The sequence below is a fragment of the Malus domestica genome, chromosome 15, assembly GCF_042453785.1.
Source record: "Malus domestica chromosome 15, GDT2T_hap1".
Lineage (NCBI taxonomy): Eukaryota > Viridiplantae > Streptophyta > Magnoliopsida > Rosales > Rosaceae > Malus > Malus domestica.
The window spans coordinates 4079762-4147100 of NC_091675.1; the positions used below are offsets into that span (position 1 = coordinate 4079762).

Below are 67339 nucleotides of genomic sequence, written 5' to 3' on the forward strand. Positions count from 1 at the left end.
TGCAGCCTTTCTCAATTCCATAACCAATGCTTCTGAACCAAGAAGTTTTCAGGAGGCAATGCAGCAAGATGAGTGGAAGAAAGCTATGAAGGAAGAGTTGAAAGCCCTAGATGACAATAGAACGTGGAGTGTTATCAAGCTACCACCAGGAAAAAGGCAGTGGGAAGTAGATGGGTGTACAAAACCAAGTTCCATTCTGATGGCACCTTGGAAAGACACAAGGCTAGACTAATAGCTCGTGGTTTTACTTAAACTTTTGGGATAGATTACAAGGAGACCTTTGCTCATGTAGCTAAGATAAACACAATTTGAGTGTTGTTATCTGTTGCAATTAACCATGCATGGCCTCTATATCAAATGGATGTTAAAAATGCATTTCTGAATGGTGAACTTGAAGAAGAAGTTTACATGAAACTTCCTTCTGGTCATCCTCAATACAGTGACCCCGAGTTGGTATGCAAATTGCATAAATCCATTTACGAATTAAAACAATCTCCTCGTGCTTGGTATTCAAAGTTGAGCTCAGTTCTTGAAAAAGTTGGCTTCAAGAGAAGCAATGCAGATTCATCTCTCTTTGTTCGAATTTGTCCCAGTGAAACCCTAGTAGTTCTTATTTATGTGGACGATCTCATTGTCACTGGTGATAAAGCCAGTGAAATTGTGTTACTAAAGAACACCCTCAAGAAGAAGTTTGCCATCAAAGATCTTGGGACACTCAAATATTTCCTTGGCATTGAAATGGCAACTTCTAAGAAGGGAATGTTTTTGAATCAACGGAAGTATATTCTCGATTTGCTTCAAGAAGCTGATATGTTGGATTGCAAGCCTGCCTCTACACCCCTTGACTACAAACACAAAATGACCATGGATGAAGAAACACTCACTGATATCAGTTACTACCAAAGGTTAGTTGGGAGGCTTATTTATCTTACAATAACAAGGCCGGACCTTGCCTTTGTTGTCAGCCTTGGGAGTCAATTTATGCATTCTCCAACAATGGATCATTTGCAAGTTGTTAAGAGAATATTGCGATACTTGAAAGGTTATGTGGGACGTGGTCTTTTGATGCAAAACAATGTTCACACTCACATTCTTGGTTACACTGACGCGGACTGGGCATGCAACTCCTTGGATCGCAAGTCAACTACTGGTTTCTGTATTTTTGTTGGAGGTAATATGGTAAGTTGAAAAAGCAAGAAGCAAAGTGTGATTGCTCGATCTAGTGCTGAGGTCGAGTATAGGGCTATGGTAACTACTGTTTGTGAATTAATCTGGCTCAAATGCCTTCTTTCTGATTTAGTGTTTCCTAGCTCTCAACCAATGACTCTCATGTGTGATAACCAAGCAGCCCATGCATATAGCTTATAATCCTATTTTTCATGAGAGGACCAAACATATTGAGGTTGACTGCCATTAAATCCGTGAAAAGGTTCAATCAAATATCATACAAACTCGTTACACTCCGAGTTCTTGTCAGTTTGCTGATCTCTTCACCAAGCCATTGGCGACTGCCGTGTTTCAAGGTCCTTTGTCCAAGCTTGGATCAATCAATCTCCTCGATCCAAGCTTGAGGGGGAGTGTTGAAATAGATCAAAGTCACAAGTATGGGTTGTAAATATCACTATAGCTAAGTTATGGGTTAAAGTGATGGCTACAACCTTCTAACTTGTCATCTCACTTCTTGTTCTATCATACTTTTCTTTTTGTCAATGTTTCTCCCTAAAATCTGGGATTTGCTTAATTGTATATTGTTATTTGTTCTATCCTTGGTGTGTCCGGTTTCTAAGGGCAGAAACCATTTGGTGGGTAGTGGTAAAAAGTCCACTATCTTGTAATTTGTTCTCCGGCTCTTTATAAGAGCTTTGTTCTCTCTCTTGTAAAGTTTATGAAATATATACAAACCTTGAAATTCAATAATATAAAACAAGATAAAAAAAAAAACCGAATATCTGGAAAATGAAAATTATTATCCAAAGTCCGCATAGATTTCAGCATACAGCCATATATGCAGAGCTGTATGTTATCTGTTTCCTTTCTTCTTTTCTCTCCACTTTGCGTGAAGCCAAGACCCCCCGATAAGCATGATTGAATGGCCACCATACAAGTTGAGTAGTTGTTGCACCATTTCTATTATACTACACACACACACACACACACACACACACTCACACACATACAATACCACTAAAATCAACCATACAAGTTGAGTAGTTGTTGCACCATTTCTATTATACTATACACACACTCACACACATACAATACCAATAAAATCAATCATAAAAATTCTCCCTTAGCGCTGCTTAGGTCCCGGCATACAACCAAGAACCCCAGATAAGCATGACTGCATGGCCACCATACAAGATGATTAGTTGTTGCACCATTAAATATAGAAATACAACACCCATTAAATATAGGAAGTTTATGCGCAAATTGTCCGTTATGTATTGAATGACGGAGTTTACATCCATAATATACTGAAAATTAATACGTCAAATTTACCAATATTAAGCAGTTTTGTTTCGAGAAGAACGGAATATCATCGATCCATCTATCAATTTATTATAAAAGAAAATGCCAAAACATGATCTGCTGTGTTTTGGAATTGAATCCAAGAACCCCACGACTGCATCATAACACATGTTCAAACCAAAAAGGATGTAAAGTGTTCTATCCCTGCAACCAACAACAACACATTATAAATTCATTCGTATTCATTACTAGACAAGTCTTAATTTCTTTATTAAACTGTTTAAACAAACACTAAAATAACAAACAGCTTGATGTACGGCTAAATATTCATCTTTAAAGTTTCTATGACGAATCTTCTCCTCGTCGAAAATTATATACGGTTCATATTAAACAAACTTTAAAACGGATAAACTACTTTGAAGGGGGTTTACAACTTGATTGGTTATCTTGATTTCGATTAGATTTCCATTATCCCTTGTTACAACGACTTTTACCTCATATATTTTTTTTTGGTCGCAAAAATTCGACAGCTTTGATAAAGCTGAATTTAGATATCACGCGGGAGTTTGTTAGGGTTGTCACATGATACATGAATCTCCAGCTACCCTTTTCAACGATTGCGACTACACCCAGTCTCTTTGTCCTTTTTCTTGTTTTACCATATCTACCCCTGACATTTTCACAAATTTACATGCATGCCCCTCCCAAAATTATCACCAGCTACCTCTAAGTACTAATCCAATTTTGATGATCAGATGGGCTAACTAATTTTCGTTTGAGTTTTAATCGAGACAATTAACATACACGCATCAATCCAAAAGAAGGAAGACATGGATATGCATGAGTTGTTTGAAATTAAGTAATAATCTTGTTCCTAATCATGAGTTTTTTTTTTTTTTTTGAACCAACAGTACAATCTGCACTAAATGGGTGGATGAGTGCATTAAACCTCATAATGGGCTATCAATAATGTGGTTCAAATTTACCTTTGGCGAAAATCGAACCTAAAACCCATCACTTACAAGTAAAGAGGAATACCACTATATCGTAATACTAAGTGGTTGTTCCAAATCATGAGTTGACAAATCAAATAAACTCGTCCAAGATACTAATTTAATTTTAAATATTGGGTTTTGGCTTTCAAAGTTAGGCAATTTGGTAGAGATCTAGCTTGTTTTTATATACTCTAAAGTACGCTTAATTCAAAATTTAGGTTTAATTTATATGAATGATGAATTCAAAATTTTAATCAACAAAAAGAATAGGATATTAGCTTTAAACTTTTTGCTACAGTAGTACGTTTTAGTATTATTTATCTTCAATTTTAAGTGGAAATTTTTTTGTTCGATTCTTGTTAATGAAAACTATCGAAATCTACACTCCTCATCCCTTGAACCCGGAACACACTAAACTGAAAAGAAAGACTGATTAGGCAACTTACCACCCAAGCAATGCCCCAAATTCCTCACTTCTATAATATAAAATAGGAAACTTTCATAAAAAGGGCTTGGACTAAGTTTATTTTAATAAAAAAAATCATCCTATAACTTTATGTAATGAAAAATACTTAAATTTTAACGAAAAACTCTTAAATTTTAATAAAAGGGACCAAAAAACTTAAATTTTAATAAAAAAGACATCATTTTAATATTTAAAAAAAAAAAAAAAACTGACGTGCGAACCCGCGCGCTCTCACACAAACTGTTTATGAAACTTATTACACTGTTTATGAAATTCACTACATTGTTTATGAAACTTACTACATTGTTTATGAAACTACTGTACAACACTGTTTATGAAACTTAACAATATTACACTATTTATAAAACTTAATAGTAAATGCTCATCCCAGATTTTCAAGTTATTTCACCATAATGCAATAAAAGGATAATAAAAAATGATAGCGATCAACGTCCATGCTCTTAAAGTCATGCATGGCTAATAGCTCAATACCATTACTAGAAAAAATGGTGATTAGTCCAACGATGTTGTCAATGATGTTGCCCCACCCCTACCCCCAACCATCCCAACCCAAATCCCTGTCCTTAATTTAATGTTCTTGTATTATTAATTAGTGTGCATTTACCAAAATGCCCTCATGGCAAGAATGTTGACTTTCGTTGACCATCTCATCGAAACATGTATAACTAAATTTTTATTTTAGTTTATTCTTATCATACTCATCGTCACGAACGTGTTGACGCGAACGGATTCGAATTTGGAGTTATAACAAAGATTTATGTTTCGAAACGTCAAACGTTTTCAAGCTTTCCACGTTTCGTCTCTTGTGACCTTAATTTGTGAGCCATTGGGACCCACTTTGGATCCTTGTCCCTTTATTCTTTCCCCCTTACCCATGCATGCATCCCCCTTCCCCTTTTCTTTTATCTGTCACTTCCCTCTATCTCTCTCAAAACTCTCTCCCTCACCTCTCTGACTATGATATATATGAGTTTTCTAAAATTAGGGGTTAGTACATTTTAAGAGTAATTGATTTAGTATTACTATATATAAACTTGGTCCACTCATAGTTTGTTTTGCGCACTCTTAAGGACCTAAGAACGAGGCATACAACCCAAGCTATGAGGCATTCCCATATCAATGAATTTGTGTCCCTTTCTCTGTGTATGACATCTCTTGTAATCACACTTTCTAATATTCTGTCCGCTTGTATTTTGAATTAGTAATATGTTCTGAACATGTCATGCATTATCACTTTTAAATGTATTGGCAATTGATTACTATATTTTATTAAGGTTTGTATTTGAATACTATATTACGTGGTTACGCGCAAATTTTTTTATGCATGTTCCTCATGTTCTCAACATATGCATTCATGAAATGGCTTGCGTCACTCTCGGGTGTCGGCCATCCTGTTGTCCTTTGAACACCAAGATCGGGGTGTGTCACCACACTTGACCGACTCCCTCCCAACCATACCGCCCCAGATGTAGTTCTAAATCGAATAGAAACCACTTCAATTTGAAATTTTAATTTTAGAGGAATAAAATATGCTTGAATTATGTCAAGGGGTTATGCAACTGAATGATTGGTTGGGTGCTCTTTACAAGCACCTTTAGTTAGGTTTTTTTTTTCTTTCTATTGTCCTTATCATCAAATAAAGTTATAAGATGATTTTTTATTAAAACTTAAAGTTTTGAAACTCTTTTCATTAGTTTTTTTTATAAAATACCATTGTATTAAAAAAAATAAAAAACTCTTAACACCATTAAGAATAGAAATACCATTAAAATTTTATTTTGATAACGCAGGCAAGAATTTTTATTTAAAAACCGAGATTTTTCTGGAAACTACGGAAGATGAATCATCACGCTCCCAACTTATGTACTCTAATATTATTCTAACCACTTTGATGAGGTATTATTCAAATTTCATAAATATAAACAACGCTTTCACGAAATTTCCACCTCATGTTATCTTCTTGGCTGCTTGCTAGCCAGTTGCAAACTTTGTTTTATCATCCAGGATTCGGACATTGGCTAAAACCAAGACATTTCTCAATATAGCGGTTATTAATTCTCTTAATTTCGAAGTAAACACAGTTTTTAAGTAAAAGATTATTGCATTTGTCAAAACTGAGAGATTTTTCAGTGTGTTAAGAACACGCTTATGTACACTAAATGTCATAATACAAGTGATTGGATATTTTAAGAAAAAAAATTTCAATCACTTGTAGAATACATTTTATGTTCAGATCGTATTACCGACAATCTGAAAAATTTCTCAGATATAGATAGATCCCACTGATCAGTGGCCACTTAATAAAAACTAAAATAAAATCCATCTCAAGGGCATATCCGTCCTAAAAGAAAAATACCTCCAAGCATAAATGTGCCCCCCTCTCGTGTTCATATGATGGTTCACTTGCCCTAGAACTACTAGCTCTCATTCATTTTCTTCTTCTCCTTCTATGCTCTAATTAATTCGGTGTTGGTTTTTTCACACGTGTGAGCAAACAAACATGGATGCTGGCCACGCTCCGCCATATGGTCTAACCCTAGCTGAGTTTTCCGAGCTGGAGGGCCTCATCGACGCGTACCACAAATTCGAGCCGTCGCCGAACACATGCACGTCGCTAATAACGCAGAAAATCGAAGCTCCGGCACAGCAAATTTGGCCGTTGGTCCGGAACTTCGACAACCCTAAAAAATACAAGCACTTCATCAAGAGCTGCAACATGAAAGGCGACGGCGGAGTTGGGAGCATAAGGGAGGTGACGGTGGTTTCGGGGCTCCCGGCGTCGACGAGCACCGAGAGGCTGGAGATTTTGGACGACGAGAAGCACATAATAAGCTTTAGAGTTATGGGAGGGGAGCACAGGCTTAATAACTATAGGTCGGTTACTTCGGTTAATGAGTTCGTTAATTGCGATGGTGAGGAGGGGAATAATCAGGTGTACTCGATTGTTTTGGAGTCGTATGTGGTGGACATACCAGGAGGGAACACCGGGGAGGATACAAAGATGTTTGTGGACACTGTGATCAAGTTGAACTTGCAAAAGCTTGGAGTGGTGGCTATGGCGGCGAATGTTGTGCATGGCAACACTGGAGGAGGACATGATCAATCATGAATTGACTATTATAATTTTTATAAAAAAAAAATCAAATTTTAGTGGTTAGCGCATTGCTGTTAATTTTGATGCAAGTTGAATATTGTTCCCATTTCTTCTTTTTTATTTTATGATTTTTATTTCACTTGGTACAGTGGGGGATTTGATAAATATGTACATTTTTATTTGGTTGCGGGGATAGGAAAGAGATTATCTCTGGATCTTTTTCACCAAAGTTCACGGATTAAGTGATTTGGATTTTTGAAATTTGATCACAACGGTTATAAAAACAGAGGTTCATTTTAAAAGTTATAATAATTTTAGTTGTTTGATCAAATTTTAAGAGCTCCGATCACTTGATCTGTAGGATTTGGTGGAAAAGATTCGGATATATAAATGGTAGCTTCATCAAGGTAGTCTATTTTTTCGAGGTCAAAAAGATTCACAAAGTCATTTAAACGTTTTCTGGCTACCATCGTCATGAATTGAATCCAGAATGTAATATGTGAAATACAAGCATGAAGTTCATCTTCAATCACTAGCCACCCCGTAATAGTTGGACATTGGGATATATTCGAGATATGTTATGGGGGATATTATTTTTTAAATGTCATCATTTTTCTCTCTTCAATAAAATAACAAGAGCAAAAGCACTTTGTTTGGTTGGTTTCAACTGGAAAAGGATCTTGCCGGATTCTTTTCTTGGGATCTAGAAATCCCGTAATCATAACCGTTTATCATATATCGTACGATCAGTTTTTATTAAGTACTATTTATATTTAATTTAAAATTTAAAATAATTTCTGATAGTACGATATACAATGAACGATTATGATTACGACGGATTTTTAGAAAAATGATCCGGCAATGATCTTTTCAACATATTATAAGCATTTTATTCTTATTATCTTATTGGGTTCCATTGGCCTCCTCTAGACTTGACCCGTACTATCTTGAAACTTGTCTTCAATTAATTAAACAAATAGTTCATATATAATATAATCCTACGTACATTGAGAATGTAAGGCCTCCAACCGAATGGTCTAAAGGTTAGAAAACTGAAAATAGCTCGAAAATTATCTTTAATCTAAGGTCAGGGCAAAGGGCTCATAGGTTTCACTGGACAAAAAAATGTCAAAAGCCCAACCGGCTAGTCCAAACCAACCAGTCTCGGGGCAGGCCACATGCTGACATCATATTTAATGAGCCGGGAAAGGTGATTTGGTCAAAGTTGGGGTGTTCATTTTATAAGCATGTTTCCTTGCTCATTCATTTTCTACAGCCAAAATGGGACAATTATAATGAGTGTAGTTGTAATTGTAGTTTTTAAATTTAAATAATAAATTATGTTTGGCTCTTAGTTTGAGACGGTTTTTTGACAGGGCTAAAACGAGCCATATAGTCATTTGGCCCTCGGTTGGAGATGATAAAAAATATGGCCCTGCATTGTTTATTAAAATATTAATTTCTTGAAGAACCAGATGGCTAAAACGAACTCTTTGGTCAGCCTTCGGAAATGACCTAAAGTTTTGTTTGGAAGCTGGATGCTCTAAAATTCTTATGGCATCGGATTAGACCAAGTTATTCTACTTAGTGAAAGCACTTTTTTCTCTAAGTTATTAAAGGTTTTATTGTGTCTCAGACAAAAAAAAGTAGAAATACGTTTTAGTCATTTTATGGAGAAATACCTACTAGATGCTTCTTCCTGAAACACTTCTAATAATTTTTCATGAAACATTATATTTTCACCATAAGTGTTTACGAACACTAGTGTTTTTGCTACGAAAACGATTCAAATGAATCCTAAAATAACTTTCACGGCATCTAATATATTTTTTTATTCTCTGTATCAACCGAGCTCATGATACAGAGTGGACGTATATTTTTTCTTTATTTTTTGACAAAAAAGGTATATTTTTCTACGTAGCTTTCATGCATATTAAAGAAGCGGCTGAGAGCTTAAATCCAGCAAAAAAATTGACAGATCTCTGCCCTTAATTTTTGCAAGAATTAAAAAAAGAACTATTGAAAATGGTTTGAAAGTTTTGAGTTTTAATCAAAATGATAAAAAAATATTGTAAGTGAATAGGATCAGAAGTAACTTTTTAAAGTACAAATGTTCTTAATGTTAAAAGTGAATAGTACAAAAAATGATTCGTTAAGACTTTCTAAAAAAAAAGAGAGACAGAGAGATAGAGAGACAAGGTCATTGAGATTTGTGGAGGGCAGACATTAGGTGCATAATTTGGTCCAGTGCTTTGTTCGTGCGGCTTAAATGTTAACCCTGAATCCAACGGCAAAAGGGAAGAAGAAAAAACTAGGGAGAGACTGTGTGTGCAAAACCTTGAGGGTGCGTTTGTTGCACCGAATTGTCTCGGATTGGACTAACTGCATGAATTAAGCTGGACTGGCTTAGACTAGACTAAGCTGAATTATCTTAATGATGCGTTTGGTGCAGTGTCGAACTAAGAAGTAAGATACTAAAATTTTCAACATGCAATTCACAAATCCGACACCAAATTAGCACAAACAACTCAAATTGGGTTCAAACAGGGACTCTTTCTTCTTCTTCTTCGCTGGAAATTACAAGCATAGACTCTTTCTCCATGTCATTGTCCCTGGAGCCCTGGAGCACATTGCACATTGCACATTGCACACTACACACACACATAGCAATCTGCTTGAAACCCATCAAACAGTCCAATCAGTCCATAAAATTTAACAGATTGACAAACTCTATCACATAAACCTTAACTAAATCGCATTATACAACCTGCAAAAACTCAACTTAAATTTTTTTTTTTTAATATCTAGAACAAAACAACATCCATTTAAGTTTTGCACAACACATCGACAAGATGAAACAAAATTTAGTCAAATTTCAGGAAAAACCTGCCTTCTAATAACAAAAACAACCACAACTTATCATATATCTGTCCTATTCAAAGGCCCAGAGAGCAACATTCAGACAATGGCATTAGCAGCACTTGCAATCCTAGGCCAGGGATCAGCACACTCATTTCCGATCGGACTAGTACCCTTTCATTTCTCCCTTTCAGATTCACAATAACACCAGCATTATCTTCAAAGTACATGAAGACACCATCCTTTCTGCGCCATGGCTTGCACTGCCTCACGATAACAGCATGCAGGACCTTCTTCCTGAGGTCAGGCTTTCCCTTATTGACAGTGGCCATGACCATGTCACCAACATAAGCAGATGGCAACCTGCTCAAACGACCATTGATCCCCTTCACGGGAATGATGTAAAGATTCTTAGCTCCGGTGTTATCGGCACAGTTCACAGTGGCTGCCACTGGAATACCCAGTGACATCCTAAACTTGTTTCCAGCGGACCCTCCACGCCCTCGCTTCGACATCTTGCCTGCTACGGAAACGGGACTCAAAACTCAACTTAAATTCTGAAATTCAACACCTTTCAATAAACCCAGATTCCATAAATAAATAAAAAATTAAAAAACAGATGGAAAAAATTCAAAACAACTAGAGAGAGTGAGAGATGGAGAGATAGGGGGTTACTTCAATTGGGATCAAACGGGGGAGGAGGATGAGCGATTTAGGTGGAGGGTGACTAAGATGCTGATAAGGACAAGCAGGACGTAGAGATGAGGGTGATAAGGACGAGGATGAGGAAACAGGGCAAGGAGGGAGCAGGAAATGCAAGGAGCGATAACGAAGACTCTCTGTCGCAGGAAGAGCGAGGTTCTCTCTCGCAGGTGGTCTTACGAGTCCGGCCGAAATTAGGGTTCTTGGTTAAGAACTCCTAACGAAGTCTTTAATCCCAACGAGTCCCATCTAATCCCATTAAACTAAATCCTTGTGCACACCAAACATGAGACTACACTAGCAAGTAGTCTAGTCTAGTCCAGTTCCCTCTAATCCGGTCAAACAAACACTCCCTGAGGGACATGTGATGCCTGATACCTAACACTTCGGTGAATCAGCAAAATTATGGCCACTTAATTGAGCGTAGTGTGTGGTATAGTAACCTAGATAACTGGATGCTCTTTTGGCAAAGCAATGTTGGAGGTTGTTATCGGAACCAAATTCTTTGTGGGCGATGGTGCTTAAAGCCCGATACTTCCCTCATTGTTCTTTCCTTGACGCAAAACAGGGAGGAAGAGCTTCGTGGGCTTGGTCTAGTCTCCTTGTTGGAAGAGATATTATTCTCGGGGGTGCACACTGGCAGATTATGAACGGCAAAGAGGTTCGGGTATGGGTGGATAGATGGCTTCCTTCAATCCCATCGGGAAGACCTTCTCCTTTGGGTACGGTTCAAGTTTCTAGCAATTTGAGGGTCAACTCTTTGATTTGTAATGAGTCTGGGGATTAGGAGGTTGATTTCTTGAAACCTTTTGTGGTGGAAGAAGAGATCAAGGCGATTCTGGATATCCCTCTGGGTGATCCGACCTTAAAGGATAGATTGGTGTGGCCTTTCGAAAAAAAAGGTGCATACTCGGTAAAATCTGGTTATCATTGGGCTTTGTCCATGACTCATATTCAAAGGAATGTCAACCCGCATAGGTCTGATATAATACCGACTCAATTATGGAAGTGCATGTGGAGTTTGGAGGTTCCTCCAAAAATAAGGGTCTTCAAGTGGAAGTCTCTTCATGCGGCAGTGGCAACGATGGCAAACCTATTCTTTAGGCGCTCTTCTCTTTCCCCCATGTGCCTTCTCTGTAACTCGGTTGCGGAATCCATGGAACATCTTTTTCTCCAATGCCCGTGGGTAGAGGCGGTGTGGAATGGGGGACGTATGACTCGCGGTATTGGCAGGGTGGGGATAATTTCTTGGGTAAATTGGTTAAATGATATTTATAATGCGGCTTCTGCTAACAGGGGTGAAAGGATCAAACTGTTCTCATATATTGCTGTTACCTGTTGGCACATTTGGAAGTCTCGGTGCAACTTTATCTTTCAGCAGCAACCAATTTACCCAGGGCAGGTTCTCGTCGCTGTTCATCATTCGATGGGTATGTTCCTAGAGGCCAATCGTGTCCCAAGTAGTAAGCCCCGGATCAATGATCTGGATCGGGGAAATGACGTTGCTTGGTCTCCTCCTGGCTCGGGTTTCATCAAGATAAATGTGGACGCAAGTTGGAATGCTAGGGAGTGTGTGGGCTTTGTGGGTGTGGTGGCTAGGGATGATCATGGCAGGTTTGTGGCTGCTTGCAGAAAGAAGATCTGTGCCTTGAGTGTGGCATTGGCTGAAGCTAAGGCAATTTTGCAAGGTTGTTCGTTGGGGCGGTATATGGGGTGGAATGATATTATCATTGAATCTGATTCTTTGGACTCTGTGTCTTGTCTTTAGGATCTTAATTCGATGGGCAGTTGGGATGCTTTTCCTTTGCTAGCTAAGTGCACAAGTCTGGGGAAGGCTTTCCAAGATTGCCGCTGGTCTTGGGTTCCAAGATCCGCCAACAAGGCAGCGGACAGTTTGGCGTCGCGGCAAAGTAGGGAGGTATGTGATTTTGTTTGGGTTAACCGACCCCCATTTTCCCTTGTTCATGTTCTGTGTAATGACGGCCTCCCTTGTCCCCATTAGGCTTGTAGATTTGGTGCAAGGAGTGACACTTTTAGCATTTGATGCGGTGTCAGATGTTTCCTCCTTGTACTTCGTTTCTTGCTTGGTCGTAGCTGGCCTGTTTGCTTTGTTGTAAGCTTTCCTGTTCTCTTTGGCATCTTTGCCCGGGTAATGCATTATCTCGTTCACCAAAAACAAAGAAATTTGGAAAATGTCTGGCTTGTTTGCGATTTTTTTAAAGCAGAGGTGGATTTAGAATTTTAACATAAAGAAGCACATTCAATTTGTATCTCTTAGATAAATCTCAAGCTTGTAGCTTATAGCCTTCTATGGGATAAATCAATTTCAGAAGGCTAAAAAAAAGTTCAAATAATACGACTATGAATAGTAAATAGATAGTGCTATTCACACATCAAATTTTACGTATGTCGTACTCTTATTAATTTTTTATCATTGACCTTCTTCATTCATTCGATCAGGCAATCAGAAATTGAGAAAGGTAATATATACAAGCTAGAAGTGTATTAATAAGTTCTTTTGCTAGTTCCATTTAGACCCCTCGAAAAGTGCTCGTACCCCTCCTAGTAATTACAATTTTTAAGGTTGAAATTTAGAAGTGAAAATTTTAACTAATCTCCAAAATTTCAGGTCAAACAATTTAGTAGTGTAATTTGCCAAGAACAATTTAAATTCAATACTCGTTTATTTATCGTAAATGTTTGGGTTCATGACTTCTATTTATCTACAAATATATAATAATTCATATTATTTATCATAAGGGCTTGGTTGGGAGTAACTTTAAAAATAACTAAAACCGCATTTGGTGATAATATTTTTCAAACCAATCATTAATAAAAATCTAAGTGGATCCTAGAAAAGCACTTTAAATCCTTTCTGTAAGAAGCACATATCTAAAAAAACACTTAAAGTGCTTTTGGAACTCAAAATTAATTTTATTAAAAACACTTTCAACTATTTTAAAAGTATTTCTAAATGATCTTTAAATTAATAACAATACATGAAGATATGAAGAACCTTCACGCTTCAAATTTTCTCCAAATATTCAATCATCAGGATTTATAGGTCATCTATTCATTTGGACTTTGCAATACTTGTAAGCGTTTACATTCGGCTTGAGGTCCATAAATAGTACTTTAAACTGGTCTTGGCCCTCGCCCAATTCATGTTCCTTTTCCTCTAGATTAGTTGTCTCACAGTTGTTGTGGAGTTCATATCAAGATTCAAGACACGTTTATTTGTTTCTTCTACCTTTTTGGGTTTTGTTGACAGCTAGTTTTTCAGATAGCAGTATGTAATAAGGTGGGAAAAGAACATGGACAAGGATTGTTTGCCCTCCCACTTTCGATGTTTTTTCGTACCTTCTTATTTTGTGTGGTCACGGTTAAGTTACGTCAATATTTTATATTATTTTTTTTATAAAAATAATACGATAAAAATAAATAATAATATAAAATATTGACGTGGCTTAATCGTGACCACACAAACAGAAGAACACGAAAAAACACTGAAAATAGAAGGGCAGACAATCCTTGTCCAAAGAACATAATTCAGTGTCCGGAGCAAATTGTATGGCATAAGTGCAGTCATAAATGTATTAATATACTCATATTATACAAGTTCTAGTTATGATATTTCTCGTGTTATTTATATATGTTAATAACTAAAAACGTTATATTAATAAGAATAAATGTTTCAAGTAAGTTAAGGCTAGTTTAGTATTGTTGTGCTTTGAAAAAAAGATGTTGTGAGAATAAGGGCTGGTTTGGTATTGCTGTGCTTTGAAAAAAAGTTGTTGTGAGAATAAGCGGCTGTGAAATAAATCAGTAGAGTGTTTGGTAAACTTTTTTGTAAAAGTGCTTTTGGAAAAAAAAACAGTCTGATAGTGGGTCTTTTCATTAAATTTGGTAAACTTTTTTGTAAAAGTGCTTTTGGAAAAAAAAACAGTCTGATAGTAGGTCTTTTCATTAAAGAAGCACTGTAGCTCCATGTGCTTTGAAAAAAAGCCAGTTTTCCAAAGCTGCAAATAGCAGCTTCAGCTTTTTCCTTTGATTTCAGCTTATTCTCACAGCAGCTTCCAAAATAAGCCCTTTTTTTTCAGTTTACCAAACACCTAAAACCCTCACAGCTTTTTTTCATAGGTGCTTTTTTTTTAAGCACCTCACTCCCAAACTAGGTCTTAGACCTAGTTTGGGAGTGAGGTGCTTAAAAAAAAAGCACCTATGAAAAAAAGCTGTGAGGGTTTTAGGTGTTTGGTAAACTGAAAAAAAAGGGCTTATTTTGGAAGCTGCTGTGAGAATAAGCTGAAATCAAAGGAAAAAGCTGAAGCTGCTATTTGCAGCTTTGGAAAACTGGCTTTTTTTCAAAGCACATGGAGCTACAGTGCTCCTTTAATGAAAAGACCCACTATCAGACTGTTTTTTTTTCCAAAAGCTTTTTTACAAAAAAGTTTACCAAACGCTCTGCTGATTTATTTCACAACCGCTTATTCTCACAGCACAGCCGCTTATTCTCACAGCAGCTTTTTTTCAAAGCACAGCAATACCAAACCAGCCCTAAGTGCTGTGAAAATAAGCAGCTGTGAAATAAATCAGCAGAGTGTTTGGTAAACTTTTTTGTAAAAATGCTTTTGAAAAAAAAAACAATCTGATAGTGGGTCCTTTCATTAAAGGAGCACTGTAGCTCCGTGTACTTTGAAAAAAAACCAGTTTTCCAAAGCTGCAAATAGCAGCTTAAGCTTTTTCCTTTGATTTCAACTTATTTTCACAATAGCTTCCAAAATAAGCCATTTTTTTTCAGTTTACCAAATACCTAAAACCATCACAATTTTTTTTCGTTGATGTTTTTTTTTTAAAACATTTCACTCCCAAATCACCCCCTTAATCTTGTAAGTCAGAAAAAGACATGAGTTTTTCCAGTCGTTGATTACTTGAGTGTATTTACTTTGTATCCGCCAAATCATGTACTGGAACATGGCCAGCAAAATCTCAGAGCAGGTTGCATGTACCGTCACATCGTCGGGACCCCAGTATCTATAATTTCCAAATATTTTACACAATAGAAAATTATTTATCAGTATTAAATTCATGATCCAAGATTTTTAAACAAGATCACTTCAAGCACCAAACCCACTGTTCATCATTGTAGTATCTCTCATCTCCAGTTTGTGCAGATTCTCATCATTATTTGCTAGATTTTTAAAAACCCTACTTACATAGTAATAATGCAGTCTATAAAATAATTAGCCCATAGGATTAAATACTTTTAAGTTTGGATATCCATGCAGAAAAGGAAAAAAGTCGGGTGTGATTTGTAACTGCACTCATAAATTTATCAAGATTTTCTGATCAGAGATTTTGGGGTTTTGCTTGCATCAGCACTGTCTGTTTTAATTTTTTTTTCCTTCGTCCCTTCTGCATGTGTACAAAAGTACACTGCTAGCGCTGCTGCCACAGTGAATTGGCTCTCTCTCTCTCCCCCTCTCAATGTCATCAGCATTGTCACCTTATTGCTTTTAAGCCATTAGTGTTGGCTTCTGAGGAGAAAGTTTGAGAGCCTCTTTTGCCACATTTACTCTTGTTCTCAATCAATCAGGGTTTTGGGTGTCAAAAATAGATAAAAAGCAAGGAGGTTTTTACTCTCTTTTTTTTTTCGACACGTCTCCTCTCTCTCTCAAGTTTCATTTGTTGGTTTTAGTTCTCTTTGGCGTTTCCACTCTCTCCCTCTCCTTGGTTCTTTTATTGGGTTTGTCTGAGATGGGTGTCCTATATTTCAGACCCATTTCTGTTTCTTCCTTTAAATCTCGTGGCTTCAAGCTAGAGAGAGATGAACTCTGTGAACTTTGATGGGTCCTCCTGATTGCTGAAAATGTGTCAGTCTCTTGGGTTTTGGTTTTTAGCTTGCAAGTAAAAAAAAAAATCCCCCACTTTTCTGTTCATCCAAAACAAAAGACTTCAACTTTTTGTGTTGCTTTTATATTTCTTGTGATTTGAGAAAGGTCGGAGGGAAGGAGTTAGCTTTTTCTTCTTGTTCCTTTTTGGTTAAGGGAACAAAGTTGCTCACCACTGCATATTCTCCCTTCCTTTTCTTCCTATTTTTTTCATTGTACTCCTTTTAGGCTTTTAAGGCCAAAGCAAAAGAATCATATCTTTTGTGAGCTTTCTGGTTTTATTAATTATTATTGGTAGGAGAAGTATACATACATTCTGTGTCAATCAACATTTCCATCTTGCTTTTCATTCGAATTTTTGGGGGTCTGATTTGGGAAAAAACCCATGAATCTGCTTGGAGATTTTTCATAAATTTGTTTTGCTTCAGAGAAGGTTTGCTGGGGAAGAATCTGCATTCTCAGGTTTGTTACCTTCATAGTTTGTTTGTTACTGACTGCAGTATTTAATTTATTAACTGTTAATTAATTATTTTATTAAATGTTTACCTTAGTTTTTACATTTAATCTTTTTTTTTTCATGTAATTTGCTACTGATTGCATGATTAAGTTCTCAGTTTTGTTAAATTTATCGCTTGGTTTAAACATTTTGATATAGTCGAGTTGGTTAGGATAGTGTGCTCCCGCCTTTGTGCCCAAGTTACTAATCATTTTCTTCGTAGTTTAGATTAGTTTATAATGTCACTCGAATGAAAAGAAACTGTATTGGGTTGACACTTTCAATTGATTGGTCTATAGAAATTCCATTCTGTGTTGTTACTTGCATGCACTTAATCTGACCAACTTTTTCATGCTATTTACTTGAATTTAAACTTTGAAATGTAGGTGGAAGATATTTAAATTTTTCCAGGCTAAGATTGATTGAAATTGATCTGTTCATGATGGAAGAGAGTTGGCGGATAGAATATTTATTTCCCGATCTTTCAATTATGCCAAATGAAATGTGAAATTTGTTTCCCTTTGATATGATGGATAATGAGATGTATAATGTTCCGGCGGGCAGCCGAAATTCTCTAGTCATGGATGGGGTTGTACCACACACCACAGTGAACTCTCTTGTACAGTCCTATTCCTTTGATCTCAATCACCAAAACCGTATGATGGCTTTGCCTCCAGTGCTTTCAACCTTTCATGGAGAACCTGTCGTGGATTCTCATTCTGATCTTAACAACGCAAACTGCGTTAGTGTGGCTGAATCGAGTCCATTTCTTATTTCTCAAAGAGGGAGCAATGTGAGAGAATCCTCATTCGTCAGTTCAAGTTTCGCTGATAATACGGTGTTCCAAGCAACACCACATTCTTCTGCCTCGCTTGCTGCCCTTTTTGCAGCGAGGGGTAGTACTATTCTTCAAGAAAATCTCAATAATTTAGCGATTTCAGCAATGCCGATTAATTCTTCAGACGCTTATGTTTTGAATGACTGCTCTAACAACTCCAATTCTCCGCTCGCGGCCTCTGTGAATTGTGGATATGATGAAATGCTTGGTAGCGTAAATAGACAGTGGGAGATCAACAAGTACGCAGCTCCTTTGGAACTTGGTGATGGATCTTCAGTAAGAATAGGGCTTCAAACGTATTCATCTGTTGGAAATGTGGATCCAAATGGATGGTTATCATCAGATGGTGCAAGTGTGATGACATATAATTCTTCCAATTCCTCCAAATTTAGCAACGAGCTTGCTCTAACTCTTGCCACGTCCAGGCCTTTGGAAATCCGAAATCAATGTTCAGATGTTGGTTCTTCAGGGATTGCTCAACCTTGTCTGAATCAAATAAGGTTTGCCTCACCAGAGCAATATTCTAGCAACAGTGAGGAGTTTTCCCTAAATTACGGTTCTTGCAAACCACCTCAGTTATCCCAAGTAATATGTGGATCAAAATATCTTCATGTGGTTCAGGAAATGCTTTCTGATATCGCAAACTATTCTTTAGAAAATCTAGACCAATCGAGTTTTTCATCTGCCAGGCTCGTGTCTGAGAGAGGGATGTCGACCATGGATGATGATTTAGATGGTAGATTTGAGGTGCCAAAGGAGCCTGCATTGCGAAAACAGGAAATCAAAACAAAGAAAACCAAATTGCTGGCCCTTTTACAGATGGTATGTGGTTGTATTGTGCTATTAATTAGTCCCGAATTTTCCTGTTCTGAAACATTTCTTTTCGAATGTGTTGGACTTAGAAATAGTATTTGGGCACTTGAACAGATTGATATTATTCTTTCTGATGCAGCTTGATGACTGCTACAACCAATGTGTCGATGAGATTCATACAGTTGTATCAGCATTTCATGCTGCAACCGAGACAGATCCTCATATACACGCTCGTTTTGTGCTTCAAACTATTTCTGTGCTGTATAATAGTCTGAGGGAGCGGGTTAGCACGCATTTCCTTCTGATAAGTGAAAATTCAAGCCCTGCATCCCCCAATGAGAGCGAAAGGTCTTTTGAATTCCATAAGCAGTTGGCTCTTCAGCAACTAAAGAAGAAAGAACATCAAATATGGAGACCTCAGAGGGGTTTGCCTGAAAGATCCGTCTCAGTGTTACGTGCATGGATGTTTCAGAACTTCCTTCATCCGTGAGCTTTTTCATGAACATGTCTTAGAATTTGGCTTATTATAATACCCGTCTTCAAGAATGAGCACAAACAATTTCTTATCGATAACATGTCTTATCTATTCAATCAATTTTCAGGTACCCTAAAGATTCGGAGAAGCATGTTCTTGCAGTAAAAAGTGGATTGACAAGAAACCAGGTATGTGATCACTGATTTTATTAGGAATTTGAATCCATTGCTTCTAAGAACTCATTTATTCTACATATTTGGCTATACTAGGTATCCAATTGGTTTATAAATGCCCGTGTCCGGCTATGGAAACCGATGATTGAGGAAATGTACTCGGAGATGAACCGAAGAAAGACCCGTCAAAACGAAAACCTCGAGAGAACCCACAGAAGCCACCACATTAGGATTAACAACCACAAGTTTGGTGTGAATTGAAGGTTTTTAAATGGTACATAGCAAATGGAAGGAATGGGCACATCTGGATCATGATGTAGGGAAACAATGCAAATATTCCACAGCATTATTACAAGTGTATATTCCTGTATGCAAGTCAAAAGTTTTAAGGAGTAAATTTCTTGTAAGCAAAAGCAGAATTGAAGTCCTGATCAATGCCTACTCTTGGTTCTGAATTATATATTTCTGTTAACCAAAAGAACACTACTAAAATATTTAATTTAAAACGATTTTCCACGCTCGTTTTCTTCTTCTGAACTCTTGTTAACCTATGTCCGTTGAATTTTATTTAATCCAAGTCGGAAATAAATGAGGATGTGCATGAGAAAAAAAAAAGTGTGCAGATTCCTTAATGAAATCACTTCGAAAAATATTTTGTACTGTCCATGAACTTTCCTTGCGTTTTAAATGAGTCATGTTTGTTTATGTGTCACATTATGATTTGAGTTATATTTTTTAACGTGTCAGACTGTAATTTGCATGTTCAGTTATAAATTGCAGCACTCAGAATATATAACATTTCATGCATTGTCAAAAGTATGCAAGTGCACTGTTCTTATAGGATTCGAATCAAGAGATAGAATTCAAGCAGGACACAAACATCGTCCACTAAGTATGTGCTTACCAGTTACTGCGTACTCTTTCCCCTTCACATCCCAATAGCTAGGGACTTAGTGCTTGCTAAGCTGTAACCACTTTGCTAAACAACCCTATAAAAACACAGTAAGGCTAATCCTCCTCTGTCTCACAATTAACACACTGCTTCTATTGCCACTCTCTTTGATCATTTTGGAGCAATGGCGGCGGGGATGGTGGTTGTTTTCGACTTTGACAAGACGATCATCGACTGCGACAGCGACAACTGGGTCGTGGACGAGTTGGGTGTCGATGACTTGTTCACTCAGCTCCTCCCTACCATGCCTTGGAACCCTCTTATGGTCTGTTTAATTAATGGTACTAACTATGATAACGAATTTTCGAACACACAGCGGTATGTAATTACTAACTCGATGTTCAGGATCGGATGATGACGGCGCTTCATGCACGCAGAAAGACAATTCAGGACATTTCGGAGTGCTTAAAGAGGGTTCCAATCCATCCCAACATTGTCTCTGCAATTAAATCAGCCCATGCTTTTGGGTAATTTCATCTTCTTATGAACATAAATTATGTTATGTTTTCGCACACTCGTTTTCTCCTTTTGGACATCCATGTTTGATTTGTCTTTCAATTATTTAATTCAAAGGCAAAAAGTAACAAAAAGAATGGTGTGCGGAAATCGTTTTCGTACTTTCTGTAATTTATAATTGTCACACATATATGCAGGTGTGATCTGAGGGTTTTAAGTGATGCAAATGATTTTTTCATAGACGCAATATTGAAGCATCATGGGATAATGGATTGCTTCTCAGAAATCAAGACAAACCCTAGCTTTATTGATGAACAACGCAGGCTGAGAATCTTGCCCTTCCATGATTTCATCTCGTCTTCCCATGGCTGCACTCTTTGCCCTCCCAACATGTGCAAGGTAAATTAGGGCTCCGTGGAGCGGTTTTATAAAAGGGGGTGTGATATCCACACACCTTATTTTACCTCTCACGCACATTTTTTATTTTTGGCTGTCGGATCGGATGAATTGAAGAAAATCAACAGACAAAAATTATCAAGGGGTGTGTAAGAAGTAAAATAGGATATGTGGATAGCACACCCCTTATAAAAAGCACTTCTACTCATAAATGGTTTTAATAGAAGTATTTTTATAATAAGCTTGTCAAAAATTTTATTAAAAATCAAAGTGCTTTTGTAGGAAGCATTTAGTAGTCCTTCTCATTTGGGAACCTTAAAATGACTAAAAACGTTTTTTGGAGAAAATATTTTTAGATTCCAAAATCACTTTTTCTTATAAGCGCTTTCAGTCATTTAAAAGCACTTCCCAAAAGCGCTTCTGGGATCCTAAGCCTTTTAACTTTTTGCTGCAGGGTTTAGTGATGGAAAAGATCCGAGCTTCTGTTTCAGCAGATGGGAAGAAGCATTTCATCTATGTTGGAGATGGAGCTCCCGATTTTTGCGCGGGTTTGAAGCTTGAAGAAGGGGACTTTCTGTTGCCGAGGAAGAACTATCCAATCTGGGATTTGATTTCTGCCAATCCCTTGCTTACCAAGGCAAAGATTCACGAGTGGAACGAGTGCGATGAGCTCGGGACTATTTTGCTCAACACAGTGAAGGCATTCTTCATTGGAGACAAGTCTGGCAAAGAGAGAAGTAATCGTTTGGTTCCAATTGATTGCAAGTCTCAAAGCAGTTCGGTATCTGCCTCTGCCCATGATGCCTTTCAAAATGCCCTCCCAGTTCCGCCTCCTCGCCAGTAATTGTTTAACAAGACGATATTATAAATTACTGTAATTTACAAATAGGAAAATTAGAACTTAGTTACAAATAAGCAATCGCATTGTTCTGATCGACTGATTTAACCCTAAGGGTGTGGGAACAATTCTTTGCCAGTGATTAGGATTTGGGGCACCAAGAATACCAATCCATATTTCCTACTTGTTTTGGCTCCATCTTTGTTGTGTACCTTTTCTTCTATGGAATGACTTAGCTTTACCACTTTATTCTCTGAATGGCAAAATTATGTTGTTAAACTATGAATCTAAAAAAGGCAATAATCAATATGATTAATAAAACAAATTCACAGTTTAACAACATAAAAATTTAATCTTGCCGGTCAAACAACGACAGGAACGTGGCATGTAAAAGAAATGAGAAATAATCATGCACTACCTAACCATTTAAGTGCACTTTTGCACACCACCATAAATAATGGTAAATGCTCACCATACACCTTAAACTATACCTCGTGCCTTTTCACCTAATTCCGTTTAATTTTCATATTAAACGGCCTCAACTTGTCCGCGGCAGCCAACTTTCTCTTTTCTTCACCCGTCTCACCTTTATCTCTCTCTCCCTCTCCCTCTCCCCCGCCCCACACCTAATCTCTAAAACTGATTTGCATTTGATAAATCCTTCCATTCAACCCATCTTCTTCTCCATGTGACCATATGCAGCGCAGAAGAAATGGCCATAGGATTGGGAAGGCGCATACTAGACGAAGATATGACCTTTTTTTTCCCTTGCTTTTTGTCTCTAACCATGCCCATCGCAAGCCCAAGGAATCGTAGTGGCGGTGATTTTTTCAGGTCATCTTCTTCATAAGATAGCGGCGGTAGTGGGACGATTAATGTGGAGCCGTGGTGGCACATCCGACCGCCAAACATTGATGTGAAATCATGGTGGCACACCCAACCGTCAAAAATTGAAGAGGATACGTGAAAGGTAAAAATAATTGTACATAGCACCACCCGTTAGTAATAGGACACGTGGCATTCTTCTAGAAGGATGGTAAGAATCCATCTAATCTAAGTTATTGATGACAAGCAAAGATGCTCCCAGCCATATATATCATGCAGATGCTGGCCATGACAGACTCCACCAAGTCCCTCCCTTTTATCGCAGAGTGATTAATCGAGTCATATTTTGTGCCAAGATAGATGGCTACTTGGGCTTGACACATGATCCACCACTTAAAGTTGAATGTGCCACATCAATAAAACCAAAACGAAGCCGGTCTTTACCTAACCTTACCTAACTTTATGTAACTTGTCGGATTTGTGATACAACTAAAGATGAGCATCTTTTAGGTGCGTTGGGCATCCGGTTGAATCAACGTATCATAAGTACGAGAAGAACAAAAAGTAAAACCAAAAGAAGAAAATCAATCAATAAACAGAAAACCCACTTCGTGAACACGAAAAAAACACAAGTTCATCATCCATTTTATATCATTATTGAGATTTACGTTTTTGTTTGTAACTAAATGTTTATTTCGACGATATACAGAAAACTAGACCTTCCCCTCCCTCAACTAACAGTTGTGATTACAAATGAAAGAATTATATCTGCTTCCCTTGTGATATTATCCCCTGTATCTCTCACTCTCTCTCTCTCTATATATATATATATATATCTACAGAACCGCTAATCCCCTTTCCCTTTTTTCAACCCCCAAAATCTAGGTGAAATCTAAAACTCACAGAAAAGAAGCGTTTTTCGCAAACCCTTTTTCAACTCCTTTCAGGAATGAGGAATTCGAGTTTTTATCGGTTTCAACTTCAAGCCCATGCTTTCTGGTGAAAGAAGCTCAGGTGCGATGCAGGACGGACTCAAGGGGCTTCTTGGGCTGACACTGGACTGAGAAGGCCTGTACAAACCATATCCCATGAGGAAGTACTCTAGCGGTATCAACATCGCATGCGGCTGCTCTTCTGTCACCATTGACCCACATGCCTGAACCTGTAGGTCACCCACACGTCCAGTAATGAGCTTACCCTATATTCATGGAAAAGTACGACTAAAACTTGATATGACCGTAGAAATTAGCCGGGTTGCATACCTCAACCAAGGCACTATATCTTCTATCTAGTTTTGAAGTCATGTAGAGAGCTTCTGAGTGAAACGGAGAGCTGTCACCAACAAATATTAGCGAACGGCATTGTAGCTTTCTCAATCCTTCAGAAATGTCAGGTCTCCTACGAGACATTAAAAATTGAATTAATTCCATGCCACCTAATGCATCAAACTCCGATTATGAAGTGGTTATAATTGGACATCCTGTATGCATTTTGTGCAGTTAACACTACAGAATGCCACAGTGATTGCTAATATCTCACTACTGATAATTTGTCTGCCGGGGACAACCCCTTCCTAAGTGGGGTGGTTTGTTACTGGGATTTGATCATAGAATAAAAATATAAAAGAAATCTCGGGAACAGAATTTACCCATTCATTGCCTCAAGAAATCGCCAAACATTCGAACTATGCCTTTCATCAAGTGACTGTAAGAGCATACAGACATTAGACATGAGATCAGCACTTAACCACCGTCATCGTTGGTTTTATATAGACATGGAACGTAACATAATAAAAGATAAAAAAAGGCTAGAACACTAACTCTTCTGCATGCCTGAACTATATCTGACTCTGGTACTTGAACACTACCACGAACTTCCTGCAGCCATGATTTAAAACTTAAACAATCAAACCAAAATAGATGCCGGGACACAAATATATGTGAGTTCAACTAACAGTGGCAGACCTTGCTGAAGTACCGCTTAAGCAATATCTCCTTAACCACGCCGCACATGCCATAAAAGTAGAGTAAATTCGACATCACCTGAAAATGAGATTAAATGTCAATGTGAGAACCAGATTTTCCTTAAACCCAACAAAGTTATACATCCAGGAAGGGGAGAAAGAAAAACCTTATTATACAACCATTCTGTCCAAGTGGCTGCTTTGCATATAGGTGAAACAAGTATCAAACCCATGACACGTGGTCTATATTTCATCTGTTGCCAAGAGTTATAGGAAAATCAGACAATTAAGGACTTATTGAAAGATAAGGAACACATGTAAGCACCAATCTGCACTGTGCCAAGAGATCTTACAGCAAATTGGGTGAGAATGAAAGCTCCAGCTGTAACCCCCATACACATCACTGCACCGAGTCTACGGAGAGAGAAAGAGATATCAGGGTAACTACCTTCATTTTTCAATCATCTAAATAGAAGGATGATTATTTACTTGCGTGTGTTCAGTAAATGGGAGTCAAGACACTAAACCAGAAGCATTATAATGAACAGGCATTTAATTCAGATCACTCCAAAGCAAGTTCTTGTTTGACATGAAATGGAAATTTCATTTACCCAAAAAAGTCGAGAACCTCGGCAATCTGATCCACTAAATCATCAACAGAATACAACGGATCATCAAGGCTAATTGCAGAAGCTCCCAACTGAAAAAATTCTTGAAGAAGGCACAAGATAAGATACGATGTGAAAAATAGCACTCAAATACAAGAGAAAATTAGTCATAAAAATCAAGTGGAATCCATATATGTAGTCAAGTTATTGATTTACAAACCTCATGGCCAGGAGGACTGATATGATATATGCAAAAGTTGTGAAGCAGCAAGGAACAAGCTTCTGGACAAAAGAATAATCCTTGAAAGCAGGACATATCTGGTAAATCAGATAATAAGACAAATGATAAGTTGGACCTTAATGTCACGAAAAGAAACAATGACGTTGAAGCGTTTGGTTGAGATAATCCATGATGCTCGAGGTTTTAAATACTTGTACAAAGTAGGTAAAAAATTAAGACAGAATTTCTCCAATTTAGTAAGAAAAAAGCAAGACCAAACTAGTTAGGAAACTGCACTCATAACAAATAAATTTCAGAGATAGAAATTGATCAAACACATTTTCTTACTACACATAATATTTCAGGGTTATGAACAATTTGATTCTACTAAAAAATTTGGAATTGAAACTGATGGATAAGATCAATCAAGGTAAACGGCCAGGCAATAAATTTTAATTTCATGAGTGGCACACATCCACGTACGCAAGACAAAGACAATCCAAATGTACAACCAATCAAAACAATACTTATCGGTAGCTAAGCCATGTTCTACTTACGGTTTAAGGCTAAATCAGGATACGTGACAAGAGCTGGCTTGTCCGGATCTCCCAACACAGCGACCGACACAATACCAAGACCGGTTCTCACAATATGCTCCTGCATAGAGATGCCATAACAGGATACAATTTAGACAACATTTCAGGGAAGTAAAATTGAAACAGAATAGTGACAAAGCATTCTTATGACTGCGAATCAGCATTCAAGAGATAAACCGCGCACGTTAAGAAGGCGCCTTTTCGGGTTATTTACTGTGAGGAGATGATAATACACTAACAACCATACCACAGTATACTGCCATCAAGAAGAAAAGTAGAGTGATCGTATGCAGTCAGTACCCTTAATAACAAGGTATAAAATTGACCACTTTTGCTCATATGGGCACGAAGCAATCATCAAAGAAAGTTTGAATTTTTATTCTTTGACTCCAAGAATATCAGCATTCCAATTACTAACCAACCAAATACAGTATATTTCCCAAAGCAGAAAAATTATACTACTAACTATTTTCTAGATAATGGACTCATATACTCACTTACGCAGCTCCCAAATGAGAAAAAATGCATTTTGTTTTTCAAAAGAAAGAGAATTTAATAAAAACCCAACGACAAAAATAGACAATCTGAATTTGTTAGCCTGCAATTAAGAAAAAGTAATGTTGCAGCAATCGTTCATGATAGGCAAGAAAATATTAGTCAATTCTTCTCAACACCACCCATTTTTCGTAATCAAAGAGTTGGGCTCTTCAGAATAGCGGGATCAAACGCAATACATATATTGCATTATACAAATTTCAAAATTTTCTTGGCAACCAAACAGAACAACGCGTTTGTTAAAAGCAAAATACAATACAAAATTTCAGGAATGTGGGTTGTTTACCTTTCCGCCAAGAGAAACCCCCTCCATATCCACCGACACTGAATCACTTGAATCCCCCATTTTCCCTCTCTCTCTCTCTCTCTCTCTCTCTCTCTCTCTAAAAGTCCTCAAATGGCTGAGGCATTGGGTTTGGTGTCCATGGTTTATATATAAATATGAAAATACAAATCTCTCTCCTTTAAATGTTGACTCGTTGTGAACTCGTACGAGTCGCGAACCGAGTCACCGACGCTTAATCGCCAGAGAGGTCTCACGAGCGGTCCCGTTTATATGTACGGGTTTTGATTTAACCAGAGTTAAGAGGGAGAGGCCGACAGTTTTTCAAATTTACTAGAGTGCCCTTGCTTTCCTTAGAATCTCTATTTTTTCTTTAAAAGATCCAAACCCTAACGATTTTTTTTTTTTAATACAGATTCTATTTATATTTGGGGTTTTTTTAGTGGTGAATTAGTTATGTATTTGAAGTAGTTGTTTTTCTTTTTGTTAAGTCGTATTTGGAGTTGTTTTTTTGTTTTTTCAGACAAAATTAGTAAAAATTGTTGGTTGCAATTTGAAGCAAGGGCTAAATTGTAAATAAGTCATGATGTTGGTGGGTACGTATATCAAAGCATTTGCTATTATTTACGTGTCGTTTTTAAACGACAAGGATATTATTTTCAAAAATAAATGTGGATTTTGGGAAGATTAATTACTGCGCTTAGTAATTAATCCTATTAATTGCAATGTTAGGTGGATATGATGAATAGTACAGGAAGATATTAAGTGGTAAATCATTTCTGTATAGGGATATGTTATGAATCTAATCACGAAACTCTCTGTCACTTTATAATTTAACATCAATTTTCTTACTAACATTATAAAACATTAGTATAGAGTCCCAATTTTGGAGAGAGTCCTCTTAGCATTTCTTGTATTGCTAATTCATCTTTTAAGTTCAATAAAAAAAATGGCACTGAACATTTATGTTTTCATTTGACATGCATTGAATATGTTGAATTATCTTATCCAAGTTAATCATAGACCCCAAACGAGGCATCAAAGTCATTTTGCGAACTCTTGATACAATCACGAAAAAAATAGTCAAATTTTGACTTTTTAACTTATTGTGTGTCTAAAATTTGCAATTACCCACTGAAATTCAATATATTTCATTCATGAAAATGAACATATATGAACAAGGATAATCAATCTAACCCATAACTTTTTCCTATATTAGTTTACAAGTTGGCATTGTTTGATCCACATATTTTTATTATTATTAATATGTTAAATGCAACAAGAGAAGTCACAACATCCTTATTTATTTGCCCATTATAATAATTAATAAAATAACATACGAATAAATACTCTTGATCACTTATCGTCATTTACTACATTAAGTCGTATTATTTAATTCGCATGTTCATACTCTCAAACATGTGAGACACAAATAATAGGACCAAGTTGTGGTCCTTTCGAGTTAAACGCTTATGCATTTTGCTAAAATTGGAATATACACATTGATTGTATTGTTCACATCCAAAGATATAGAAAGATTTGCAACTCTTTTATTTATTTATTTCAATTGTTTTTTTGGCAATGCATGGTAGGCCATCGTAATCACGACCACATGATTCAGCAGTTGAGACATCATGCGGCTGGATATAACTTATAAGTGCAAACATGCAATTATATATTAATTATTTTTATTGTTTATTTTTTCATCAAGTTATTGGTATCTGTCATTAGCATTCACCAGACAACAATCCAAAAGTTAATTTTCACACAATTTTCAGTCCCTTTACCAAAACGTTTTTACTAAGATCACCAGATAACGGTTCTTCGACGAAAATTGCCAGACAAAACACAACCAGGTCACAAATTTAAAAATTTGCCGTCAATTATTAACAAACAATTCTTATAAGAGATTTTCTTTTTCTTTAAATGACGTATATACTTATACATCTTTTTCAATTTGTTATATGAACTTTTTATATCAAAATTTAAAATTATTACTTTGTCATCTTACACTAACCTCGTTAAGTTTTTCATCCAAAATAAATTGCGTGCACTGCACATTAGTTGTGTTCACCATTATTTTGGACTTTTTAACTTCCCAGACCCCAAAATAATCTAGAAACCAAGTCATGTCCCTTATTTTGAATGGAAAACTTTACAGAGCTAGAGTGAAATAACAAATTAATGATTTTAAAAAATTGATATAACAAATCACTTAAAATTTAATTTATATGACAAAAATATATATAAATTTATATGTCATTTAAATTTTTTTTCCTTCCTATGATTATTGTGAGCCCATAGTGAGGCTAATCGTTTGTTCAAACAAAATATATAAAAAAAAATATATATATATATATATACACACATAGAGTGAAGAATTCGAACATGGAACCTCGAGCACAAAAATAAATGTTATTAATCAATTGAGCTACAAGTGACTTGCGTAGATTATTGTGTCATTTAGCATGATTGTTTAAAGAAAAATGACTTTTTAGCCAAAATGGTCCATGAGATTTGCATAACACATAACTTTGGTCTCTGAGATTGAAAATCAATAGAAATGGTCCATGACATTATCCACCATCCATTATTTTGGAGGAAAACTTATGAAAAAGGGTTTTGAAAACTTTGAATTTTAATAATAAGGACAAAATAAAGGGAAAGTGAATAGTAATATGATTGACTTTTTAGTGTAAAAATATTATTTTTCGTTAAATTGAACAGTACCGGAAGTTTTTCATTAAAGTTCCCTTATTTTGATCCTATCGTTAAAAAACTTCGTTAAGTGGTTCCAGAGCTCATACCAGAAACTAGGATTTTTTGCCAGAAGTTTGGGTAATTTTCAAAGCTTCGTAACTCAATCGTTTCTTAACCAAATTCGACCCATAATATACGAAAATGAAGATAGGAAAGTGTCGAACAAGATTATAACATTTGGAAAACTAGTGGTTGCCAGAGATGATAAGAAAATAGCCTGAAAGGTGACTGGTCCACGGGAAAACTGAGGAACTTGTCGGAAACTAGATAAATTTGAAACGTTCATAATTTCTTCAATACTCAATGAAATCGAGTGATTCAAAATCAAAAAAATCATAATTCTCGAGAGACAAAGAGAATGGAACCTTTCTCAATGTGGTTTAGCTGAAAAACGGCTCGAAAGTAGCTATCTCAAAGAGACCAAGATAGCTACTTTCAAGCAATTTTCCAGCCAAACCATGGTGAGTTAGCCATCAAGAAAGCTACCATTATCTTTGTCTAGTCAAGAAGTATGATTTTTGTTTTTGAATCACTTTATTTTGTTGAGTATTGAATAAGTTATGAACTTTTAGAGCCTGTTTGGTATCCTATTTGAAATTTTGTATCATTTCTCAAAACATTTATTGAAAATAATTTTCTTTAAGAATAAAAAATTTAATTGGTTTGCGGTTTAAATTTTTTAAATCTTACGACTTAAACTAGATTAAGGTATCTAAAAAGAAGGGGTCGCAAGATAGGAAGAAAGATGAGAGAGAATGAAAGAAAGTAAGAGATGATTGAAAGAAACAAAAAGAAGAGAGGGGATCGAACGAGATAGAGCGGAATGAGTGAGAGAAAGAACCAAGATAATGAAGAGAGCGGATTGAATGAGAGAAGAAAAAGGTAAAAAAAAAAAAATAAATAAATAAAAAAGAGGGAAAGAAGAAAAGAGAGATGGATTTGGAGTGAGATGGGAGAAAAGAGAGAAAAGAAATAAGAGAGTTTGAGTTTAAAAACTCTAAAAACTCACTTTTTATGTTTTTAGATAATATACTATATTTTTTAGTTAGTCTTGAGTTCAGTTTTTTAAAATAGTTTTACCAAACAAGTTTTTAAGGCCTAAAACTTGAAAATTGTTTTTGAGTTAAAAAAGTTGGATTCAAGTAGAGTATCAAACATGGCCTTAAAGTTTACTCAGTTTCAGGCGAGTTTTCCAGCTTTTCAGCAGATCAGTCAACTTTCAGGCTATTATTCGGTCAAACCATAGCAAGTTAGCCATCGAGAAAGGTATAATTCTCTTCGTCTCGTCAATAAGTATGATTTTCATTTTTGAATCACTCTATTTCATTGAGTATTGAAGAAGTTATAAACGTTTAAAGTTTACTCAATTTTCGGCGAGTTTTCTAGTTTTCCCGCTGACCAGTCACCTTTCAGACTATTTTCTGGCCATCTCCAGCAACCATTGGGCTTCTAAATAGGTGTATTCTTGTTCAACACTTTTGTATCTTCATTTTGATATTATGGGTCGAATTTGGTTAAAAACGATTGAGTTACGAAGCTTTGAAAATTGCCCAAACTTCCGGCCAAAAATCTCAGTTTCCGGTATGAACTCCGGGACCACTTAACGAAGTTTTTAACGGAATGACCAAAATAATGGATTGTTAACCATTTCTATTGATTTTCAATCTCATGACCAAAGTAATGTGTTATGCAAATCTCAACTATTTTAGCTAAAAAACCAAGAAATTTTGAAGGCCAAATTACATTTAGATACGAGTTGTTTGCATTTGTCCGTCCTCGGAACTTTGTTGTAATTGTCATGATAAGTCACGATCTGTTTGGACACGTGATCTTATTTAATAAAATTTAAAAAATGTATTTATTGGCAACAAGAGATGCTCTCATCAATAAAACCCTCATCGGCCGTCTATATGACACTTACCAACTTCATAATCTGTTTGTCTTGATTTGCTTAAAAATTAATTAATTAATTACCTAACCAAACATGGTAATGGAATTTCTTTGGGATTATTACTACTTATGATACACTCTTGTAAGGTTATAAATTAGAAAAATCTACGTGTATAAGCACACCATAAGTTCCAATATCCCATCAACATTAACCCACCAACCATCATGAGAAATCATATATAATTACTATAATTTTTGTCCTTCAATATTTGGCAACAAACATAAAAATAAAAACTGCATCCCATGATATGAAAGATGCTAGCATTGATAGTGCATGAATGTGTTAGCGTAGTACTGTGTTGTTCATTACTTTGACATAGCATAATTCGTCCATGTAATGCGCAACTGATATTAACACCAATTCTATAGACATATGTATTTGTATATATTTTAGGCTTCTTTTTAGCTACGTTTTTTAGAACTCGATTTTGATCTCACTCTGTCTCCTTTAACTCAAAAGTCACAACCTTACTTCTTGAAACTCAAAATTCGTTCTAATTTGACTTGTGGATAGGGGTGGTTTCCGTTTTATTCGGCTCGGTTTTTTGCCAAAATCAAAACCAAATGCCACGCCTGACCCTGATATCTCCTAAACACCAGGGCAAACACGTGTTGGAAGACACCTGACGGCGTCGAAGCCATACTTAGATGCATGAGAACTAAAGAATATACATAAGACTTATAAATTTAAAAGTAATTAATATGCAAATGAGGAACGTGTTCAGAACATACAACTAATTTAGAACACTAAAAGAAGTAATATAAATTTGAATGAATAAAAGAATGGGTCATACACCTAGAGAACTCAAAGATACCGATGCGAAAATGCCTTGACGACGGGATTGTATGCGGAAGCGCAAAACAAACATGAGTGAACCAAGTTGATATATATATATATATATATATAATATTGAAACAATTATCAACATACTAACCCCCAAAGTTTTATGAAAACTCAATAGCATAATATGTAATAGGTTTTCCAAAACCCTAGCATGCCATAAAACCTTTATAAAACATATCTCGTATATAGTGTGCTAACTAGTGGTATCTTAGTCACCCGTGGTGTTCAATAATTATATCTCCCGACCCGCATCCAACAAATACGTCTCTTGGCCCGAAGCCAGAGATTATTTCTCTTGGCCCGATGCTAACAACTATGTCTCTCGGCCCGAAGCCATAGAATATTTCTCCCGGCCCGAAGACAAGAACTATATCTCTCGCCCATAGGTAGAACAGTGACTACTAAATACACACAAAACATTGAACATATTCTTTCCAAACGTAGGTACATATATCTCAAAGACATCTTCATAGCATATAGTCATCCATCATATATACTATAAAAAATAAAAAAAAAAGTCTGTAAAAACATGTTCATAAATAGTATATAGTCATCCATCATCATATATACTACAAAGAACATAAGTTAGATAAAATATGGTATTCCAAAATATTCTCAGTAAGCATGATAATCATAAAGTGTAAATCCAATTTACTTATAAAACATTTCATAAAATGTAACTATTAAATCATGCTTTTTCATGTATGCATTTCTACTATTAAAACATGCATTTTAGAAGATGTCAATTCACAGATACTTCGCCGCCGAAGAGTCACGCAAACTAGCGAAGACGGAAACGCCACAAATAATTGCCCATAAGCACATAAAAGGTCCAATTAATAAAATTCTATTAAAACGATTGAATTTGGGAAAACAGACTTCAAAAACGGATTTAGGACATCGAATTACCCTAAGAAGGGTTCCAGGTAAATTTCGAAAAAGTCAACACGAGAATATTCCAAAGAATATTCCTCTTGGGTCAGGTCAATACTGGTAAATGGATCCAGGGTTTGGGTCATGGGCTGGGGTTTGGGTCGGACCAAGTTGGGCCGGTTCTACTCAGGTTTGGGTCCAGTGGGTTTTAGGGTTGATGAGTTGGGCTGAAGACTCGTGGGTAGTTCAATTGGGCGAAGACCTGTGTCAGTAAAGCCCAAAGGCATGGTGTTTTAAGGGTTTGTACTGGGGCTTGAGCTACCTAAATAGGTTGGGTTACTTGGGCCAGTTTTTGGCCCGTTTGTTAGGCAGGTCATCGAAACCAAAGAGAGAAGGCCGGTTTTCGGCTGGGAAATTCCCGAGCTCCAATAGACCTCAAAACTCAACAAAAACATGTCATTCCATATACCAAAATGAAGCCCATAAAATAAGGAATCAAACCATACCTTTGGTTTCCACAAACGTGGTCGGAGTTGGCCGGAAAAAGGCTCTAAGCCACATATATTCACCGGAAAATATAGAGAAAGCTCCATGAGTAGTTTTCATGTTTAAACCTTCACCTAAAACCATTTTTAACAACCCCTAAGCCTTCTAGACTACTAGGGATGAAGATTGAAGGGTGGTTCGACTTAACTTCGTTGAAGACGACAATAGCTCGTCAGGAAGATACTTGCATAATGACGAGGATGAGTGAGAGGTCTATTCCAGGTGGTAGGTTTACGGTGTGATCGTGGTGATGGTTGTCTGTGTGTTAGTCTGTAAAGGTGTGTGTGCGTGTGTGTGTGTGTTCGGTGCTTGGGGAAGAAGGAGGTTGCAGCGAGGGAGAGGGAAAAAGTGGGAAAGAGAGAGTTGTCGAAAGGAAGAGATACGGTGCACAGGAAAATAAGGAGGATAATGAGCTAAGGTGGGGAGACAAAACTAAAAGGTGGGCCCTACGTGGCTCACCGATTAAGACCAAATAAAGCAACCTTTTCAAAATCATCCCCAACTTAAGTGAAATTATGAAATCATCCTCGACTTTCCGTAAAACCTGGGACAGGTTGTTACACCAAACCACTTTCGATTCGGTTCGGTTCGATTTTCTTTTGAGTTTGGTTTTGTTTGGTTTCAGTTTCTTTTATTTTATCAATGTCGCACTCCTAAACAACTGATCTTAGCATTCATCTTCAGTCTTCATAGTAATAAAAGAAAATCAACTTTTATCTTATCCTCTGTAATGGGGAGCACCAGAATAAGCATAAAATTCCTAAAGAAGATGATCACTACCATTGGTGCTGTCAAGGGGCAATCTGTTGGTGGTTTTTTTGTTTAAGGTCAAATGTTAGGCTTGTTAAGCACAAACATTTAGCACAGTATATCATCGTATCGTTTGCAAATAAACTTATATTTTGGTAGGATACATTATCTCTACTAATTAATAAAACACTCATTATTAACCAAAATCTTATGAAATTACCAATTTAACCCTCTAATTAAAACAGAACATGAATTAGAAATATGGAGCATAAATGTAATTTCACACAATCAAAAACATATCTCTAATTAAAAAATAATAAAAAACTTATCACTCTATTCCTCTCTCATTCTATTTCAAAAACAAAAATAACAAAATTTCTCACACACTTTGTGTGTGTTCATATGCTATTTTATTAATAATAATAGTATGTTATATTTTTCAATCAGCTTATCCGAAAGAAAAAAGGATATCTTATTTTCAACGAACTGCACGTTAGATTGTCGATCGGTGTAACTTACACCTTTGGCATGCATCAGTCGTCATATTTGTCAATTCAACGACGATAGTAGAAATTATAAAATAAAGATAATAATCTTTTAATTATGTCCAATAATATTTTAACCCGTATTTTATTATTTAAAAAAATACTAGATATATTATTAATGTTTATTGGACTTTAGAAAATAAAGAACACATCACATTTTTTTTTATTAGACCATATCAGACTAGAGTATTCACCCATGAATCGGCCCAATAAAAAAAATATCACGTGTTTATATTTTTAAAATTCAAAAAAACTTAAATAACATGTCAATTATTTGTCAAAATAATAGTTTTAATATATCATTCAACAAAATTATACTCACTAATGAGTACCGAAATATTATCGGGATTCAGAAACTATAAAGAATTCATTCCAAGGCAAATTATTAACTTTTCCTTTTCCTCTTGTTGCGAAGCCTAAATCACTAACAAAAGTTTGCACGAGCATTGCTTGTGGTGCAGGGCAAAAGAATTAATTATGACCCCACCAAAAAGCCCCATGGCTTCTGTCGATCATAAAGACGACCTTTAATCAGATTTGACGTGTATTTTTGTCAGTGGTTATAGTTGAAACAGGCCCAACCCAAAATCCTGTGGGCCAGGCTCATATTAAATGGGTCAAAAGCTTTGCTTCTAAGATTCGATTTGGGGGGGGGTTAAATATCAACTTTAATGAGCTGACTCATTTCCGCACATCAAAATTATAAAACAAAAATTGAGAGTTCCGCATCAAAATTAAAAAGTAAAAGTTGAGAATTAAATATCAACCGTTAGCTCGTAAAAAATAATTTATGCAGTTTTAAATGCATTTAATATGTTATTTTTAAATAATACAACAACTGCACATCTTGAAATTGATAAAATTAAGTTACTAGCGATACTTGGTAGTTCAATTTCTAATTGCAAATGAAGAGATTTTGTGAAGTTAAGGAGTAGGGCGATAACCTACCCACGATGATTAGGTGTTGTGAGTCTCATCATGAACGTTACTTAGTACAAGTGATGTGAGATTAGGGCTAGGTTGAATCTTAATTCAAACCTTAACTTAAACTAAAAGGATAATAAAATGATTAACTTTTGGTGAAATTGTTAAGTACAATTAATCAATGAATTTGGTTAGGATTGATCGAATACCCGTACGAATTCGAAAAATATACGGCATTTTTATACATCATATATGAAATTTAGATTAAATTTAAGCGAATAAAAAAATTACGGTAACATATTTTCCATTAGAATACAAAAAAACACGCATCAACTTTTTTGTTTGCAAATACACACATCAATCTTGAACGGATAAATACTTATCCTTTCAAAACTATTTGATTTGATTAAATTTTGATTACAAGAAAACAAAAGCAAAATATATTCCAGTATTTTGCTCACAATGATGGAAATGCTAAAGGGGCTCTTTCCAGTGAGTTTCTTTATGTATTCTCCGCCGTCTCAAGTTTTTGACACATCTTTTTATAATATTAACATCAAAATTAACATTAAATTATAAAGTGACAGAAAATTTATGAATAGTTCTATTTTAAAAGAGTCATCTCAACATTTCTCCACGATTAAAACATCCACCGTTGATTTTACTTTTTTTTTTTTTTTTTTTTTTTTGCTACAAACCAACAAACAACGTTGGATCAAAGAGAGACATCTACATTGTATGCTACGCCGAGTTTCACTCGACCATATCCATAAAGTTGAGAGATTAGAAAAAAAAACTATATAAACGGATATAATATTATCCCTGTCCCTTTCAATAGTTATCACATCTAAATATACCACTTACCACTTTTATTTCATTATTATTGCTTTAATAAAGTTCCAAATTTTACAACCAAATATTCCTCAAAAAGCATAAACACAAAAATATGAAAAGATTAAATAAATAATGAAAATACTTGGGTTTACTCGGTTGAGAGTTTTTTCGGTACGACAATGGTCATAATACAATAGTTAAAAACTTGAATAAAAAAATTCAACTAATAATATTATGATATTTGATGTACCGAATCATATTTTTGTCACAATGAAAAATTTCACAATCTGTTGATGCATCTAATTGTCAATGCGATTGTGTTTGATATATTTTATATCATCAAAATTGTTTATATACTCAATAATCATATAAATATTATCACTATAAAAGAAAAAAAATCAATTAAATTGACGATAACTTAATTGTGTGTATGATTAAAACAATTAAATTATGTTGGTAATAACTAATAACTAACATTCTGACATTGAATTGTCAATTTGCTTTCGCATGGCTCTTAAAGGCTCAACTAAATGAACTCTAATGGACCTAGCTTGCTCGTGTAACAATTTCATACCGGAGGTGATACCGCCATAAGGAAGGAGCTAGAAGTGAAAAAAAGTATACACGGGAGGTTTGGACTGCTTCATCTTGATTTTAAAAATTGGTATGAAAACTCCCACAATCCATTTCTTACTAAAAAGACCTTTCAAATAAGAAAGAGCAGTAGCCTGCGAATCACTTTTATCTTTTGGGTGGAAAGGGCAAGTAGAACGGGCATGAAAACTAAACCTTCCTGACGAAACAATTAATAAAAATTAAATGATTGCGAATTTAATTAATTAAAACAAATATGATTTTCAAACGCTGACTAAGAAATTTCCACCATTTCAATTATAAAATTTCAACAATAAAATGTATGAACGCAAACATTTTTTGTCATAATAATCTAAGACAATAAATTATAAAGAAAACTAACGAAAATTTTTTAAAAACTTTAATTTTAATGAAAAAGAATAAATAAAAGAGTAGTGAATAATACCAAGAAAAAATAAAAATGTGATTTATCGTTAAAAATAAACAGTACCAAAAATATTTCGTTAAAACTTCATAAATTATATCATTTATTGAAAATTAGAGTAGTTTAGACCGTGACTTAAAAAAATCCATCAATAATGTGGGGAGTCTGAATTATTTAGACATCCACGACAAATCAACTAAAAAGCTACGCCCTGCTGCGTCATTTTCCTCCCCTCTATTTTCAGCAAAAAAAAAAAAAAAAAAAAAAAAAGAAAAAAGAAAGAAAGAAAAAGAGATGAGAGAGAAAGAATCAGAGAGAGTGGAAATTCCATCGCTGTGAGGACAGTACGCGTAAGGCTTGGAATGGACGAAGAAGAAGGAAGAGACTGCATTGATTTTCCGATGAAGATTGCTCCGAATCCCTGAGATTCACGCAAATCCGATTTTCTCAGATCGATTTACTCTGCATTGATTTCTCTTCTCTTTTTCTCGGCTCATTTCCTTGTCCATTTTTTTGGAATAAAACAAATGAACGGCAGCGGAGAGGGCCTCGCGGCTCCGGCGACGTCAGGGGCGGCCGTATCGCCGCTCGACTGGAAGTTTTCGCAGGTCTTCGGAGAAAGGACAGCCGGCGAAGAAGTTCAGGAAGGTAATAGTAATATTCTTCCTCTAATTTTCATTTCGTTTCGTATTGTTAGGGATTCACTATTGCTTTCGTTTCTCTCATTACATTTAATTCTAATTAATTTAATCTTAAATACATTTATCGGATGATTAGTTGCAGAAATTGTGTATTGAATGATGAGAATCATAAGACGCCAATGAAATTTAATCGAAAAAGTTTGGTTTTTGGATGACCCAAGCACTTGAGCTGTATAGTTAAGGGCTCGTTTGGAAGTGCATTTTAAATTACTAAAAGCGTTTTTGTTGAAAATGTTTTTGGAACCAATGCTTAATAAAAATGCAAGTGAAAAAGCACTTCAAGTGCTTCCTACAAGCGCATAACTGGTGCTTCTTGCAGGAAGCACTCCAAGTGCTTTTGAAACACAAAAGCTTTTTCTCTAAAAGTGCATTCAGTCATTTTAAAAGCACTTCCAAATGAACCTTACGTTATTGGCTAATGGTTTGTGGCTATTAATTGATGAAGCTATACATTTGGAGGCTGTCTAATTGTTTTTAATCTTCGTTTAATTTTTAAATCACGACATTTAGTTGATTAGTATAGGGATTCATTTTCGAACATATTGTTGCGATGGATACATGTAGGGAGATATGTTTTAAACTTAAGGACTTGGATTTTAGAAATAAGTGAACTGGAAATCGTATCACTTTCAATCAATGGACTCACTTGAATACCTGCTTTTGAAGCTTTGAAAACGATACTTAGTGGGTGTTTGAAGGTGTTGAGTAGTGTGCTTTGGTGCACCAACATACACAACTACTTAGCTTGTGTACATGCTGGATGTTTTGCAGTTGATATAATATCTGCTATTGAATTCAATAGAACTGGGGACCACCTTGCCACTGGAGATCGTGGAGGCCGGGTGGTATTGTTTGAAAGAACGGATATAAAGGATGTAAGTTAATACATTTTTGTCATGATTGTGGGGCTGGGAGTATATTATCTTTATCCTTATTCTGTTGTTGTATTTTGTTACACTGGTGTGATTTATTTGTACTTTTATTGTATAAACTTAACTATGTAGCATGGTGGACATCGGAGAGATCTGGAGAGGATGGATTATTCAATCAGTAGGCATCCTGAGTTCCGCTATAAAACCGAATTTCAAAGTCATGAACCTGAGGTATGACTTTCTTTGTGCTCAACTAGGACTGTAGATAGGCTTATAAAGATTTCCTCTGTGCCAGAATCTGGATTTGACTAACTTGCTCTTTCTTGTTTTTCAAAACTCAGTTTGATTATCTTAAGAGTTTGGAAATTGAGGAAAAAATCAACAAGATCAGATGGTGTCAAACAGCTAATGGTGCACTGTTTCTTCTCTCCACTAATGACAAAACCATCAAATACTGGAAGGTAGCACCAACATTTTTTGAACTCGTATGTGGTTAGATTATTATATGGAAGATGATTTCTCTCAATATCACATCTGCCAGAGTAATTTTTAGGCAACGTTAGTTGCATTACACTTTCCATTTATATATTGTTCGGAACAAAGATGGCGATTACTCCAGCCATTTCATTTTATACCTCATTCTTGGGATGAACACACACATACACACATGCAGAGTGTAGTGCATGACTTGTTATGGCTTCCAATAGGTGGTACAACGACTTAAGATGTAATTATTTTAAATTTTTTTTCCTATGGAAGGAAACATTCTAATCCTGCTCTAATGCTGAGCAGGTCCAAGAGAAGAAGGTAAAGAAAGTATGTGAGATGAATGTGGATGCTTCTAAATATATGGAAAATGGTTCAGTTGCTAGTTCTATGTCATCAAGCTCAAAACCGTATCTTGCAAATGAAGCATGTAAAGAGAGCCCAGTCAGTTCTCCAAGCAATGACTCTTCATTTCCATCTCTGCACTTGCCAGTGGTAGTTGTACACAATCTGATTTGTTTATTTTCTGATAGCATATGGTTTTGCTGTTATGGTATTTAGAAAATTTTCCAGAGTCAATTATGCTTAACTTTCTTGGTGAATGACATCCTATTATTTAGCTACACTTGAACTTTTGTGGCATCCAGGTGACCAGTCAAGAGACGAGCCTTGTGGCTAGATGTCGAAGAGTGTATACCCATGCCCATGACTATCATATTAATTCGATTTCAAATAACAGGTACATCTTTTATTCAATGGAATACGCCTTCACCTTTTCATCTATTTTTAAATCATGTTGTGTATGTTCATTGTTTGCCTTGATGCTTGTGCTCCTATTTGAACGTACATTTTTATTATTTGATTACGTGATCATGGATGAGCAAATTTTAGTTGCTGGACTTTCCCCACCCCCAAAAGAAAAAAAACAGTTTCTGTTGTAAACGTTGACACTGAAGAACAATATTTGTCACTAGAAGGAAAAAAAGATTTATTTTCAATGTCGAATCTTACTTTTATGTATTGTGTAATATATACTTTGGCATTGTTGCATGGATATTATCTACCATGGTCTCCATCTTCTGGTCACTAATGTAGCTATCTTTTGGTTTCGCAGCGATGGTGAAACTTTTATATCAGCTGATGACCTGCGAATTAATCTTTGGAACCTAGAGATTAGCAATCAAAGTTTTAATATTGTTGACGTGAAGCCTGCAAACATGGAGGATCTAACTGGTGAAACCCACAACACTATGATGACAATTTCTTACTTTCTAACTTTTGACTGTCGTTTGAAGAGAAATGGCTGTAGACATAACCTTGACCCAAGTATCTGGGCCTGTTACAAGGCTCCTGGTCTGCCATTCAGTCATATCCTGGTGAACGTTTCATTAAGTGGCATGCTATCATGTCTGTCATAGATTTCATCTGTTTCTATATTGGCTGAAATGTTCTGGCCATGTAGTAAACTTGAATTATGCCTTATTTATATGCTTTGTTGGTCAAACAGCTCCACATGTGTAATTATTTATCTTTACATACTTGAAATTTATGTGCAGAGGTGATAACATGCGCAGAATTTCACCCTACTCATTGTAACATGTTGGCGTACAGTAGCTCCAAAGGCTCAATTCGTCTTATCGATCTGCGGCAGTCAGCTTTATGTGACACTCATAGCAAATTGTGAGTTGTCTTTCATTCTTCCTCCCTTCCATTCTTGCACTCATCAAAGATGATTTAGTATTGTAATAAAAATAACTGTATGAAAAATCTTTTGACACTTTTAGCCCTCTTTAATTTCTTGGTTTCCCTTGAATCCTAAGTATGAGTTATAATGGTGCAGGTTTGAAGAACAAGAAGCGCCCGGTTCAAGATCTTTTTTCACTGAAATAATAGCATCGATTTCAGATATTAAGTTTGCTAAGAATGGAAGACATATACTTAGTCGGGATTACATGACTCTTAAGGTTCACATATTCAGACTCTTATAAAAAGATGGTTCATACTTTCAATATTTTGAAATTTCGTGTCATAGTCCTACAAACAGAGTTGCAAGTAACAAATGCTAAAAAACCCTCTCTCTCTCTCTCTCTCTCTCTCTCTCTCTCTCTCTCTCTCTCTCTCTCTATCTCTCTGTTTCTTGAGACTGGATTGCTAAAATATTCTATTTTTGTTACTGTGATGTTTAGAGTGAATACTTTATATCATGATATTCAATTTGTTCTTGTGGTGAGTTTGTGGATTGCGGCTACTTCTTGTCTTCAGATTTTTCGGATTCTTAACCCTGTCCCTTACAAATTCTGTTCTCACCTTTTTTTCCCGGTTTTCTCAGTTATGGGACATCAACATGGATTCTGGCCCAGTTGCAACTTTCCAGGTTCATGAATATCTAAGACCAAAGGTGATGTATTCCTTCAAAAAGTTTGTTTGATCACATATAATCTTAAAAGAAGACAATATTATTTAAGTAATACCATACAATGCAACTTATTTAGTTCTTTATCATTCTCAGCTTTGTGATTTATACGAAAATGATTCCATCTTCGATAAGTTTGAGTGCTGTCTAAGTGGAGATGGACACCGAGTGGCAACAGGTTCTTACAGGTTAGCTGTATACCATATACATCCTTTGTTGCTTTTATACTTGCACCCTGACCTAAGTTGTGTGGGGCTCAACATATGAAGAAACACATTTCTGTGATTCCAGCAATCTGTTTCGGGTGTTTGGTTGTTCTGAAGGGAGCACAGAAGCAACAACATTGGAGGCCAGCAAAAACCCCATGAGGTATTTTTCAAATTCTATATAATGCTCGTTAGGCATGCTCTTTTTAGGGAATAGTATCATTTAGTCCAAGAAAAACTCTTTTTTGTTTTTTTTTGGTTCTCTTGGTCAAATGTGCTTATTATTTTTCTCATGAACTTCCAGGAGACAAGTTCAAACGCCAGCAAGGCCTTCTAGATCTTTGGGCAGCCTTCCTCGTGTTCTCAGGCGAGGTATGTTCTTGCTTGCATATGAATTTTGTATACATAGTCCATTTTCTGAAAATTGAGTGGTCTTGGTAAAATTTAACATAATTGATTTCCATTCAAAGTCTCGAATGAACTTAAACTTTTTTTTGTAAAAGAGAATAAAATTCAGATTTGAATCGATTAGGTATGGTACTTGATGGTAGTCTATCTGCTAACCAGTGTCTGTACATATTTTCTTCCATTGTAATATAAAAGGTGTGGATAACTCTGGAGCTGACGCAAACGGAAATTCTTTTGATTTCACAACAAAGTTGCTACATCTTGCATGGCACCCTTCTGAGAATTCAATCGCCTGTGCTGCTTCAAACAGCCTTTACATGTACTATGCATAAAAATAGTATGGAAAGTTGTATGTCTTGGCAGGCAAAGCTTTTCTGATTTCTATTGACAAAAGGCTGCCTTGCCTTGTTCTCCGGCTAGTGATGTTTAAGCTGCACCCTACCTAACTGCAAAATCAGGAAGCATTTTGGCTGATGTCAACATTTTCAAGAAGAAAGTAGTATCTGCCCCACCCATACAGGCGAAACATTGCTGTTTAAGGTAACTCGAAAGGAGAATGCTGTTGTCCTCATAGTGTCTTGTTAGTTGAAGAGATGTGATATTAGCTGATCGGCCTACCGAAAGAATACCTGGTCAATATCTGCTTTGCTGCCACAGTAGAAACCAATTGGGTCCTAGATCCTGAAGCGGGGAGAAGCTGTAATGGTGCCATCAACGCTGATTGATACCAGGGCCTTCAACCTTGTATTATTTGAACTAAAGTTAAAAGGGTTTGTGAAATTTTATCACTGTTTTTACTCTAACCATTCTTTCCCCCTCTTTCAGAGTCTGCTGATTTTCTTTCCTTAGCAAGTATTGGTTCCTTTGGACAGTGAAGGCTCCATGTTAGACTTAATTCCTCGGTCTTAATTCGTCTGGTTTTTGGGTGTTTGTTGTTTAGGTAAATGTTTTTGGTGTAGGTAAACTGATCATCTCTATATTATTCGATTGTCGGTCGTGATATCGAATCATATGGACTACTTTTGTTGAATTAGGTGCTTTTGTTTAGTTTGTGCTGACATTAGTGTTGCCCTTGGGGGCTAGGAACTGTAACAAGCTTTTACCTTGTTCTTAAACCGCTATTTTATCAAGTATAACTGTATATGGTAAAATTTTCTCTTTGTTTATATTTGACCGCGGTGAGTTCGTTCCCCTTTTTTGGTTTACCATGGTAAATTCCTTGGATTTGGCTCGGGCCTTTATTCTATGAAACAAGTGTCTCACATTTGCAGCATTAGTTGAGTAGCATGATCTTTTATTTGAGACATTTGTTTTGTGCAACGATGCTTGAAAGTGTTTCTCCCACATCGTGAAGATGAAGCTCTTATTACGAGATAGACGTTAGGCATGGAGAAATGTTTTAGCGTGTCGGGAACATAATTCTGTACACTGACTTGCTGAATGTAATAATACAATTGGAACAATTTCTAGTTCAGTCGGTTTCATGTATGGTTTAACTAGTTACTATTATTTGACTAACTTAAACATTAAAACTATGAAAATTAGTAATGCCCCCTCAATTTAGAAATTAGCATCTTCTTTTAATTTTCCCCATCGACTTTTAATTGTGTTTTCAAACCCCTTTGAATGTGCAATTTGCCATCAACCATCAAATTTATTACATTTGTTTGTTTGTTTTTTTTTTTTCCTTCTATTGAACTGATGAAAACAACTCTCAATCTGACGGAATAATTTTTGGAATTGACACTAGGGGTGAATTGAAAATTCAGAAAACAACACGGAATAAGGTATTAAGTCTGAGTTATTGCTAAATTTTTCTGATTTATTTTAATAAATCTCCAGCCACTTGTTATTACGGTATAATAATATTCTTCTTCATTTGTAAGCGAGAGTTCTTAATTTCGAAACGACGATGTCGCAACTAATTTATCCTTAGTGTAAATGTATTGTTAAAAACCAAAAAAGCCCTCTAAATCTAGTAACCGCACAACATTTAGAAAAAACCAAATTGTACAAGTCCAAAAATGGGTAAATCCCAATTTGCAACCTAATCCTACGAAAATTAGAAATTGTGATTTACGCCTGATGCAAAAACTAACACGGAGAAAACAGCTTCAGGCTAAAATTTCAGCTTTCCTCCTCCTCCTCTTCTCTCTCTCCGAAGCTCCACGGTCATGGCTCTGCTGACCCGTGCCCGCATCCCTCTCCAGCTCTCGGCCCAGCGGGCCCTCTCTCTCCACACCACCGTCCCCTCCCTCTCGTCCTCCGCCCCCTCCGGCTCCACTCCGGCCACCTATGCCCGCCCTCCTCCCCCTTCCGCCTCCCCGCCCCCGCCGGGCCTCTCCAAGGCCGCCGAGTTCGTGATCTCGAAGGTCGACGATCTCATGAACTGGGCCCGCCGCGGCTCTATCTGGCCCATGACCTTCGGCCTCGCCTGCTGCGCCGTCGAGATGATGCACACCGGAGCCGCCCGCTACGATTTGGACAGATTCGGCATCATCTTCCGGCCCAGCCCTCGCCAGTCCGATTGCATGATCGTCGCCGGCACTCTCACCAACAAGATGGCCCCTGCTCTCCGCAAGTAACAACAAGCCCTTCCTTCCCTCTCATTTTTCCGAATCTCAGTTTTAGGGTTTAGGGATTTTTGAGCTTAGAAAATGTTTTGGCGGTAATTATATTTGTATATACCTAATATAATCTCAGCTTGGAATAATTGGAGCTTTGATTAAGCTCAATTTTAAGGAAATCTCCGATAAAATGGGAATAACATGTCCACCCTTCTCCTCCAGTTTGTTATTAGGAGAATTTTGAGAACCAACTTTGATTTATTTATTTATTTGTATTTGCATGAATTTTACCTATGAAAGTGCTTGCTGGTTATGCTGATTAGCCAAGTTGGTTAGAGCGGTATGCTTCCGTGGTTAGATTAGACTAGATTATGGCTCGAATATAAACAATGTATTAGCTCTTGGTAACAAAAACTAGTTTTGCAAGGGGGTTGTAGCTGAAATAGTTAAAGAGGATTGTGTGTCTTTGGATGGATGGGATTTCTTAGGAATTTCTTCTGGGAAGTGCATAATTGCCTTTGATTTTGGGAGTTAAAAGCTCCTCACCAACCTTTCAATTTACGCGTTGTTGTAATGTTTGCACAAGTAAACCAATGGGTATGAGTTGTTGTGATCTTTGTGCTGAAATTTTGTTGCAGGGTCTATGACCAAATGCCTGAGCCGAGATGGGTCATCTCCATGGGAAGCTGTGCAAATGGGGGTGGTTACTATCATTACTCCTATTCTGTTGTTAGGGGTTGTGACAGGATCGTCCCCGTTGATATCTATGTTCCAGGCTGCCCTCCCACTGCTGAGGCCCTACTTTACGGCCTTCTCCAGCTACAGAAGAAGATCAACCGGCGCAAGGATTTCCTCCTTTGGTGGACCAAGTGAGGACTTTCATCTTGTGTTTGGGGGCCTGCTTTCGCTATATCTTATCCAATAATAAGTCTTTCTGGGGTGGTTTGCCCTGGCTAAGCACCATGAAAAGGGAGAGATTTTGCATTTACAAGTTATAACTTTTAGATCCCAGGGTGTCCTATGTTGTGCTTTCTGCATATTTCCGTCGTTTTGGAGCTATAACAGTTGCCAAGGATTCTGTAAAACATTTTTCTGTTTCAAACTGGGTGCTTGAACTAATCTCCCATGTTTATCTACTTGTTTGATTGATTGTTGGAAGCTGCTCATAGTTTTGTTTAACCCGGGATTAAGTAATGTATCCATATTTTTCTGTAAACCCTTGAGTTCATGATTTCAGATTCGAGTAGTCATATTATTGTTGGAAATGTTGTTGCCTGAGACTTGGTCCGAGGGTTCTACGACTCGACTCTGAGCTTAGGTGTTGAAGACCCAACCTGGTGAACTAGGCGCCCGAGGACTTCGATGTGCAGGACATGAACCCCATCTCCCATACCCCTAACGCCGGGGACGAGGATCGGGACCTTCGGAAGCTTGGGGCTCAAATCTGGGACCTTCCAACACATGAGATTTGAACTCGAACTCCTAACTTCTTAATCTTATCCTAATCTCAGTCAACACTACGGTCTGGTAGCATTCCTTTTTACTTAGAAGTGAAAGGTCTTAGGTTCAAATCTCGTGGATGGCGAATGACGAATTTGATACCAAATTAGGCTGCTCATTGTGTGGTTTTGCCGAACTCTCTCCCCTCAGTGTAAAACTATTGATGTACTAAAAAAAAATAAAAAACATGAGATTATGGATTATCACTTCTCCGAATGTTGCATTATAAAACTCTGTTTGCAGGCAATAACTTTCGCATCTTAAAAGTTTTCGGTCAAGACCGTCTCTAGTATGTGGTAATAGAGTGGCCAAAACTGGTGAAGCAACCCCAACACACAATTTCAAAAAATGTTTGCGTTGAATGCATTTAAATTGTTTCTTCTTCACTTATGCGGCGATCACACCAATTAAACGTAAATTTTATATGATGTTCCCACCATACAAAAATAGCCATAGTTGTAAGTAACGGTCCATAATTCGTTACGTACCGTATACAAATATGAGTTATTCTCTTGTAATTTTTTTTTGGGTAAATCACCAAAATGGTCCAAGAGATTTGCATAACTCATCATTTTGATCCTTCAAATTCCAAATCGATAAAAATAGTTCCTGAGATTGTCTACCATTCATTTTGGTCATTTCGTTAAAAACTCCATTAAGTGTCCCGGAGCTCTTGGCCAGAAGTTTGAGCAATTTTCAAAGCTTCGTAACTCAATCGTTTCTTAACCAAATTCAACCCATAATATATCAAAATGAAGATAGGAAAGTGTAGAATAAGATTATAACATTTCGAAGCCCAATGGTTGCCGGAGATTGCCGGAAAATAGTCTCAAAGCTGATTGGTCCGAGTGAAAACTTGAAAACTCGCCGAAATCAAGTGATTCATAACTTCTTCAATACTCAACGAAATCAAGTGATTCAAAAACGAAAAGCACACTTCTCGACGAGACAAAGAGAATGGTACCTTTTTTTACGGCTAACTCGCCATGGTTTGGCCGGAAAATGGTTCGAAAGTGGCTATCTTGGTCTCGAGTTAGCCGTCGAAAAAGGTACCATTCTCTTTGTCTCATCAAGAAATATGATTTTCATTTTTAAATCACTTGATTTCGTTGAGTATTGAAGAAGTTATGAACATTTAAAGTTTACCTAGTCTCCGACGAGTTTTCAATTTTTGACTCAGACCAGTCAACTTTGAGGCTATTTTCCAGCTATCTCCGGCAACCGTTGGGCTTTGAAATATGTGTAATCTTATTCTACACTTTCCTATCTTCATTTTGATATATTACGGGTCGAATTTGGTTAAAAAATGATTGAGTTACGAAGCTTTGAAAATTACCCAAACTTTCGGCCAAGAGTTCCGGAATACTTAATGGAGTTTTTAACGGAATGACCAAAATGATGGATGGTTGACAATCTTAGGAACTACGTTTATCGATTTGAAATCTCAGTGACCAAAGTTATGAGTTATGCAAATCTTAGGGATCATTTTAGTAATTTACCCTTTTTTTTTTTACATTTCACTTGTAGTTACCTCATAAAAAATAAAAATAAAACTAATTGAACAAAAAATAAGTTGGTGCACACTTCTATTTTTATTTTATACACACAGTTCTTAAATTTTGGATTTTAAATCGATATAAACGAAAAAGAATTAAATCACAACAATTAACAAAATGCGCGAAAGAAGTTAAAAAATGTCTGTTGACAGCATCACCAAAAAAAAAAATTAGAAGTCTCACAATCCTTTTCTTTTTACGGTTTTACTCAAGACGCGCTTTCCGTCTGGAAAAGTTTATAGACCTTTATTCCCATACGCAAACGCTAAAAAAGTCTCCGTCTGTATAAATATCCCACTGGTGTTTTTCCACCTCACTCTCCTCTCTCTCTCTCCCATCTCTCTATCTTCTAGGGTTTCTTCCTCTACAGCTACGACAATGGCCGACGAAGCCCAATACTCATCCGGTCCCGATTCAGGGAACAAGCGGAAGTACGAGGAGCAAACGCCGCCGTCCACCCGCAGAGTCACCGGCTTCTCGGCCCCCATCAAGTCATCGTCCCCCGACTCCGCGCCGACGTCGTACAGCAGCGTTCCTCCGCCCATGGAAGATTTCCAGCTGGCCAAGCAGAAGGCGCAGGAGATCGCAGCTCGGTTGTTGAACGGCGGGGATGCTAAGCGCTCTAGGGTTGACAATGGTGGCTCCGATTCTATTGACAAGGGCTTTAGCTCTGGTCCGCCAGGTTCCCCTTCCCTCTTTAGAATTTTGCATTTTCCTTTAATTTTTGTACTTTAAATTTGTATCCTTGTTTGTGTTATTGTTCGGGTTTCAGCAAGTTTTTTAATATGCTTGACATCCAAGAATTCAATTGGGTTTAGTTGTTCTAGGGCGATTCACGTTGCTATATGTGTTTGATTATACATGTTTATGATGTGAATGTGAATCCGAATGCAGCAATTGTAATTGTGATTTTGTGAAAACGATACAGATTTGAAGCCTCACTTCTCAAACCCAGCTCCTTCTTCAATCCCGGTATCTTACGGTGGTTTCCAGGGATCGAGCAAAAAGATTGAGGTTCCCAATGGCAGGGTTGGTGTCATTATTGGTAAAGGTGGGGAGACTATCAAGTATCTACAGACTCAGTCGGGAGCCAAGATTCAAGTTACCCGAGATTCTGATGCGGACCTCAATTTTCCAACTAGGATGGTGGAGCTCATGGGTACTCCGGAGCAGATCGCAAAGGCTGAGCATTTGATCAATGAAGTTCTTGCTGAGGTTCGGCTTGTGCATTTAATTTTTAGATTAGTTTTATCAATTACCTGCTTGTGATATATCAAAAGTTTACACATTTAAGTTCTAAATCCTCCACATTGTGATCCTTTGTTTCCATATTTAGATAGTTGAGTTTTATCAAATTTGTACGTATGAACTTGGAAATATGGCTTACATATATAAGCTTTTATGTTTGTGCCAGGCTGAATCAGGAGGTCCGGCCATAGCTTCTAGAAGGTTAACAGTACAAGCTGGCGGTGAACAATATGTTACAAAAATTCCTAACAACAAGGTACTGGCTATATAATTTTTCCACATTTGTCAAAATGTTCTGGTTATTTGGTTATTGAGGATTCGTGACTGTAATCTCAGGTTGGGCTTGTAATTGGTAAAGGAGGTGAAACAATAAAAAGTATGCAAGCTAGGACTGGAGCTCGTATCCAGGTTTGTTTTCAATCTTGGGCAGAATGCTGGTCTTTTCTACGGTTTTTGTCTCTTGTCTTCTTTTGGAACTTGATGTATTCTTCTATCATTTTTCTTCACAGTATGTTGTACCCACAACTTTTCTAGTATATTGTTTTCAGTAATGTGTTTGGGTGGAATCAAATATAGGAAATGGTTTTGTGAGCTGACATTATATTTGTTTTAGGTTATTCCCTTGCATCTGCCACCTGGTGACACATCAACAGAAAGGACGCTACAGATTGATGGGACTACTGAACAAATTGAAGCTGCAAAACAGTTGGTAGCTGAAGTTATTAGTGAGGTATGTTTAATTTGTGTTTGCCTAAAAATTTGGCTTGTACGCCTCTCTGATGTATTTGTAGTCAGAGATTGTTAACTTCAGAGGGAGTAAGCTACAGTAGATGTGATTCTCTACGATTTATAGTTTTGCATGGCTATTTGAACTTCCATTTTCTGTCAATGCATTTAATTGCCACACCTCTATGTGCTCCTATCAGATTTTGGTGTTTTTGTTGATATGTTGAGGCTCCCTGTTGCAGGGCTGTTACTTATTTTGAATATTCCTAGTGTTCATATTTCGTACTCAAATTAGGTCAATCGACCTGGTTACTAGGCTTACGTTTTTTGTATTGTACTCTGGTATTAATTTTCTGTCTTGCAGGGCTTTGTGTTAGTTTTATTTTTAGTGCTCAATTAATCTGTATCATTTTCTGATTAGCCTTTGGAGGCTTTTATCTCTTGATATTGTTAAAACATTAATCTGTATCATTTTCCTTGACGATGAGCTACTCTTTTTTATTTTCATTTTGCATTTTATGTTGTGCATAATACTACATCTCTGTATCTATATTGGGTTTCTCTTCCTTTTTCATTGTCTTTATTTTATGGATTTGAGTTTTATGCTGGTTATTTGCATTTACACCATACAATTGTTCTAGATATGTATTTTGTAGTCTATCTGGATGTGCAATTTTTCCAGTGTCATGTAAGTTGTGGATACTGGATACTAATTCCAGTCGAACTATTGCTGACTTTATGTTGTTGGCTAATGGTGGGCCATAATATCCCTAATGTTGTACTGGTTACTGCATTTGGTATTTTGAACATGTCTATGACCCAATTAATATGATTTTATGAGGATTGGATCAGTTTGTATGTTCTGCAATTGCCTTTTTCTGCTTTAGATCTTGTTAATCCAGAAATTTTGTTTTGTGCTGATCTTTTTGCCATGCACAGTGTAGCTGGCTGAGATTGAGTCTAACATGTCAAGTGAACACTGGAGGGAGCCTGTTTATGCAGTTATTTATTATTTGGGTTTTAGCATTTGCTGGGATCTAGTTTCAACTTAAGAAACTGGTTGGCACAATTTCACCTCTCAAAATCCATTTGGATGTCATATAGATTTAGTTTTAAAAACTGTATATATAGTACCTGCTGGGTCATCTGAATTGTTATCTTCAATGGATAGTTATCTGCAATAAGTTTCTTCTTCCCATATGATTGATGCAGATAGTGGCTAATCTGATCTGACCTTAAGATTGAACAGATATTTGGAGGAGTGATTATTACAACACGTTGGGCTGTCCTTGCCATACGTGCTTATTGGGAATTTAGTCTATGGGAGTTCATATACATGTTTAGGTTATTAAGTTACATTAAAGCTTCATTAACTCTCATAATGTTTAACATTACACTTATTGGTTCATTAAATGATAAATTATTGGGATAACAGCTTGATCTACCATCAGTGTGCTTATTTCTCTTGTATCATTTAACGGATTCTTATTGGGAGCTATTGTAGGGTTAGTTTGTATTGGACCATTGGTGACACCAACATGGAATCCTTTGTGTTGGTGATCCCTCAGCATCACTCTGGTATGGTTCTAAATCCTGGTTTCTGGTATTTAGTAATGATATTGCGGAGTGAAGCTCTGATAGAAGGACTGAAGGTTAATAGTCTAATTCCCAGAAAATTTAAGCCATTTTATTCTAAGTACATTAATTAGTTGTGAATTAGTTTTAATGTTGGAATATTGAACTTCCAATCAAAGTTCTTTTCTATTGAGCACTTTTGATTTTGTCATAATTATGTAGTTCTTCGCCTGTGTTGAACCCTCTGTCAAATATTAGATTTTCTTGGTTTTATTTTTCAAGTTTTTATACTGTTTATTCTGGGGTTTTTAAAAATGTTTTGTAGCATTATAGTTGTGAGAATTTCTTCGATTTTTTTGTTCGATATTGAACAGTTTTGGTTAGCTTTCATAAAATTTGTTTTCCTGTGCTGGATTTAATATCTGAGTGCCATTTTATTCAAGTCCAGCTTATTTTTGTGGAACTTGAATATTATGATCAGTCAGCCTCACCTGCTTTCTGTTCATTTCTCCATTCTTTTTCCAGTTTATATACATTAATCTTTTATCCTATGTGATGACTTATTTTTTAAAAGGAGTATTGCCTTTAATTTTTATTGAGTACACATATTGTGGGTCCTTGATCCTAATTGTTCAGAACCTCTTGTCCCTTTTAGTGCTATATTTCTGTTCTGTTTAATAAATCCTGGAGAGATTCTTGCTGCTTATTTGGGATATTATTCAGCCAATAATGGTTTGGCTTCACACCTGTGGAAAGTTCAAAGGGTCTTTTTTATGCTAGCATCTAATATGATCTATGACTAATGTCCCTGGTTGACACAACAGGTTTTCTATGCTGATGACTTACGTTTTTTTAATAAGCTTAGATAGCTTTTGTTTGAAATTACTGATCATCCCACATGTGGTAGCCTATTTGGGAAGTATTAGTGCATTGATAATGTCTTCTAGTCTGGAATTCTTTCTAAGATGTCTAATTAATACCTATGCGTATGTTGATATTTGGTCCTGTAGTCTACTCTGCATTTTGCGCGTGTTTTTATGACTATCGTCTCAATTAGGGCTATATGTAAGTTTGTTTTTATATAAAAGCTTCTATATAGTGTTTTGTTATTTGTCGTACCCATTCACTTCAAATAGGTAGGGTGTGGGCTTCTGCTGGAGTAACTCAATTTATACAACCACGGGTACGGTATGTGGGTGATTACACCTCTTCCCAATATAATAATGAAATCCATTAATCATATATATGAATGTATTTGTTTTTCTTATTTGTTATGTGTTTCGTTGAATCATAGTATTTTTCTTTTATACATGTTTCCAATGTTTGCTTTGTACATCATGTGTTTTTTCATTCCTCCATATTCCCCAGCATCATGGAAAGTACGCCATGGTTATTTGTGAGAATAATTTTATTGCAGAACCGTGTTAGAAATCCAGCAATGTCTGGAGGATACTCTCAGCAAGGTTATCAAGCACGGCCTCCCTCAGGATGGGCTCCTTCTGGCCCCCCTATGCAACCACCTAGCTATGGCTACGGGCAGTCTGGAGCGTATTCTGGCCCTCCACAGCAGTATAATTCATCTCAGCCTTCTTACCCAGGCTATCCTCCTCAACCAACATCTGGTGGATATCCATCCAGTTGGGACCAGTCAGCTGCTGCACCAACTCAGCAGACTACCCAAGGTGGTGGTTATGATTACTATGGTCAGCAACAACCTTCACATCAACAGCAAAATCCTGGTGGTCCCACTGCTCCTGCTGACAGTGCTGGTTACAATTATGGCCCGCCGCCAGTTTCAGGCTATAATCAACAAGGACAAGGCTATGCTCAAGATGGCTATGGTGGATATCATGCACCACCTCAATCTGGGTACGGTCAGCCACCAGCCTATGATCAACAGCAGGGTTATTCTGCAGCGGGCTATGGTAATGTGAGTAACCCACCTCAAGATGGGCACACTCCCTCTTACGGAACTCAGGGTGATTCAGCTCAAGCACCTCCTGCCCAGCAAGGATACAATGTCGGTCAACAGCCTAGCCCTAACCCTGCTGGTTACCCACCCCAAGGGTCTACTCAGCCAGGTTATGGAGCACCCCCAACTTCTCAAACTGGTTATGGAAGCCAACCACCGGCTCAGCCTGCATATGGAGCTGGATATGGAGCACCTCCAGCACAAAAGCCTCCTGCAAATCCTGCAGTTTATGGGCAAACCGCTCAGTCACCCAGCACTCCAGGAGGCTATGGTCAGCCAGCACCACCTGTGCAGCCAGGATACCCGCATTCTCAGCCTCCAACTTCTGCATATGCTCAGCCAGATCCTGCTACCCGTCCCCCATCATCTGGCTATGGTGCTGCAGCACCACAAACCGGGTACGGGCCCCCGTCCTATGGTGCACCACCTGCTGGCCAGCCAGGTTATGGGCAGGCGCCACCACCCTATAACGCATCGTATGGTGCTGGATATGCACAACCTCCTCCCTACTCTGCTGATGCCAGCGCGAATGGGAACACCCGCGGGACCTATGATGCTCCACCACCTGCTTCACAGACTGCTCCACCAAGCGGCGGAGTTGCCAAAACTTCCCCTCAGAGTTGATGTGTTATGGCGGGCGGGTGTTAACGTTTTGGGTACTCGGTGATGTTTCATTGTATTTTCTGTAGTAGTAAGGCTAGTTAGGTTAGTATTTGTTGAACATGTTATGTTTTCGGTATTATCGCGGGTTTGTAAGGATTTGGTAATTGCAAGAATTTGTTTGATCTTGTTTTCTCTGCGGATTTTCTTGTTTTCTGTTCTATAATGCAGATCTTTCTTTCTGTTTAAGTCTCTTATTTGTTTATTGATGATTTTTTCGAAGGGAGTTTTAACTTCAATTGTTTTTTCTGACCAACGGACTGCGGATGGACAAATACTCTTAATCACCTGACCTGCAAATCACGCGTGATTTTGATTTTTTCAAAGGGAGTTTTAACTACAATTATTTTTTCTGCCCAACGGACTGCAGGTGGACGAATACTCTTAATCATTGGACCTACAAATCATGTGTGATTTTTTAGCACCAGCAAGAATTTGAAACATTTTTGTACAATTTTTTTAATTTTTCTTTTGTTTCTCTTACTACTACACCAATCATATTCATATTCTTTAAAATATATTTTTCCGTGCAAAGCTATTATATTTCGTATTTAAACATTTATAATCAACGATTTAAAACCTAAATTTAAAGATATTTGAACCTTTTTTTTATCCAAATTACATTTTTCTTCTACTCATTTGTTACTGTTCACGTGCTAGTATTCACACGCTCCTAAACCCTAAACTTCATGGGCCTCCATTGCTTCTGCTGCATCTTCATGCGCCTAAACCATCAATTTTATTTATCTTATATTTCCTTGCTAAACTTTTCTATTTGTCTTGCCATAACACTAAACTATCATCTTCATATTCCACAAAATGTATTTTTGGTGAAAATATTCTTATAATCTATGTCTTGATCTTTTGAGAACGGGTCACAACAAGCATGTTATTGGTCGAACCGTTCTCAAAGGATCAAGACGGAACGAATGAAAGCACACACTATGCCCAAAGTCAGAATTTTAATCATTTTTTAACATTTTTCTTTTATTTCTCTTACCACCATAACAAACTATCATATTTATGTTCTTCAAAATAGATTTTTTTTGTGCAAAAATCTATTATAATTCGTATTTAAACACTTGTGATCAACGATTTAAAACCTAAATTTAAATTTGAACTTTTTTTTTGGTTAATTTTTCTTTTATCTAAATTCAAACTACATAGAACCCTATTTGTCAAACAAAAAGAGGGTGAAAGATTGTTTAATAAAAAAAGTGTTTGCCATTTTTTGTTTAAGTCTTGCCTACAAGTAATTTTAACATCTCTGTACTTTTCATTTATTTTTCGACTTTTCGGCTTAAATATTATACTAAATATATATACACTTGTTGCTCAATAAATCGTAAATCCGCTTCCGAATACCTTATTTAGACTTCCTTAATGCTCACGGAAAATATTTCGAGAAAATAAAAAAATTGCATTTTTTTACAAAAAAAACTTGGATTAACACTCACGGTTTTCAGTCAGTTTTGCAAATTCGTATATAAATCACCGTTCAATCTATTTAGTTTCACCTTCGCCTCACTATGAAGTTTTGAAAATTAAGGTGAGACTTTCCATTAAGATTCTTTAGTGGAGAACCCCATTTGACAAGTTCTTGGGCCTCACAACTATATTTTCCACTTATTTTTTTAGTTTTCGGCTTAAATATTCTACTAAATATGCATTTGTTGCTCAATAAACCGTAAAACTGCTTCCAAATTCCTTAAAAAGTTTAACTTATGGCTCTAGAAATTATTTTGCGAAAATAAAAAAAATTGCATTTTTGTAAAAACACATGGGGGCTCAACGCATGCAAAACGAGGCAGAGTCAGCTCACACAGAACGAGGTGAACCATGACACGTAAAACAAGGTAGGTTCGGCTTACAAAAAATTGGGCGGGCTTCTGGCACGTAAAATGAGGAGAGCTTCGTGCGCGCAAAATGAGGCGAACTCCTGGGTGCTTAGAAAACGAGTCGGACTCTATGCACGGAAAAATAATATTTTGAAGAACATGAATATGATAGTTTGCTGTGGTGGTAAAAGAAATAAAAGAAAAATGTACGAAAATGATTAAAATTCTTGAGGGTGCCACAAAGTCACTTGTGACTGTCTGGCACCTCCAAGAATTTGAATCATTTTTGTTAATTTTTCTTTTATTTCTCTTACCACCCCAACAAACTATCATATTCATGTTCTTCAAAATATATTTTTCCGTGCAAGATCTGTTGTAATTCGTATTTAAACATTTGTAATTAACGATTTAAAACCTAAATTTAAAGATGTTTGAACCCTTTTTTTTGTTAATTTTTCTTTTATCTAAATCTAAACTACATATTAATATAATCTTCTTTGTCAACCAAAAGAGGGACTTTTTTTTAAGCCTGCCTTGCCTACATGTGATTTTAACGTAATTTAAAAAAATAAAGAATATACACTAAATATACATTTTAAAATCTCTATATTTTTCACTTACTTTTTTACTTTTCAACTTAAATATTCTACTAAATATACTTATTGTTCAATAAATCATAAACCCGCTTCCAAATACATTATATAAATTTCCTTAATTCTTGGAAAATATTTTAAGAAAATAAAAAATTCACGTTTTTTTACCCAAAAAAAAAAAAAAAAAAAAAAGAAAGAGTGGATGTTATACTCACAGTTTTCATTCAATTTTACAAATTCATATATAAATCACTATTCAATCTATTTATTTTACATCCAAACTAGAAACATGTATTTAGGGTGCCGGACCGGCGAGTTGGGGTGCCGGCTACAAAGGAGAAATCGAAAGGAACCTGTGAGTCCGACCGGAGATGGCAGAATGACACCAGAAGCGGATGTTTATTCTCAAAAAGTAAATTTAAAACCAGCTTTAGGTACAAATCATAACATCCAAAACGTACAAAGTAGAATTAGAATCTAAGATATGCTTCTTGACTCAAAGCGTGTTCACCAAGCTTTATAAAAAATTATTTAAAAAAAAAAATTTACATTTATGAATGAATTGAAAACTGCAAAAAGCTCGTTCCGCATGGAGTATGAGGGTCAACTGGAAGCGGATGGGGGATTGTTCGTAGTGTTTCGACTCTTCTTCTACGTAAGTGACTGCTTAATATCTTCCTTAAATCAGGTGTTCCTGAATGCCATTATCATCGGAGAAAAGAACAAAATGAAAGCCAAAAAGGGACCAAAGAACATCTTGATAGCGTATCTCACAGGGTCGTGATCGGCTACTTCTGAGGTAGTTTGTGGGGTTGACATGGCTGTTGCAAGTGGTACGGCTTCTATCACGGCATCTGCGAGGTCTGTTATAAACGAAGGAGTGCAACCAAGGGCAGGGACTCGACCCCAATTCTCAATGCCAGATTCGAGGGCCAATTCCCTGTACTCCATATCAATTTCTTCAAGAGTCTCTATGTGCTCGCTCACAAAGCTGGATAAGAACATAGATGCCAAATTAACTTACTTTACTTTTGAGAGGAAAAAAACCAAATAGTGCCCGGGGCCAGAAACGAAGTTAAATACCTGACTGGAACAGCTAGGAGACTTTTCACGCCTTTCTGGCCAAGCTCAACAAGAACTTCATCAGTGTAGGGCTTTAACCATTGCACAGGACCAACTCGGCTCTGATCACCACCCAACCCCAAAATAAGGAAAAGAAAATCAGAAAACAACATCAAGAAATTTGGCAACATACATGGTAGACAACAACCAATGCTTGTTCTGAGAACCAAGAGTGAAATGGAGTGTACGAGTCAGAAAATAGAATTTCATAACCCACCTGGTAAGCAAGAGTATGTTCATTGTTGATTCCTCGAGATTTCAACTCTTTCATTATTAAGAAGATGCACTCTTCCATTTGATCTTTGTAAGGATCTCCAGCATCCTCCACATAACTGAGCGGCACTCCGTGGGCACTGAAGAATATCATGACCTGAATTTCATACAAAATTAGCAATGTTTACCGGAGCTGTGAAGTTCAGGGAATAATCATACAATGAAAGCATACGTTCAATAGCAACATCTATAAACCAAAGAGAGAATGAAACTTAATTGCATCAAAAGAGCCATTTCTGACGAATTTAAAGCATATGTTCAATAGAAACATCAAGCGCACCTCTGCAGGCTCAGAAAAACTTTCTAGTTCTTTGGAAATCAAGTCGGCCATTGACTTAATATAGCCTTCACGTTGATACCATGAGTTTATAATAGAAACAGGCATCCTTGATAGGTAGGCGTCTTTCCTGCAAGATGGGCGCTCACATTCAGAAAATTGACCATCATAAACAAACATTTACTTAATTCCATAAACTGACAGTAACAGCAAATGGTCACCTGAAAATATCCTCGAGCACACGAACGCTTGATCCAGTTGTAGAGATAGAGAACTGAGGATATAGAGGCAGGACAACAAGCCTGGTTATTCTGTCTTTCTTAATCTGTCACAGATAATGTGGAAAAAAGTTCAGTCATTTTAAACCATTCAATTACAAGATGCCCCATGATGACTAACTACAAATTCAATGAATCTAATCAATATAATCGTTGGGAGACTTTAGGTTACAATTCTATTTTCCTATGTGCTTTACATTGCCTAGAACCAACGGCATATTTTAAAATAATACTAGGTTACTGAAATTTAAGACTCACTTGCTGAACTGCTTCCTCAGTAAATGGGTACCAATAACGCATTCCCACATAGACATTAACAGGCAAGTCCTTTGATTCCAGAGTCTTTCTGAGTTCATTTGCCTGTAACAAGTAGCAAAAGCCACCTAATTATACAAATAAAAACTAAAGGAAACATTTCAACAGGCATGCTATGCATATTGCTCTACCTGCTCATTTGTAATTTTACGCAATGGTGAACCACCTCCTATAGCAGCATAACCTTCTTTGCTTTTTGGAGCTCGAAGTACAGAAATTAATTTCGCCAATGGTTGCTGGAGAAACCGAAACAACCTTGGGAGACGAATGATATCCTGTTTCACACAACATGGGAATATGTTAGTAATGAGTGTATTAAGCTAACAACTAATGCTGACACCAATAAGGCAAGGCAACAAAAGCAGATGAACATACCGGGTCGGCAAAAAGATTGAACAAAAACGGCTGAACATCATTAAGCGTCTCGGGTCCTCCAAGATTCAGAAGCAGCACTCCAACCTTCTCTTCCGCAGCATGGGAATGAGACTCTACAGCAGTCCCACCATAAGTGCATACACCAGCAGGGCATAATACTTCCCCCACAGGGTTTTTCTTAGAACAATGTGATATTCCAAACATGTCATTTCCCTTATCAATCGGTGTAGAGCAAGAAACTGTGAGCTGTTTCGGAACTAGCAATCGCTTGGATGAACGGAAAGAGGCAGGTCCCGACCTACCACTAAATTACATTTAGACAGTCAAAATCTCAGTTTAGCTAAGTCTGAAACCAATAAACCAAAACTCTAATTCGATTGCCATAATTCAATGCTCCTGTTTGGTAGTCGTTAAATGAAAACTTTCTGTTTGGTTGTCGTAAAAATGCAAACTTTTTTGTTTGGTTGCTGGGAAAGTACAAATTTACACATTTAGTCAAAAACTCAGCTTAGCCAAACCAATAAACCAAAACCCAAACATAATTCGATTGCCATAATTCAACGCTCCTGTTTGGTTGTCGAAAGAAAATGCAAACCTTCTGTTTGGTTGCCCGGAAAATGCTTATTTTCAATGCAATTTTCCAGGAAACAAGATTGACATACAATCCAAAGCTCTCTCCCAAGAAATAACTAGGATCTTCTCGCGCGATTAATTCTAAACACAAATCTAATTAAATAAAAAGCCAACTTTACTGATCCAACATGAAATACAAAAAAATAACAGAAAAACAATTATGATTTCGAGGGCTTACGTGGATAATCTATGATCCGAATGGGAGAGGTTGATCTGAGGAAGAACACGAGAGCATGCGGCGGCGTCCATGGCGGTCGGCGGTCGGCGGCGGCAAAAAAATCCCAAAACTTTGGTCGAATCGTTGGAAGCGTAAAATGAACGTCTTCAGCACTTGCTTTTAACGAAGTCTCTCGACTCTCCTGACTTTTGGGTGTAGAAGATTTGAGCTCCACTGCCTAACCGACTTTTAACGAAGTCCCTCTCTCTCTCTCCTTCCTCCCTCTCTCCTCTGAGATTTCTAATTTTCGTTGAGAATACGTGTTTCAAGGGTCCAACGTCCACGCGGACAAGTCCAACGAAAAGGCGGTTGCCATTGTTTACCATTTTTTGTCGAGGGCGAGTCCGCGGTCACGTGATATCACGTGCCGTAACGGTTGGTTTGTGTCAAAGACATGCTTTGCCATTGAGATTATTTAACCTAATACTGTGACTCTTTGACAAGTCGAAGTAGATTAGGTTCAGAGTTGGTAATTTTTTAATATAATTAAAAAATATGTTGAAAAATGTATTAAAAATTTGACTACTTATTGAAGTGAAGTGCTTCAATTTTACTTCAATGTCCTTCTTGAAAACTCGCATGGTGGTTCTCACAATTAAAAAAATGGAATTTTAACGAAAAACTCTCAGTATTGTTCATTTTAACGAAAAATCATATTTTTACATTAAAAAGTCAATCCTGGTACTATTCATTTTACCCTTTATTTTGTCCTTATCGTTAAAACTCAAAGTTTGCAAATCATTTTCATTAGTTTTCCTTAAAAAAAACTCATATAATAGGTTTATATTCTTATATCATAGGGTATGGAAACACTTTTAAGGGTCGTTTGGAAATTTTCGTCATTTTAAAATTCCTTAGTAAAACGGTAATTAAAATGATGAGATTTTATTTTCTAAAATTTATGAATTTTCTTGTTTGGTTAACCAAAAAGAAAAATGGAATTGAATATGGAATTTGTTATTTTTAAATTCTCAATCATATAAATTGGAAAATGACACTTATTTACATGAAATTTAAACTTGGGAATTGAAGGTCCCCAAATTCCAAGTTTTTTTCCATGCGGAAATTCTAAATTTCTATGTTTATGAATCCAAACAAAGAAATTGGTGCATGTCAATTTATAAATTCTGACTTGTAATTCCATGTTTATTTTTTTCGTCCAAATATAATGCGAGTGATTTCCCTTTTTTTCTTAAAAAGAACTACTTGGAAAAGCATCTTCTATGTACTTCTCCACAATAGCATTTTCATCCATTTTTGACAAACACTCTAAAAGTGGTTCCGGTCATTTGATAATTAGTCTGAGAGATGAAACAAGCGATTAATTAATTTTGTTCAGAAGCGTTTTTGTTTACCAGAAAGCCGCTTTAACACTTTAAACATTTTCAAACATACCTGATTTGGATAATGAACCAAATGCAGTGGGCTCAGCCCAAACAAATAATAAAAATATCGTGGGCTTTGACTTTGTAATGCCTCGTACAGTTAGGGTTAGGCGGCCTCAGCAGCTATAAATTACAGGTTAGCTCGCTCTCTTTCTCTCCGGCGCCTTCTACTTCAGTCTCTGCCTACTTTAAGTTCCAGAGTTCCCTCGGAACCTCCAACTTCCTGCAATTTGCTCTTACTGGGTAATTGAATTTCATTTTTTGTGTTTATATCGTTTTAGATTCTGGGTTTTGTTTGTGGATTATGATGTAATCGGGGCTCCATATTCGAGTCAACAGCAGGCGCCCGATTGGTGGCGACCCGACTGCCGCTTGGAGCCAAAACTAAAACTCAGTAGTGGGTGAAGATCCTTGAAACTCAAAATCCCAATTTATTTCATGACACAATATCCACTATACATTTTTTTTTGTTTTTTTGTTTTGTTTTGTTGGATTTATGAAAAATAATAAAATTTGGGCACTCCAGTCAGACACGGGTGTTTGTTGCTAAATCCAATAACAAGCAACCTTTTGCATGGTGCCTAGAAATAGCTACGATCACGATTGGAGGAAAGATGTTCTTTTTCCACGCTTTCCTTCAAATTTAAAGCAGCTAAATCTTCCAAATTTTATGAATAATTTGTTGGGTGTTGTGTTTTAAATCCAAATTTTCACTCTTTTTAGTGATTAAATGGTGAAGAATCTGAAGATTGTAGGTTTTAGTGCTGCATTGATGCAATGTAGCTGAATGAAAGATATGTAATTGGTTTAATTGTTAGATTTTGATGATCGAATCGGATTAGGCAGCCCTGTAAGTGAATGATAAGAGTGGATAAGGACGTACTTACAGGGTGAAAGTGTTGAGGGAGGCTCTATCTATACGAGTCAACAGCAAGAACCAGTTTGATGGTGCCTTGACTGCCGCTTGGAGCCGATATGAATTTGCCAATAGAAGATAGCTTGAAATCTTTTTCTGTGGTTTCATGTTACAATTTTTGGCTACATACAAAGCTTATGACACTCGTTTATTTTTCTGGAACTGATTTTTGAATTTGGGTGCGATATACGGAAACAATGTCCGTGGTTTCAGTGACTGGATTTGATGCTATACAACTGTTGTTTCAGTGGCCTGATGAAGCTCTTGTTAATTAATGGTTGCAGGTTGCATATTTGACTGGTGAAGATTGGAAGGCTTTTGCTGCATGTTTAAAGTTGGTGTTGCTGAATTATCCCTCTCATCAAGTAGCTTGTGTCATGTGTCTGGCGGAAACACCACCGTGACATCTCAGGTTAATAATCAAGTAGCTTGTGCGCATCTTCTCCGTAGTTTCTTTGGTTACCTTTCGTCTTTGCAGTTTTGTCAATTCTCGGTAATGTGATATGGATTTGATGCAGGTTTGGGAGTTGGGATCCAACAAATGGGAAAAAAGAGTAAATCAAAAGCTTCCAGAGAGGTAAATGATGATGCAGTTGTTGTAGAAGAGGAAAAGCTGCCATCTTCGGCGAAAAAGCCTATTACTGAGGTTGATAAAACATCCTCAGGCAAAAAGAGGAAGAAACCCGAAACTGAAAAGGCTGAAAACCCTCTGTCTTCTGCAAAGAAGCCGGCTTCTGAGATTGATGAAATATTTGCAGCGAAAAAGAAGAAAACTGAGTCTGGAAAGGCTAAAAAACGAAAAGAAAACGCGATTGAGAAACCTGACCAGCCGAAGACAAAGAAGAAGGATAAAGGTATTAGAGATGGCGGATTTGGGGACATGTCTTCTCAGCCGAAAAAGAGAAGGCAGGATGGACTCACGGTTTACACAGAAGAGGAGTTGGGAATTAACAATGCAGATGCTGGAAACACTCCGCTCTGTCCGTTTGATTGTTCTTGTTGCTTCTGATGAGATTTCCTGGTCTTAAGGAATTGACAAAAAAAAAAAGAACACGAAAAAACAAAAGTTTACGAAGAAAATATGAAATATATAGTTTCAAAAATCAGATTACTCAACAATTAGAAAACCCAGAAAGCAATTAAAACACAGTGAAGAAGAATGAAATTTGAAACTTTCAACTAAAATATGTGCACATTTAAACTTCAAACTGAAGCATATGATGGCATAACCCTTAACAGAACCTCCAACTGCTCTCATTAAAATAATATTTTCCAACCGTTATTTAGAACTATGATCTGTTGGTATTCTTTCACTTGGAAGTGAGAGATCTTAGGTTTGAATCTCGTGGATGGCGAATTCGATACCAAATTAGGCTACCCATTGTGTGGTTTAGCCGAACTACCCATCTCCTTAGTGTAATAATATCAATGTACTTGAAAATAAAAAAAATAACATTTCCCAACCATAAAGATGCCACAGATAAAGGGATTGTGACAACAATTCAGCATTTCCTTGTTTTTAAGGTACCAATATACAAACTGCAAAGAGTATTTAATCCTTAAGCACAGCAGATCCCAGCGTTTGACTTGTTCATTCAACATGTGAGAGACCCCCACCTTCGGCCTTTGTCCTACGGATAAGAACAATCGACAAAATACGAAACATACACATACATCAGTTCTATTGACAGGACATGAAATTCTATGGATGGAGTTGTACTGGTAAACTGATGTGCTAAAGAAAATGCAATGCCCATGAAGCGAGATTTAATGACGCCTGCTATGTCTAAATAAAGGAGTAATCGACATTTGTTTTAAAATGGCCAATATTACGATTCCACAGGGATAATGACGACTTACTTATGATCGGAAGGATTTGGCCTGAGTTCATAAACAATTGTTGCGACAACATCTCTCTTCAACTGTTCGTCAGACAGGAAAATCTATTATTCGCAGAACCGACACAATGAAATATGCCCTATGGAATGAAAATTACCTTTGTAGCTTCGCCTTTAAAGCCAATGTACTCTATCTTAGTTGTATCACCACCAAAACTATCGGGAAAATGCAATGTGATGCTGGCCACGTTTTGAAATTTGGAATATCTAATTGTATGGACAAAAGTAATATCAGAAGGGTTGTTGAATGGTTAGATAAAAACTCAGATAAAAATTATATCCTCTTGATTTCAGTACCATGTCAAAGGGATTGCCTTCAGTGCTCTCAATTGAAAAAGAATAAGATTTCCTCTGAATTTTTAGATATCATGTTCCCAAACATTACGACAAATGGTTTCTGTAGTACAGGAGGCAACGAATAAATACCTTGTCTGGTACTCCAACGTTCCTTGAAAATTTTCGACCAGATCCCACTCCTTGAAACAACAAGAACACATGTTTCAAAGCTGAAAAGTTTAACTTATCAATTAATTCTGCAACAAGCTAATGTGAACGCAATACCTGAATTGCTTGCATTCCTTGAGCATCTGAAAAGTCAATTCCTTCTTTGTTTATGAACCTAATTTAAGCAATGAAGTCCTAATTTTAGTATTTACAAATATAAAAACGAGATGAATTGAATACTCAACTTCCATCAAAGGCTGTTTCAATAGTTATTTTGTCAGAAAACTCATACAGGGCTACATACACTCATGACCACTACAATATAATGAATAGAGCGCAAAAACTCCCTGGATATTCCAAGTTAATTCCAAATCATAGGTATTGACTACAAAAACATGGAATGGACGAGACAAGAAAATTTGAAATTGATGCAAGGAAATGGTGGTACATTAAGACAAAAAGATTGCCAATGAGTTTGAGTAAAACGAATTATTACTTAAATCCTAGAGCTTCTTGCCTCACCATTCTAACTAAATCAATATAAGAAGGCCTTGCCTTAGGTAGAGTGTAGAAAAGGTCAAACTTACGCCCTCATCTTGGAAGGACTTGTTCCATCAACACCACCCACAACTGATATGCTCTTGATCTTTACATCTGATGTAAATCTATAAAAAATAAATGAGAAAAATATAATTCAGTTAGATGTATGCAACAACATCAGAGAATACTAGGTTCTAACTTCTAATAAATCTCTGAAGATGCCAACCAAATGTTTCATAAATAAGTACAGCTATATTATCATAGATAGCAGAAAACAAGCGATGAAAAGTTAAAATAGAAATAAATCCTCAGCATCATGACTTGTATCTCCAACACTACGTGTTTCACAAAATGACAAGCCATTCAAGAAACACGAAAGAAGCTTTGAGTGCACGACAAAAGGATAATTATAAAATGATGCACATATTAAGTGTCATGTTTTGGAAGAACCTGAAGATGCTACTGAGGTTAAGTCCCTTACTCAAAACTTATACACACCAGATTATGGAGAATCAGGCACATGTTACCATTGAAATTGAACGGAAAGATGGAAAATGGTGGAACTACTGAACCACTGGATCTACCTGTCCCCATCCATTTTGTGTTCACGCAGTCAATAACTCATGTTATAAACGACAACATATAAAACAACAAAAATGGGACACTCACGGAATGTAAACAAGTAACTCAGGATCACCCTCATTGCTCTCCAAGTGTCCCTGTAGCAGAAAGTAGGACCAGTGAGCCTTCTTATTCCTATAAATTCAAACATAAATTACCACCAAAATATATGGTAAACCTGAACTGAATCTCAATCAGTAATCTCTTAAACTTGAGCTAACATATTGTCATGAAAATGTCATTCTAAAATTCATTTACAAACTTACGAAATTTGCATTATTGCATTAGTAAAGATGTCTACAAATAACATTCGCAAAACTCTCTATTGTTTTTCTCGGAGGCAACACACCTTCAGAAAAAGAAGATAAAACATAAAATCACAACGAAGGGATCGTTACCCCACTAGAATTCAGCCGTTGCTCCCAAGCTTTGAAAACTGACTTGACGCTTCCTGGAACCGCTTCATTCAAAGCAGAAACCTACAAACCACCATTCAAAATTCTCTCAAGGAGGGACCACAGTGCATATTAATGATTAGAATCCAAACAGAATTCAGCTGAAAGTGGCACGATGTCAATCAGCAAATCCAAGTTCCGTTGAAATATTTCATAAATTTCATTTACTGAACAATAAAGTGTGAAAGTACTCCAAAGTATCAACAAACCCACATCAGAAATCATCAACTACTCCTCAATCCTC

General features: G+C 36.7%; 11 protein-coding genes and 1 pseudogene across 17 annotated transcripts in view; 8 read left to right on the forward strand and 4 right to left on the reverse strand.

Moving 5' to 3' along the window:
• The first annotated feature begins 357 nt into the window (after nt 1-357).
• On the forward strand, nt 358-1615 carry LOC108171129 (uncharacterized mitochondrial protein AtMg00810-like). Its single transcript, XM_017326831.2, has 2 exons — nt 358-1179; nt 1430-1615. Exons 1-2 carry the CDS (start codon nt 358-360, stop codon nt 1613-1615), a joined length of 1008 nt encoding a protein of 335 aa, XP_017182320.2.
• Nucleotides 1616-6336: 4721 nt separating this feature from the next.
• LOC103415398 (abscisic acid receptor PYL2-like) lies at nt 6337-7347 on the forward strand. The gene has a single exon (XM_008353730.4). The coding sequence runs from the start codon at nt 6452-6454 to the stop codon at nt 7058-7060; it is 609 nt and encodes a 202-aa protein (XP_008351952.1). The 5' UTR covers nt 6337-6451; the 3' UTR covers nt 7061-7347.
• A 2431-nt stretch (nt 7348-9778) lies between these two features.
• On the reverse strand, nt 9779-10494 carry LOC103415399 (large ribosomal subunit protein uL14-like; annotated as a pseudogene).
• Nucleotides 10495-15711: 5217 nt separating this feature from the next.
• LOC103424641 (homeobox protein ATH1-like) lies at nt 15712-19809 on the forward strand. The gene is made up of 5 exons (XM_017329355.3): nt 15712-16956; nt 17377-18650; nt 18781-19127; nt 19244-19304; nt 19386-19809. Exons 2-5 carry the CDS (start codon nt 17517-17519, stop codon nt 19548-19550), a joined length of 1707 nt encoding a protein of 568 aa, XP_017184844.2. The 5' UTR covers nt 15712-16956; nt 17377-17516; the 3' UTR covers nt 19551-19809.
• A 487-nt stretch (nt 19810-20296) lies between these two features.
• Nucleotides 20297-22180, forward strand: LOC103424640 (inorganic pyrophosphatase 2-like). Its single transcript, XM_008362736.4, has 4 exons — nt 20297-20506; nt 20587-20708; nt 20895-21096; nt 21548-22180. The coding sequence occupies exons 1-4, from the start codon at nt 20366-20368 to the stop codon at nt 21935-21937; spliced, it is 855 nt and encodes a 284-aa protein (XP_008360958.1). The 5' UTR covers nt 20297-20365; the 3' UTR covers nt 21938-22180.
• A 1188-nt stretch (nt 22181-23368) lies between these two features.
• Nucleotides 23369-27254, reverse strand: LOC103424639 (protein NDL2-like). Its single transcript, XM_008362735.4, has 11 exons — nt 26985-27254; nt 26105-26204; nt 25548-25645; nt 25331-25419; nt 25073-25133; nt 24887-24973; nt 24721-24798; nt 24577-24633; nt 24405-24460; nt 24019-24154; nt 23369-23918 (listed from the first exon to the last, which is right to left on the reverse strand). Exons 1-11 carry the CDS (start codon nt 27042-27044, stop codon nt 23700-23702), a joined length of 1041 nt encoding a protein of 346 aa, XP_008360957.1. The 5' UTR covers nt 27045-27254; the 3' UTR covers nt 23369-23699.
• Nucleotides 27255-38201: 10947 nt separating this feature from the next.
• On the forward strand, nt 38202-44277 carry LOC103455837 (serine/threonine protein phosphatase 2A 55 kDa regulatory subunit B beta isoform-like). Of its 4 annotated transcripts, none has more exons than XR_011576458.1 (14): nt 38202-38673; nt 39498-39601; nt 39731-39829; nt 39940-40059; nt 40391-40579; nt 40732-40823; nt 41199-41317; nt 41641-41764; nt 41925-42048; nt 42414-42482; nt 42594-42685; nt 42767-42866; nt 43008-43075; nt 43307-44277. XR_011576458.1 is itself a non-coding variant. In XM_008395436.4 (14 exons), the coding sequence occupies exons 1-14, from the start codon at nt 38553-38555 to the stop codon at nt 43441-43443; spliced, it is 1536 nt and encodes a 511-aa protein (XP_008393658.2). In that variant the 5' UTR covers nt 38206-38552; the 3' UTR covers nt 43444-44277. The 4 variants fall into 4 exon arrangements, 2 of the variants coding, with proteins under 2 accessions (XP_008393658.2, XP_008393657.2); XM_008395436.4 differs by having other exon boundaries at nt 38206-38673; nt 42789-42866; XR_011576457.1 differs by having other exon boundaries at nt 38232-38673; nt 40391-40582.
• Nucleotides 44278-45110: 833 nt separating this feature from the next.
• On the forward strand, nt 45111-46894 carry LOC103455836 (NADH dehydrogenase [ubiquinone] iron-sulfur protein 7, mitochondrial). Its single transcript, XM_008395434.4, has 2 exons — nt 45111-45692; nt 46317-46894. The coding sequence occupies exons 1-2, from the start codon at nt 45286-45288 to the stop codon at nt 46549-46551; spliced, it is 642 nt and encodes a 213-aa protein (XP_008393656.1). The 5' UTR covers nt 45111-45285; the 3' UTR covers nt 46552-46894.
• Nucleotides 46895-49021: 2127 nt separating this feature from the next.
• On the forward strand, nt 49022-55104 carry LOC103455835 (uncharacterized). Of its 2 annotated transcripts, none has more exons than XM_008395431.4 (6): nt 49022-49416; nt 49663-49949; nt 50149-50238; nt 50319-50390; nt 50596-50712; nt 53701-55104. In XM_008395431.4, exons 1-6 carry the CDS (start codon nt 49113-49115, stop codon nt 54877-54879), a joined length of 2049 nt encoding a protein of 682 aa, XP_008393653.2. In that variant the 5' UTR covers nt 49022-49112; the 3' UTR covers nt 54880-55104. The 2 variants fall into 2 exon arrangements, with proteins under 2 accessions (XP_008393653.2, XP_008393654.2); XM_008395432.4 differs by having other exon boundaries at nt 49036-49407.
• A 2622-nt stretch (nt 55105-57726) lies between these two features.
• Nucleotides 57727-61135, reverse strand: LOC103424647 (ferrochelatase-2, chloroplastic-like). The gene is made up of 9 exons (XM_008362743.4): nt 60798-61135; nt 59987-60290; nt 59743-59886; nt 59555-59656; nt 59240-59343; nt 59022-59148; nt 58686-58838; nt 58430-58530; nt 57727-58337 (listed from the first exon to the last, which is right to left on the reverse strand). Exons 1-9 carry the CDS (start codon nt 60866-60868, stop codon nt 58031-58033), a joined length of 1413 nt encoding a protein of 470 aa, XP_008360965.2. The 5' UTR covers nt 60869-61135; the 3' UTR covers nt 57727-58030.
• Nucleotides 61136-62343: 1208 nt separating this feature from the next.
• Nucleotides 62344-64240, forward strand: LOC139192350 (protein pxr-1-like). 2 transcript variants are annotated; one of them, XM_070814339.1, is made up of 3 exons: nt 62344-62464; nt 63422-63568; nt 63656-64240. In XM_070814339.1, exons 2-3 carry the CDS (start codon nt 63463-63465, stop codon nt 64144-64146), a joined length of 597 nt encoding a protein of 198 aa, XP_070670440.1. In that variant the 5' UTR covers nt 62344-62464; nt 63422-63462; the 3' UTR covers nt 64147-64240. The 2 variants fall into 2 exon arrangements, with proteins under 2 accessions (XP_070670440.1, XP_070670441.1); XM_070814340.1 differs by lacking the exon at nt 62344-62464 and adding an exon at nt 63185-63316.
• A 352-nt stretch (nt 64241-64592) lies between these two features.
• The window catches only part of LOC103424645 (uncharacterized), a 3318-nt gene continuing 571 nt past the window's right edge, over nt 64593-67339 (reverse strand). Inside the window, exons 2-10 of one of the 2 annotated variants that reach the window (XM_070814337.1) lie at nt 67039-67119; nt 66689-66738; nt 66501-66603; nt 66067-66144; nt 65597-65654; nt 65462-65511; nt 65134-65242; nt 64998-65059; nt 64593-64768 (exon numbers count right to left, since the gene is read on the reverse strand). In XM_070814337.1, the coding sequence (XP_070670438.1) occupies nt 64729-64768; nt 64998-65059; nt 65134-65242; nt 65462-65511; nt 65597-65654; nt 66067-66144; nt 66501-66603; nt 66689-66722 (534 nt within the window). In that variant the 5' untranslated portion in view covers nt 66723-66738; nt 67039-67119 and the 3' untranslated portion in view covers nt 64593-64728. The remainder of the gene's footprint in view (nt 64769-64997; nt 65060-65133; nt 65243-65461; nt 65512-65596; nt 65655-66066; nt 66145-66500; nt 66604-66688; nt 66739-67038; nt 67120-67339) is intronic. The other variant, XM_070814336.1, reaches the window with a different exon arrangement.

Excerpts from the sequence above, each read along its gene's own strand:
- LOC139192350 (XM_070814339.1), top strand. The coding sequence starts at position 63,463 with ATGTTTAAAGTTGGTGTTGCTGAATTATCCCTCTCATCAAGTAGCTTG. Across the intron at positions 63,569-63,655 it reads GGTTAATAATCAAGTAGCTT|GTTTGGGAGTTGGGATCCAA; the intron begins GTGCGCATCTTC and ends GATTTGATGCAG.
- LOC103424639 (XM_008362735.4), bottom strand. The coding sequence starts at position 27,044 with ATGGGGGATTCAAGTGATTCAGTGTCGGTGGATATGGAGGGGGTTTCT. Across the intron at positions 25,646-26,104 it reads TCCTGATTTAGCCTTAAACC|ATATGTCCTGCTTTCAAGGA; the intron begins GTAAGTAGAACA and ends CTGATTTACCAG. Across the intron at positions 24,461-24,576 it reads TAGTTCAGGCATGCAGAAGA|TCACTTGATGAAAGGCATAG; the intron begins GTTAGTGTTCTA and ends ATGCTCTTACAG.
- LOC108171129 (XM_017326831.2), top strand. The coding sequence starts at position 358 with ATGGATGTTAAAAATGCATTTCTGAATGGTGAACTTGAAGAAGAAGTT. Across the intron at positions 1,180-1,429 it reads TTTTTGTTGGAGGTAATATG|GTTCAATCAAATATCATACA; the intron begins GTAAGTTGAAAA and ends ATCCGTGAAAAG.
- LOC103415398 (XM_008353730.4), top strand. The coding sequence starts at position 6,452 with ATGGATGCTGGCCACGCTCCGCCATATGGTCTAACCCTAGCTGAGTTT.
- LOC103424640 (XM_008362736.4), top strand. The coding sequence starts at position 20,366 with ATGGCGGCGGGGATGGTGGTTGTTTTCGACTTTGACAAGACGATCATC. Across the intron at positions 20,507-20,586 it reads TGCCTTGGAACCCTCTTATG|GATCGGATGATGACGGCGCT; the intron begins GTCTGTTTAATT and ends CTCGATGTTCAG. Across the intron at positions 21,097-21,547 it reads GCCCTCCCAACATGTGCAAG|GGTTTAGTGATGGAAAAGAT; the intron begins GTAAATTAGGGC and ends TTTTTGCTGCAG.
- LOC103424647 (XM_008362743.4), bottom strand. The coding sequence starts at position 60,868 with ATGGACGCCGCCGCATGCTCTCGTGTTCTTCCTCAGATCAACCTCTCC. Across the intron at positions 59,344-59,554 it reads CTGAGGAAGCAGTTCAGCAA|ATTAAGAAAGACAGAATAAC; the intron begins GTGAGTCTTAAA and ends TATCTGTGACAG. Across the intron at positions 58,338-58,429 it reads CTCCTAGCTGTTCCAGTCAG|CTTTGTGAGCGAGCACATAG; the intron begins GTATTTAACTTC and ends GTTCTTATCCAG.
- LOC103424641 (XM_017329355.3), top strand. The coding sequence starts at position 17,517 with ATGATGGATAATGAGATGTATAATGTTCCGGCGGGCAGCCGAAATTCT. Across the intron at positions 18,651-18,780 it reads TGCTGGCCCTTTTACAGATG|CTTGATGACTGCTACAACCA; the intron begins GTATGTGGTTGT and ends TTTCTGATGCAG. Across the intron at positions 19,305-19,385 it reads GTGGATTGACAAGAAACCAG|GTATCCAATTGGTTTATAAA; the intron begins GTATGTGATCAC and ends TGGCTATACTAG.
- LOC103455836 (XM_008395434.4), top strand. The coding sequence starts at position 45,286 with ATGGCTCTGCTGACCCGTGCCCGCATCCCTCTCCAGCTCTCGGCCCAG. Across the intron at positions 45,693-46,316 it reads ATGGCCCCTGCTCTCCGCAA|GGTCTATGACCAAATGCCTG; the intron begins GTAACAACAAGC and ends ATTTTGTTGCAG.
- LOC103455835 (XM_008395431.4), top strand. The coding sequence starts at position 49,113 with ATGGCCGACGAAGCCCAATACTCATCCGGTCCCGATTCAGGGAACAAG. Across the intron at positions 49,950-50,148 it reads TCAATGAAGTTCTTGCTGAG|GCTGAATCAGGAGGTCCGGC; the intron begins GTTCGGCTTGTG and ends TGTTTGTGCCAG. Across the intron at positions 50,239-50,318 it reads CAAAAATTCCTAACAACAAG|GTTGGGCTTGTAATTGGTAA; the intron begins GTACTGGCTATA and ends CTGTAATCTCAG.
- LOC103455837 (XM_008395435.4), top strand. The coding sequence starts at position 38,553 with ATGAACGGCAGCGGAGAGGGCCTCGCGGCTCCGGCGACGTCAGGGGCG. Across the intron at positions 40,583-40,731 it reads CTCTGCACTTGCCAGTGGTA|GTGACCAGTCAAGAGACGAG; the intron begins GTTGTACACAAT and ends TGTGGCATCCAG. Across the intron at positions 42,049-42,413 it reads GGGATTACATGACTCTTAAG|TTATGGGACATCAACATGGA; the intron begins GTTCACATATTC and ends CGGTTTTCTCAG.